This window comes from Beta vulgaris, chromosome 6, assembly GCF_026745355.1.
Source record: "Beta vulgaris subsp. vulgaris cultivar EL10 chromosome 6, EL10.2, whole genome shotgun sequence".
Classification (NCBI taxonomy): Eukaryota; Viridiplantae; Streptophyta; class Magnoliopsida; order Caryophyllales; family Amaranthaceae; genus Beta; species Beta vulgaris.
This window is the reverse complement of record NC_079207.1, coordinates 51,854,562-51,926,650: the sequence shown is the minus strand read 5'-3', so window position 1 is coordinate 51,926,650 and position 72,089 is coordinate 51,854,562. Positions and strand designations below refer to the sequence as shown.

At 37.5% G+C, this 72,089-nt stretch overlaps 3 protein-coding genes and 2 long non-coding RNA genes across 9 annotated transcripts in view; all 5 read left to right on the top strand.

The window, feature by feature from the left end:
- The window catches only part of LOC104897052 (uncharacterized), a 1,570-nt gene extending 1,437 nt beyond the window's left edge, over positions 1-133 (top strand). For both annotated transcript variants that reach the window (XR_007275198.2, XR_007275199.2), the window contains exon 5: positions 1-133. This exon is cut by the window's left edge and continues 295 nt beyond it. This is a non-coding gene — a long non-coding RNA (uncharacterized LOC104897052).
- Positions 134-14,282: 14,149 nt separating this feature from the next.
- Positions 14,283-26,307, top strand: LOC104897000 (uncharacterized). 4 transcript variants are annotated; one of them, XM_048647613.2, is made up of 11 exons: positions 14,289-14,494; positions 14,713-14,779; positions 14,858-14,955; positions 16,609-16,750; positions 17,014-17,331; positions 17,413-17,560; positions 19,757-20,698; positions 20,811-21,052; positions 21,151-21,224; positions 24,523-24,665; positions 25,589-26,307. In XM_048647613.2, exons 3-10 carry the CDS (start codon positions 14,900-14,902, stop codon positions 24,650-24,652), a joined length of 2,052 nt encoding a protein of 683 aa, XP_048503570.1. In that variant the 5' UTR covers positions 14,289-14,494; positions 14,713-14,779; positions 14,858-14,899; the 3' UTR covers positions 24,653-24,665; positions 25,589-26,307. The 4 variants fall into 4 exon arrangements, with proteins under 4 accessions (XP_057251977.1, XP_048503571.1, XP_048503570.1 ...); XM_010683800.4 differs by having other exon boundaries at positions 14,289-14,560; XM_048647614.2 differs by having other exon boundaries at positions 14,288-14,779; positions 19,757-19,906.
- Positions 26,308-43,734: 17,427 nt separating this feature from the next.
- Positions 43,735-45,146, top strand: LOC125498575 (uncharacterized). The gene is made up of 2 exons (XM_048646804.1): positions 43,735-44,631; positions 45,012-45,146. The coding sequence occupies exons 1-2, from the start codon at positions 43,735-43,737 to the stop codon at positions 45,144-45,146; spliced, it is 1,032 nt and encodes a 343-aa protein (XP_048502761.1).
- An 11,398-nt stretch (positions 45,147-56,544) lies between these two features.
- LOC130592012 (uncharacterized) lies at positions 56,545-58,678 on the top strand. Its single transcript, XR_008970038.1, has 2 exons — positions 56,545-56,839; positions 58,488-58,678. It is a non-coding gene; the product is annotated as an uncharacterized LOC130592012 (long non-coding RNA).
- A 4,511-nt stretch (positions 58,679-63,189) lies between these two features.
- Positions 63,190-63,534, top strand: LOC130591850 (uncharacterized). Its single transcript, XM_057395791.1, has one exon. It carries the CDS (start codon positions 63,190-63,192, stop codon positions 63,532-63,534), a length of 345 nt encoding a protein of 114 aa, XP_057251774.1.
- Positions 63,535-72,089: the final 8,555 nt, after the last annotated feature.

The window sequence follows — 72,089 nt, the reverse complement described above, 5'->3', positions numbered from 1 at the left end:
CAGGACAAAAAAAAAGCATTGAAATTATATGAGATTTGTATTAGATTTTGTTCTAAGTATACTAGAATTTAGTTGTAGAATTATTTTTTCACTTGTAATTACATTTATTATCAACAATAATTGAATTGATTAATTTATTTGCCTTAATAAAAGAATTATGGTATTTGCATCATTCCATATCTTATTATATTTAATATCAATTAAAAGCAAAAAGCTATTACATTTAATACTAGTTAACCAAAAGCATAAAAAAAAAAAAGAAGTGCAAATGCGTACCAAAAAACAAAAAAGAAAAGTGCAAATGTGAGAAATGTAATGGCTTCTATCCAGGATAATTAGCAACTGCCCAGGCTAGTTAGCGGTCACTAATTAGCATATGTCCAGGCGGTTGCTAATTAGCGACTGCCTAGGCGGTCGCTAATTAGCGTCAGCAGTTGAAAACGGTCGCTAATTAGCGACTTCCTAGGAAACGGTCGCTACATTCGAAATATCGGACGCTATTTTTTTAGCGTCCGCTTTGCGGGCGCTATTTGGAGAATTAGCGACCAATGGTTTTGCATCAGCCATTTAGCGTCCGTTGGCGGACGCTAATATATTTAGCGTCCGATTCCGCGTTTTTAGCGTCTGATTTTTGCGGACGCTAAAGGCTGACATTCTTGTTGTGCAATGTTCAATGGTAAGTTTTACACTTACTGGAAGAACAGAATGGAGATCTTTATCAAAGCCGACAATTACCAGGTATGGAGAGTCATAGAGGTAGGTGATTTTGAAGTCACTACCACTAATGACAAGAATGAGGTAATTCCTAAATCTATATCTGATTTTGATAAAGTGATTTCGAAAAAATGGAAATTAATGCTCTTCTGCTATAAAACTGCTTCATTGTGGTCTTGGACCTCATGAACACAATCGTGTCATGGGATGTAAAACCGCAAAACAAATTTGGGATCTTCTTGAAGTCACTCATGAAGGTACGAGTGAAGTTAAGAGATCAAAAATAGATCTTTTGATGAACCAATATGAACTTTTTCAAATGAAATCAAAAGAGTCTATCCAAGACATGTTTACACGCTTTACTAATATTATTAATGAGCTAACATCTCTTGGTAAAGTGATTACATCTGAGGAACAGGTACGAAAGGTCCTAAGGAGCCTTCCTAGGGATCGTGGATGGCTAAGGTAACTGCCTTACAGGAAACTAAGGACTCTACTAAGTTCAATTTGGAACAACTTGCTGGTTCCCTCATGACTCATGAGTTGCAATTGGACAATGAGAATGGAGAATGTCCAAGCAAAATCGATTGCCGTAAAAGCTGATGAAAGTGGAGACTCAGAAACTGATGAAGAAGAATTCGCTCTCATGGTCCGAAAATTCAAAAGAATGTTTAGGAACATGAAGAATGGAGATTACAAAGGTAAGAATAAGAAATATTCTAACAAACTTGTTTGTCATAAGTGTGGCAGTTCTGAGCACTTCATCAAGGATTGTCCCCAATGGGAACAAGAAAAAGGCAAAGGAAGGGAACAAAGCAGAGATAGGAACAAGGAATACAAAAACTCCTATACTCGATCTGACATGAAGAAAGCTATGGTTGCTGCATGGGGAGACTCTGACTCTGAAGAAGAAGAAGATGATCCTCAACCAAATGAGGAGACTGCAAACTTCTGTCTTATGGCTCTTGACAATTCCGAATCTGATGAAGAGATTGAATCTCTTGAGGCAAGTCTAGACACCATCAAAACTCGTCTTAATTCTTTAAGTAAAGAAAATTATTTGAGTTTATTGTTGACGCTGTAAATGATTGCAAAGATGAGACCATTAAACTAAAACAATGTCAACATGCTTTAAGTGTAGCAAAGGAACATACCTCTTGGCTTAAAAGTGTTCGAATTGATATTGAGAAAAGATTTTTCGAATTGTTTGACAAAAATCTTAAATTAAAAGAGGATTTAAAATCTTAAAAATGAGAACTACTTGTTAAGTCTTGAGTTATCACAACTAAAAGAGTTTGTTCCTGAAGTAAGTTCATTTGACATTAAGTCAGTTCCCTTGCAAAGTTTCAAATCTGAAATAAACGAATTGAAAAATCATGTTTCATTTTTGGAAATTGAAAATAATGAACTTGTAGGGGAACTGCACCAAATGAGAAATGAAAAGAAAATGCTACCTATTCCAAACTGGATTAAGAACCCTCAAACAAAACGAACTGAAGGTCTTGGTTTTAATCACAAAAAGAAATTTGAAAAACCTAAAAAGAGAGTTGATTTACCAAGTGATAAAGTTTGTATGTTTTGTGGGAACACTGGTCATTTTAGGAACTCTTGTCCTAAAAGACTTGGTCGCATAATGAGAACTTGGAAACAAGTAAGTAATTTGGAAAAAGAAATCTATTGTTCCTGAAGGAAAGGAACCCAAGAAAGATTGGGTTCCTAACTCTAACAATTAGTTTTCTTGCAGGTTGGAGTGAGGGGGAACAACACATGGTACCTAGACAGTGGTTGTTCTAAGCATATGACTGGAGATAAATCAAGATTTCTCTCACTCTCAGCCTATAATGGTGGAAGTGTGACTTTTGGTGACAACAAGAAAGGTAACATAGTTGCCATGGGCAAAGTTGGTAAGTCATCGTCACATTCCATAGATAATGTGTTTCTAGTTGATGGATTAAAGCATAACTTGTTAAGTATTTCCCAATTCTGTGATAGAGGGAACTGTGTGAAGTTTAATAGTGAAAAATGTTTATTGTCAACAATAGCACAAAGGATATCATTTTGGAAGGAACAAGGAAAGGGAACACATATGTTGTGGATCTCAACCTTGTTCCCAAAAACAATTCACATGCCTTAGTGTTATTGATGATGATTCATTCTTATGGCACAAGCGTCTAGGTCATGCTAGCTTTTTCTTGCTTGACAAACTGCGTTCTAAAGAACTAGTTTTAGGTTTACCCTCTACTAAGTTTCATTTAGATCATGTTGTGATGCATGCGCAAAAGGTAAGCATGTTAGGTCCTCTTTCAAGTCCAAGAATGTGGTAAGTACCACAAGACCTTTAGAGTTAATACATATGGATTTATGTGGACCTATGAGGATACAAAGTAGGAGTGGAAAGAAATATGTGTTAGTAATTGTAGATGACTTCTCTAGATTTACTTGGGTTATTTTTCTTTCTAGCAAGGACGAGACTTATGATGAGTTCCTTGTCTTTGCAAAGAAAGTCAAAATTTGAGTGGTCATAAGTTACTTCACCTTAGATCCGACCATGGAAAGAGTTTGAAAATTTAAGTTCGATGACTTTAGCAGAGACAAGGATTAGATCACAATTTCTCAGCCCCTAGAACACCTCAACAAAATGGTGTTGTTGAAAGGAAGAATAGAACACTAGAAGAGATGGCTAGGACTATGTTGATAGCTAGTGGCTTCCTAAAAACTTTTGGGCAGAAGCTGTGAATACTGCTTGTCATATTATAAATCGAGCCATGGTAAGACCTTTATTAAATAAAACCCTATGAGCTGTATTTTGGTAAAAAGCCCAATATTACATATTTCAGAACATTTGGATGTAAATGTTTTGTTCATAATAATGGGAAACAAAATATTGGAAAATTTGATGCTAGAAGTGAAGAAGTTGTATTCTTAGGATATTCTTCTAGTAGCAAGGCTTATAGAGTGTATAATAAAAGGTCTATGTGTGTAGAAGAAAGTGTGCATGTTATTTTTGATGAAACAGATAAATTTGATGCAAGCACACAGGTTGAAGATGACTTCGAAATAGGATTGCAAAAGATCTAAGTCTTATTGATGAGACTTTGGAAGACGAAGTCATGGGAACAAAGCCAAGGGAACAACATCCTGTTCCTGTTCCCAATGAGGAAGAAGAAGAACTAGGTGATGATGCACAGTGAATGAATCCACTATTGTTGAACCTGGTTCCCAAGTACAGGGAAATGAAGATGATCAAGGAAACCAAGTTTCCATCCAGGATTTCCAACCAAAGCCTTGGAAAACTCATCGTTCCCATCCTGTGGAACTAATAATCAGTGACATAAATAAGGGAACTCAAACGAGATCTCAATTGAAAAACTTTTGTGCTTTTCATGCTTTTCTTTCTATGTTGGAACCTAGGAATCATGAAGAAGCTCTCACTGATGCTGATTGGATCGTAGCAATGCAGGATGAACTTCATCAATTTGAAAGAAACAAAGTTTGGCACCTTGAACCTAAGCCTAAACATAACAAGGTTATTGGTTTAAAGTGGGTGTTTCGAAACAAATTAGATGAGTTCGGAACAAATAAGAAACAAGGCCAGGTTAGTTGTGAAAGGATACAATCAACAGGAAGGCATTGATTATGAAGAAACTTTTGCTCCAGTTGAAAATGGAAGCAATTAGAATTTCATAGTTTTGCTGCCTTCATGGGTTTTAAATTGTATCAAATGGATGTAAAATGTGCTTTTCTAAATGGTTATCTTAATGAGGAGGTATTTGTAGAACAACCTCCAGGTTTTGAAATAAAGAATTTCCTAATCATGTCTTTAAGCTTGACAAAGCTCTTTATGGGTTAAAGCAAGCTCCAAGAGCATGGTATGAAAGACTTTCTAAGTTCCTTCTTGAAAATGAGTTTAAAAGAGGAAAATTGGATCGAACCTTGTTTTTAAAATCAAAAGGAAAACATTTATTAGTTGTTCAAATATATGTTGATGATATTATATTTGGTGCCACTAATGAATCTTTGTGCAAGGACTTTGCTAATCTCATGAGTAAAGAATTTGAAATGAGTATGATGGGTGAGCTCAACTTCTTCTTGGGGTTGCAAATCAAGCAAACAGAAGAAGGAATCTACATCCATCAACAAAAGTACATAAAGGAACTATTGAAAAAGTATGGTTTGGAAGCATCCAAAGTAATCATACACCTATGGGAATTCAACCAGATTGGATGAAGATTCTATAGGAATAAGTGTGGATCAAACCAAGTATCGAGGTATGATTGGCTCATTACTATATCTAACTGCAAGTCGTCCTGATATTGCTTTCAGTGTAGGTTATGTGCAAGGTTTCAAGCCAATCCAAAGGAATCTCATCTCACAGCTGTGAAGAGAATCCTAAGATACCTCAAGGGAACAGATGATTTAAGCCTATTCTATTCGAGAGTGATACCTTTGAATTGAAAGGATTTGCGGATGCTGACTATGCAGGAGATCTGGTCAATAGAAGAGTACATCAGGTATGGTTCAGTTCCTTAGTCATAGTTTAGTTTCTTGGAGCACCAAGAAGCAAAACACAGTTGCTTTATCTACAGCAGAGGCTGAATATGGTAGCAGCAGCATGTTGTTCCCAAATGCTATGGATAAAACAACAACTACGTGACTATGGAATCTACTTTGAATGTGTTCCCATCTATTGTGATAATACTAGTGCTATTAGTATTTCTAAAGATCCCGTCATCATTCAAGAGTCAAACACATCCATATTAGGCATCACTTTCTGAAAGATAATGTTGAAAAGGGTCTTATTAAAATGGAATTCTGTGAGACTGAACGTCAAATTGCAGACATCTTGACAAACCCTTAAATAGAGATAGGTTTGAGAAATTGAGACTTGAACTTGGCTTAATCAAGTTGAAATGATTGCTAAAATATTCCCCTTTGTGTTAATTCTTTGGCATTATGTCTGGATGTGCATTTCGATGTTTTTATTTGCTTAAATACATCACAATCTTATATGATTATTTCATTGTATAAGTAAAAATGTCTGAAAACTGCTCACCAATGTCCAATAATATTCCCCTTATTGTTCATAGACAATTCTATGCCTTAAGTGATGACAAAGGATTAAAAGAATTAATGGAGTTCCAAAGTAGCAAAATTTCTTTTTCCATTCATTGTTCCCAAACGCTATTCCCAGCGTATTCGATTTAGATTTTTTTCTTTTCAAAATTCGAAAAACCAAAAAATATTCTGTTCAGATTTTATTTCCTAAAAATCTGATTTTTCCTTATATCTCTCAAGTTAGTTGAAGATATTTTTTTTAGATAGAAGATTTTTTTTCATAAAACGTGTACAATACACGTGTTTTTATTTATTTATTCTTCCTTAACAAAAAACAAATTTTTTCTTTCCTTCTCATAAAACCGAAAATACTCCACAAAATATGATCACCAAAAACACTTCTACACTCTCTTCCTCCCACAAAGCCGAAAAACCCTCTCCTTCTCCACTAAAATTGAATCACCAACACCCATGGATATTTCTCCCAATTCTTCATCAAGAATTCTAAGGAAAAGGAAGAAAATGAAGAATCGGTTGAAATGGAGGTTGAAGAAGCATCATGCAACAAGTGAGGGGGAATCGATGTTCCCAGAGAGGAAACAAGAGTTGCTCGAAAAAATTCCACACATCTAGGTATGTGCATGGACTTTTTATTGATGTTTCTTGGTGCAAAAGAGTAAATTTCGTCAATTGCTCAATATGATTAAGTTTCAAGGTTGGGAAATCTTTTGTGAATTGTTATGGAAATAGTTTGATTCCTAAATTGATGGATGAATTTTGTGAAAACTTTTCCATTGATGAAGTAGGAAATTGTTCCACTTTGGTAAAGGAAACTCAAATAGATTTTAATGCAAAAATTTTGGTAAATTGCTTGGTGTTCCCGTGAGAGGAACGATGTTTATTTCAAGAAACAACGTGGTTCTATCCATTTTCGGATATTCTTTTGATCAATTGATTGTTAAGTATGGTGGTCAAAAGGGAAAAACATTTCTTGATCATAATCTTCTTTCTCCCTTACACAAAATTTTTTTCACATCCTAAGAAAGCTTATTGCCTCGTCTTTCCAAACGTGCTCAAGTTAGCATGTTGGATTTAATTTACATTCATTGTTTAGCCTCTCAAAACATAAACTTTCCCTCTTTAATGATTCAACACATTGAGTCATTGATTGAAAATGGATTTGTTGTTGGTATGGAGCTTTAGTAACCGAAATTCTACTTAAGTTTAATGTGAAAATTTCGGGAACTCAGTCCATTGGAGTATCACGGGAAATATGTTGAATGTGCGTGCCTTGAATAACTTAATGTTTGTGTTGTGAATGGAGAATTATAAGGGAGTGCTAACTTGATGATGATGAGGATGATGATGTGGATGATGAAGTGGAAGAAGAAGAAGAAAAGAAGTTGAAGAGAAGAAAATAAAAGCGAAAAGAAAAAGAAAAGAAAAGAAAATAAAAAGAAAAGAAAATGAAAAAGAAAAGAAGAAGCTAAGAAGAAAGGGAAGAAGGTGGTTGATGAGGTGGTGAAACCGGTTGTAAAAGCACTAGAGCTAGTCAAAGGTTCAAAATATGAAAGTGCTTAATTTTCCTTTTGATGCCGAAGAAAGTTTTGAGGAAGATGAAGTGGTGATTGATAGGGAAGATTATGAATCTAACCTACCTCCTTCTAGGGAACCGACACCTGTTCCCATGGAAACCAATCCTCCTTTTCCTCATCTGCCTCACCCTCCACCCTAGCACCACAAAATGATCCTATCCCTCCCTCTATCTCAAAACCCTCCTGTTCTGTTCCTAAAGCTAAGAAAACAGGTGTTGTTCCCATTCAGAGGAACAACCTGCTGTTCCCAAACCTAAGGAACAAACAGCCGCACCAATCCTCCTCAAGCTCCCTCGTCTTCTCAAAATCCTACCATTGGTTCTACATATACTCTAGCTCATGCTAGAAGGTTGGATTCTTTGTTCTCCTTGGTTATGGGTCATTCGGAAGCAATGATGGAGTTTGCTACGGAAGCTAAGGATTTAAATGGGTTGGTACAAGGGGTTATGCGCAAAGTTGACAAAGCCTTGGAGGACAACAAGAGATATGGCTCGGCTTGGTGAACTTTCTTCCTCCATTCAAGTAATGAACTCTAGTTGTTGAAGTTGGAAGACTTGTGCTCAAGGGAAATGATACATTGGCCGAAAATCATCAAGAAGTGATGGCAAAGCTTCATGATGTGGTGGAAGAAGTAGAACAACCTCCCTCTCCTAAATCATAAACTTTTCTAGTTTAGTTTGTTTTTTGTGTGGGAACATGAACTTTGTTTAATATTTGTCTTTTCTATCCTTCTCCTTTAATCATGCTACAATGGAACTTATTATTGCTAATTCTAAGTTTGATCTTTTTGCATGTGTGCGTCTAAATGAATGGCTAATATTCTTGGATTGCGGTTTTTGAGAGTTGAATGCTTTATTTGCTTATACTAACCAACTTATTTCTTACAAGTTTGGTGGTGTGATGTGTTTAGTGAATAATATTCATCTTTTTGAAATCGTGGACTATGTTTTTGAAGATGCCAAAGGGGGAAAGATAAGGCAAATCAGAGTAAATTTTTTTTGTCATGATTATGTTCTCATATTTCGACTTTACAAAATAAAATAACGAGTCTATAATACTTAATTTAACTTGGTTACATACTTTGTTAAAATATGACTTATGTGTATTATTTTTAGTATATGCCTTTTGTTGTCATCTTCAAAAAGGGGGAAATTGTTGACCCTTGAGTTTTGAAGATGACCTAACCACAAAAGACATAGTATATTTTATTTATGTTTTTGCAAGGTAATTCATGCTCGAGCTAAGAGAATACTTGATTGAAGATTAAAGCGGAGAATTAATCAAGATCGAAGTAAAGATGTTCGAGAGATGAAGAATCAAGCATGGAATGAAGATTAGAATACATTAGGGTATTTATTAATCTTCTTGTTAAGGTTGAGTAAAAGCTTTATTAAGTTCGTGGTGAATTCTCAAAGGAACTTGGTTCTGTTCCCATGAAAGGAACAGACCTGGCACTATAGGAACAAGGTTAAGGAACAAGACTTAAATTAGGGAACAAGACTTAAAACTAATTTAGGAACTTCTAAGTGACTAATATTGTGCGCCTAAGAAATTGTGCCCAATATAGTTGTTAGAATTTTTAGGGATATTTTGACTAAGATCCATATTTTAGGAAGTTAGTTTAAGTTTGTTAGGAAAAGATTTTAAAAAGATTTTCTGATTTTAAATTAGCTAATTTTCAAATATTATCTTTTTAAAGTTTATATTTTATATTTTATTTAAAAGATTTAGGTTTCGAAAATTTAATATTTCCGGTTTTTAAAATGTTTCGGATTTTTTAAATATAAAACTGTTTTTCCGGTTTTATAAAAGATTTTGAAAAAGATATTTTCCTAAAAACTAGCTAAAGTATTTTTTTATTTATTTCCTAAAAACTAGATTGCACGCCTAAAACTTACTGCTACACGTTTTATGTAGTTAGTGGATTTAGTGGCTTAAGTTAATTATCCTCCAAGTATTTATTTAATTAAATAAGTTTAATTATTCTCCAAGTTTGAAAAACCACGTAATGTTACTGCTTCTATGAAGTGAAGTAGTGGATTAGTGGATGCTTTACATGACATGGAATAATTAATTTAATTTAATTAATTAATTAAAATCATGGAGACATGTGATAATGGTCTAATAGTGTGGATACATGTCTTGTCTTAATTGTCTATAAATAGGCGCCTAATTCATTTGAGCAAAATTGTGTCTGACTTAGTTAATTTGTCTTAAGTTATCTAAAGTGTCAGTGCCTTTTCCTTAAGAGAATTCATACTTACATTAATCGAGTTTATTACTCTTCCATTATTTTATAAAGTGTATTTTTGAGAAAAAGGGTTTGAGTGAACTCTTGTAAGTGTGAGAAAGCTTTGAGTGAAGCAAGAGAAAGAGAAAGAGAAAGGAACTTCGAGTGAAGTTTGAGAGAAAACGTCAGTTGTTGGGAACTGTCGTTGGGAACTTGAGTTGAGTGACTTAAGTTGAGAATCGAGAGAAAAGTAATAGGTTGTAATCAGAGTTGTTTTGGCCTATTATAGTGGAAAGTTGTTTAAAATCCCTTGTGGTCGAGGTTGTTTCTTCCTACTAGGCCTAGGAAGTTTTTCCTCGTAAAATCTCTCGTGTTCCCATTGTTTGTTCCCAAGTTTACTTTTAATTCCGCAAAAAGTATAGCTTATTATTTCACTATAATTCACCCCCCTCTTATAGTGCTCATATTATACAACATTTTACTCAAAAATATTTGTATCATTTATAAAAATACCCTAAATTGATTTATAAAAATCCCAAAAAATACCAAAAGAAAAAGCCGGAAAAAATTATGAAATAAAAAATAATTTCAAAAATATATTTTAATGGATTTTTTTAAAAAACCTTTTGGGGGTATTTTCTCTCTCTTCTTCCTTCGACTTCATGCGATCCTGTTTCAAAATTATGAAATTCTCCTATCCCCCCATGTGAAGAATCTCTTTACTTTGTGCCGGCATCGATGAATGATGCTTGGCCGGCGACGATGACTGATGCTCAGACGACGATAATGACTGGTTTTCGTGGTAGTAGATTTTTCTACATCGTTTTGTAGTCAGCCATTCCCTTCCCGTATCCCTATATGCTCGGAATCAAACCCTTGCGCCAGCAACGCTAACCTCCACCTCAACTAGGATTTTCACACCAGTAATTTTAGATGGTAGCTCGAGATATGTTATCAGCGACAAACTGATATCAAATTTCTTCGACAGAACAAGAAAGAAAAAATCAGGACATACATGACCCCGAACTTTATGTCCTGCTAAACATTTTAAGTGAATACCCAACCTTTAGCACTTCGTCGATTTCTAAGACGTACCGGAGTATTAGGGCATGTCCTAACCTTCATGTCATGCTATATATTTTAGGTCACGACCCAAATATTTTCCGTTGGTCGATTTACTCGATTTTCTAGGATAGCCATTTAGGACATGACCCAACTTTAGCCATTTAGGACCCGACCTTACTTTAGCACATTTAGGAAATGACTCAACTTTAGCCATGTAAGACATAAGCATCGGTGATTCGAGAACACAACCAATCTCTAAAACCAAATGGTCAAGCAAAAATGCCTTTCATACAATCTAATACACTATTCTTGTAGTGGTTAGTCTTGTTGTAACCATTGAACAATCATCCTAACGCGTCTCATGATGAAACCCCTGGACCATAATGGATCATCATGGGATAATAAGCCGATGAGGTACGAGGGATGACGTTATTGTATTTCTTGGAATGATTTATTCGGAGAGAACAATTGAGATAAACAATCAATAAACCCTCCATGGCTCACCATGGGATAATCAGCCGATAAGGTACGAGGGATGACGTTATTGTATTTTTTGGAATGATTTATTCAGAGAGATTGGACAATTTATTCGGAGAGAACAATTGAGACAAACGATCAATAGACCCTTCGACGCTCTTTGTCTCGAGTCTGGAAATTAAATTAAGTTTAGTGGAGATAATACGAAATTTGATAAGGTTGGCATGTGTAAATTTGAGTCATTTAGTGAAATTAAACATTGTTTTATATTTGATAAACTATGATACGAAAAGGTAAATCTTTATTTCGTACTAGAAAGTAGAGAACGTGTTTTAGCTAGTTTACGTTCTAAGTTAAATAAATTTCCTGTGTCAAAATTGTTTTCCTGTGAGCAAATATAAAAATACATATATCTTATTTTTGTCTCATTTGAGAACATTATTACATAATCAATTGCGGAGACATATTTGACGTGCTGATACCCCATGGCTCCGTGGTCGGTAGTCTTGATATGAAACTCATATGTAACTATTCGGCGCGACATCGATTCTTCTTGAACATGAGCTGAGCATGTCTCATTTTGTAATTTTTAAACCTTAGATGAGATCAAATGGTAAACCATACATATTTTTTGTTGATAATTATCTATTCTTTGCCCAATCCTACATCATTTTGAATTATTATTAGCCACATATTTTGATTCCAAACATGATAGTTTTTCCAAAATTAATACTAGCATTTTTATCTAATGTTTGTCATAAATTTTAATTCAAATAATTAAATTAACTTCCTAAAACATGATTATACAGTTAGCTATTTACATTGTTCATTTGAATCCAGATAAAAAACCACAATATAGTGGAATAAGTTGGTTGGATCAACATGATAGTTGAAGCTTTGGTTCGGATAAAGATCTTGCTTTGGTTCGGCTTGAGAAGCCCCACTAGGGCTTCAACTCGCCTCGCCGGTCTCAAAACCCAATTCTCGTATTTTCAGGAACTTTAAGAACTTATTTAGAATCGGCAGGCCCTATCCCCCACCCATCGTCCTGATCTTGGCTTGAAGTCAAATCAGATGGTTCTATTTTTCAATCTTTCTGACTTTTCTTTGTTGTTGGAACATAATAGTTGGGTCATCACCCAAAGCCCCATAGTTGGGTCATCACCCAAAGGTCAATAGCTAGGTCATCACCCAAAGTCCCATAGTTGGGTCATCACCCAAGAACTAAAAAGGCCCAACAGTCAGACCCTGTTGAATTTGATAAAACACTAAAAAAAACCAAAATCGATTAAACGCAAATCAAAATTGTAAAACATGACGGTTTTGTTCATGCGAAATGGAGTATAGACCTAAATCAAACAAATAAAGACAACTTAAATCAAACTTTCCCAAAACCAAAACCCTATATATCTAAAGAAGACTGAAATCGAGCTTTCCCTAAAAGCACACTTCCTCCCTTGGTGTTTGTGTAAAGAAGATTCACTTATGCATAAAGAGTAGAGTAACAAAAGAGTAGTTAATTGATCGAAAATGGTCGAGGAAGGAGATGAGATAGGTGGAGAGAGAATGCACAAAAGGAAGAAGGATGAAATCGGGGTTCATGGGGAAAAGGAGGAGATAAAAAAGATGGGTAATTTTTTTTATTTGGTAAAAATAATTAATTTTAAAAATATGAAATATGAATTTTGTTGGATTTTCTTATTAATTTTTTAGAATTTACAAATTTATTTTAAGTATTTACCAAAAATATTTCTGATTTTAGCAAAACAAATGAAAAAAAAAGGGGGTGGTTGAGTTGGCAGAACTTGTGGTTCTAAGGCCACTTGACTTTCTTTGACGTTGGTGATCATATTTTTACTATGATCACTGAAGAATCATCCCATAAATACGTTCTCTTGTCTTATATGACCTACATACCAATTTCTTTTAAAACTTTTTGACTAAAGAAGTGGGTAAATCAATAAAAAAAAAGGATGTTTACCAAATTTAGGAGTCTAAGATTAGGGGAGTCTTTGAAGAATAAGGATTGTAAAATTGTATATATATGTGATTAATTGATTAATGATAAAAGTTGTAATCAATATTGAGATCAGTATTAATTAGTATTATTGTTATTGGTTTCCGTAAGAAAAAATTTAGATGACTTTAATATATAAGTGTTGAAATAGCAGCAATGGGGAAAAAATGAATTTGACAAAAATTGAGGCCAACTCACGGATCTTGGAATCAAATTAATTGGATTAAAGGTATCAAGGCAATAACGAATAATGTATAACAAGAAAACAAACAAAAATATACTACATTCTATGCTCAATAAATAGACAAATAATACACATACCACCCAAATCATAATATAATTTCCATATCTGTTCCAAAGACCACATGCATGCCACTATTACCCATTACCTTCCTTTCTTTTCTTTATTCAGTTAGCACAAGTGTACAAGTATAATTATTTAGAAAAGCAAAAATTTACCGAAAACTATCTTACAAAATGAACAATTTTTTTTTCGAAAACTACCGAATCAAAAAATAAAATAAGTGATAAAGCTGCCTTATATTTTGTTTCAGTGACAATTTTTTTAAAGATATGAGAAAAATATATTTCTTATGTGTCTAAATAAGTGTTAAAAGTTCTCTTAGAAAACTCTCACATACAGAAGAAAAGTGTGTCATTTATTTAAGTACAAATATTACTACTCTCTCTATTTTTTTTATACTTGTTATATTTCTTTTTTAGGAAATTAAACAACCAACTTTGAACGATTATTTTAATTATTTTTATACGTATAAATATAGTCAAGGTTTTATTAGATTTGTGTCGATGTATAGATCCATGATATCAAATTTTTATAATTTTTACTTAAATAATAGATATTAAGAATTTAAAAACGTGTTAAAAATCGTCACCAAACAATATAATATCATAACAATTAACAATATAAGCCCAATTTTGGGTTATCCTGAAATAATTCAAATTATGTAGTAAAACCTATTTAGTTCAATTCATGCTAAAAGAACATGGGCCATGTAGTTTATGACAAATTTATTAAAATTCATCCTATTTGCGGAAAGTTGCAAACATCGACTTTGAGGCAAATCCAAAACGAAAGAGATAAGCGCACCCCACTTTCCGGAAACTTTACTTAATTCGCATGTTCAGAAGAAAAAGTACCAAAAATTCAATCAATCCATCAATATCCCAAACTTTATAATAATAATAAAAAAAAACCGCCGCTGTTACATTTACAATTACAATACCATGTCTCTCTCTCTCTTCCTTCTGCGCGCTTTAATGGAGTGTTATTGACGTGAGGCATCTCACACTATTACACATCACTTTTGCAGTTCTTACAAGGTAACTCCAAATTCTCTCTCCAAACCAATTTTCTGTTATGAATTTACACTTGGAGAGAGAAATTCAGTTCAGTTCTTGATCCTTTTTATTTCATTTCCTTTAATTCAATTCAAATGTCTTTTTTATTCTAGGTTTTCGTGTACTGAGTAATTAATTGATCCTTCTATTATTTTCTCTCTCTTATTAAATTGATGATTGAATTGAATTATGATATGAAGTTCGGCGGTTTTTGTTTTTCTCTCTCCTCCTTGCTTCTTCCTTGCCGTTCCACGTATCAATCATCTGGTAAATTTTCTTTTTATGAATTTTCATTTTCGGATTTTATTTGGGGGAATTTGGTTAATTTATTGCTTAATTGTGCAGTGATTGCTGAAGATTGTAATTGGTGGTTTAATTGTGATCTTGATGGGGAATGATGACATTGCGCGCTGTATTTTCCCCTTAACTAGCTTACAAATTGGGTAATTTTTGTGATTTTGTTTTCAATTATGTTGTTCTTAATTTGCCGTTTCTAGCTGAGTTATGAGTTTAATTTCGTATTTTTACTTGTAGTTGGTAGTTGTGTTGTAAGATTTTGTAATTCAGCTTCTCAATTATCACTCTTGTTGAAGAATAGTTGATGTGAGGAATCTCTTGGGGATGTAGGTTCCAATTAAATTAGGGGAAATTTGACGAAAATAATCCCAACTATCACTGTTTCGCTCAAAATAATCCCAACTATGGGTTATTCTAGAATAATCCAAACTATTGGAAGTACGTTCTCAAAATAATCCAAACTTTTAATTTATCTTATATATAATAGACTCAAAAGGATCATTGAAGGCACGAAAATAAAAGTTTGGATTATTTTGGGAAGTTACCCCAAATAATTTGGATTATTCCAGGATAACCCAAAGTTTGGGTTATTTTGAGCGGATCGGTCATAGTTGGGATTATTTCTGTCAATTTTTCCTTAAATTAGTCCTATATGCATGCAATGCTTGCATTGATGTACTGAAAACATAATTGCTCGAAACAATAGCTTGAAAATTTTTATTGTCACTAAAACAAACTTTTTTTAATGATTACATAGCTGTATTTTAGGCATATTAAAGGGCATGCCAAAGTCCTCATATATTCCCATATTCCCTTATAGATTAGAGATAGGGTGATAAACTGATAACTTCGTTATAGAGGAAAGCGAAAACAATAGTGTTGATATTAAAGGTGTGACTTCTGTCCAGTAAGAATCTTGTGATGAAGTGTCATGCAATGGTTTTGATGTTGTGTGCATTGCGTAATAGTTGGGTTGGGATCCACTTGTGTCATAGTCTCCCGTGGTTGAGAGTTAGGAACACTTGCGGACAATGTGTGCTTTAACCTATAGTAGGTTAAGTAGCTGATAGTAGGTTCTTTACGTGCAGAATGAGGACATGCGTTCCTAGGTCTTTGAATGTTTTGCCTTTTAAATTAGGTAGGAAATGGTTTACAACTCAGATATGTATTCCATTTTGTATACCTCGAGGAATTCTGCATTTCTGTGTATAGAATTGTACTTATATGCACCTTTAGCAATAAATATGCGATTGGGCCTATTTTTCGAAAAGAGAAATAATTTTAGTCCATTCTGCAAGAGATGAGAATGTAACATAAACAGATGGTAATGTACACACCTGAAAGAAGATCGGCTCTTTTCTGTATTTTTGTTCCCTTGAAATGTTTGTTTCTCTGAATTTAGTGGCTAACCTATTAAGTCGTTTCTCCCCTTCTTTTTAAACATGCTTAATTGAGTTGCTTTCCATAGAAAAAAGGTTCCTTTAATTTTATACGGCCAAATTAGAAAAAAAAATCTAAAGAAAGGATAGAAGTGGATATTCTGTGACCCACCTTAAGAAATCCAGCCATTATATCTGCCCCTGTGAACGTGTATACACATCATTGCATTAGCTTGTTTCTCCTTGTCAATGTATGTGATCCACGCCACTGCTCTCGAGCTTTATAAAATTGAGTTTTGAGATATTGCTCCTTTGATAAAGTCAAAGCCTCAAGCAGCTTGAAAATTTTGCTGGTTGATCTATTAATAAAATTCAGACATTGTTGTCTTGCTGTGATATTGGTTTTGCTTGAATTTGCAGAGACTTGCAGTCTTATCTTTCCCATCTTAATATTTTTCTGGCTGCTGAGAGCAACACATTCTATATATTAGTGGACAATAGACCATGGCTCGAAGGTTTAGGGTCACGTCGTGCACATTTGTGGCAATTGATGGTCACCAAGGTAATTTAAGGTCCCTTGTCTCTCTTGTATTGATAGACTTAGGCTCTGTTCTTTTGGACGGAACTGAAGTGAACTTAATTTGTTTGAACTGAACTGAACTGAACTTAATTTAATTTGTCTGAACTCAACTGAACTGAGTTTAAATCGTGAGAAGAAACTAACTAAACTAAGCTGAACTGAACTCAATTGAATTTCCATCAATTCAATCCAAAAGAACAAAGCCTTGAACTTGATATATCTGAGTTATCTTTACTTTGGTGCAGTCAAGGTTGTCCCCTTTTGCTAATAGCAGTGCTCGTAAAGGGAGGAAAAAGGGCAAAGAGAAATTAGAGAAAAAGGCCAGCAATAAAGTAACTAATGCCAAAAAATGCACCAACTCTACTAATCCTAAGATTTCAGAGCGATGGTTTTCACTGATTGATGCTGCCACGTTATCACAAAAGCGGGCTTTGTTACCTGTAAAAAAACTTAAGTACTCTTTACAGTTGAATCGGGAACTTCACAGAACCTTGTTTGGTTTGATTATATTTGAAGTCTCATGGGATGATGTTCGTGGCATCAATTATCTTAATGAACTTCAGGTTTTTCTCTATCCTTGTTTCTTGTTATTCCGTTGACTCTTTGATATGTGTTGCATCTGATATATCACATTTTTCTTGCAGACTGACACATCTCTGGCTATAGAAACCAAATATATGAGAAGATGGGAGTTCGACAGTATAATGGAAGCTGTAGGCTGTGTCTCGTCCTGGTTCTCTGGGACAGATCATGAGCAGAATCTCTTGAGAGATCATCTGCTATCTACTGTAGGTAACTATTTCAGCCAAGTGTTTGTCAGATAAAAAGGATTTCTCTCGCATTTATCCTGCTTTAATTCTATTCTAATTGTTATGTGAAGAAAAGTTATGGAAACAGCGTTACCTATGAGCTATCAGAATTCAGAAGTCTGAAGGGGTGGGGGTGGGGGTGGGGGTGGCATGAAATAATTTTTAGCATTGCACTAAATGAAATTAGTGTCTATGATCGATGATTTTCTATGCTATGCGGAATTCACAAGAAGGATGACCTAATTTTTCTGTTTGTGTCTCCTGCCCATTGCCTCATTTAGATGGTCATCTATGACTGACAACTATATCTGTAGCAAACATAATTGAGGAGTGCTACTGACAATTTCTAGTAGAAGATTTTACTTGGAGGAGAGGAGAAGATAATCATGTTAGAATGGTGGAGAATCCAATTGTAAATCCAGTGACTTACCTAAACCTTGTTTCTGGGAACTTAAGTGATTTACCCAAACCTTGTTTTTGGGAACTTAAGCATATCTGCCTAGGTTTTGGTCTGTAAAAAATGTTTGCATGGTTGTCAACTCAATTTATGTTGCTGCAAATCTATTGGGATCTCCTGTAGTCTTTTGTGTTTCTGCAACATGGACTTGCTTACACTACTTATATGTCCTTGTTATCTCTTTTCTTTTACTAACTGGGTTTCCAAGAAAGATACACTAGTTATTTGTGACATTAAGCAAAATTATAGTACACTCGTAAAGAACCTATTAGAGACTAGAGTTATTCGATGATTTGCAATGTAGGCTGACTAAGGCTGTTTGTAAGTTGAAGGCACTTGTTAACTAAGGCTAGTATTAAGTTTCATGTTTTTGTGCTGATTCAGAAAACACGTTCTTCCTTTGATGACCTATAGTAAAAGGGACATTTTTTGCGGATGGAGCATATAGGGATTATGGCATTTGCGGTTTACCTATAATCAGTGACAGCTTGTCATTACAAATACTGTGAAAATTTTAGCTTCTTTAAATATTAGGTATGAGGAGCTTCCATTATTAAGGCTGATGGAAATTCTGTGGCAAGTTCCCTGGCTAGGAACTATCCTATACGGAGTAGTATTTTGCAGGTAAGTAAGCCCAACCAGTAAGCTAATGATGGTAGGAAGTGAAAATTGAGACATATAAGGCGTTAGCATGTTAGTTCAAGAAACTTTGGAAGAGATTTTGAGGCACAATCTAGAGCCTGGACCATCTAGAGTTTAGGAAGAACAAGTACGTTGTGAGCAAAACTTCTCTATTTCTCTCAAGCGAGACTCTTAGGAGGTGTGTTTTCTTCTTCACTTCCGCTATATCCTTTATGTGTTTATCACTCAGAGACACTACTGCATTATCTTTTTTATCTTTCCAATTATTTGCTGTCGTTTTTTTTCAAAAATTTCTATGTTTTCTTATTCATTCCTCATTTGTTTTGCTACGGTCTTTCGCATGTGTCCATGGTTGTTTTTTTTAATTATTCATGTCAATTACTACTTATTATTTAAATGCTACATTATTACTTTACCATATCCTTATATTACCTTCTTACCTGTATTCATTGTTACTACTGCCTTCTATATTCCCCTCATTATCTCCCTACCCCTCACTAAAAAGAACAAAAGAATGAGTTAACTAGTTTTACTAAATGCTGGTTCTCTCGCAGTGAAAAACCTTGTAGTTTGTAAGAAATAGCTGCTTTAATGTTTTGACTGCTTAGGTAAGGCCTCCTGGTTTTCATTTATTTGTTTGTATTAGAAAGCAAGTGTTTTTAAAATAGCCCGCCTTTCAAAACTCTGCCTCATAGTTTTTAAGAAATAGCTGCTTTAATGTTTTGACTGCTTAGGTAAGGCCTCCTGGTTTTCATTTATTTGTTTGTATTAGAAAGCAAGTGTTTTTAAAATAGCACGCCTTTCAAAACTCTGCCTCAATGGTATTTATATAGTATTTCCTGTTAGGTTACTCACATTTTGTTAAATTAGGGTTGACTGTTCCTTTTTAGGTAGAAAGATAAGTTACACAACGTAATCGTTACTCAATCGCCAATTTTATCCAGAGATTGCTTTCTGTACCAATTATTACTTTAGTTGATTTAACAAGCAGAAGACTTGTTCTTGTGCTCCACGAAATCTGCAATTTTTTTTTAATGCAGGAAATGTTTAATCTTTTCTGATTGCCTTTTGAACTTACAGATGAAGTGTTCTATGATGCTGAGGAGGATTTTTCAGAGGAAGAGACTACTTGCTTTTATGATGTTGCAGTGGACAATTCATCTTCCTATGGAATTCCGGTCGGTTTTGATGCATTCCCCACAGTATTTGAAGTCGACACAAGTATCTTGTGTACGCCACCACCTCATAATGTGCCTTATAAAAGAAGAAAAGTCACACGTTCTAGCAGCTGTGGAGTGGAAGTTGATACCCACTCTGAGGAAACCCCTAAGACTCCCAAGAGGACTTTTGACCCATTTAAACATTGTGATAGTACCATTGAAGCGACTGAATACAAAGATGTCTTAATTATAGTTAGGTTCAATGACAAAGACCTTCCTTTTAAGTTGAAAAATATAATTATGTGTGACCTGCGTTTGCTTACTCTATTAGAATCTGGGCTTCCATCTTGGGTGATATTCCTTCAATCATATCCTGTCTTCTGCCATCTTTATCGTCCATGGATGTGTCCTTTAGCAAGAGCTTTATACGTAATTGTTTCCATTACCACTGTGGTCATCGGATTTTATGACTTATACAAGAACGTGCCGCTTCTTAAGGCCACAGCATCTGGTTTGCTTGGACCTATTTTTGATTGGATAGAGACTTGGGAGATGGTATCAAGGGTCAAGTATTTGGGAACAATGCTGTTCTTGCATAATTTTGAGAAGGGTGTTACGTGGCTTCTAATGATCACACGTACTATGAAATCTTTTTTTTCTGTTCTTGCTCAACCGATCTTTGAGCCTCTTATGGAATTCTCCCAATTATTTCTACCATTCTGGAATGTGTGTATTCAAATGTCAGAGAGCTTCTTTTCATTCATCTGTATTGTTCTTGGGTCTTCATGGAGTTTTATTGGCAACGTAGTCGAGATAGTATTATTGCCAATCTGGTTGATCCTGTCATTTTTTTGGACCACTGGTACTCTATTTTTCTATATTTGGATTTTCTTTTTCTATAGTTGATCTTTATTAAGTTATCTTTTTGGAGCTATGACGAGATAACTACATTGACCACTTTGAAATTTTTGCAGCAATGTGTATCATACTGCCAATCTTCTGGGCCTGCTGGGAAATCTTAAATGCACCAGTCCGCCTGATCCTTGCGCTGTTCAGTTTCATAGCCTTTGTCTGTACCCTCGTATATGAAATGTTTGGAGAATTATGGTCATCTGCCTGCAGTCTAGTCCATATTGCATCAACTACTGAGGCGACTGTGACAGCAACATATGAGGTTTCAATGTGGCGCTCCCTTTGGAATGACCTTTTCTCAAAGGTCGATGACATGCCCAAGTTTTGCTTCTGTCAACTTGATTCTGATCCTCTTTTTCTTCTTTTTAGTTTGTTAACAACTACATATCTTCCCTGTGCTAGGTTTTTCGTGCTGTTAAGAGCATTTTGCATGGTTTTGTTGCTTTCTTCACTGCTTGCAACAGGCATCGACTTAGGTAAGTGGAACATTTCCAATTTCAAGTACTTTTGTTTCCATGTATAAAGTTAAAGTGATGCATAACATAGTAGTAGTATTTGTAATTTGAAAGCTAGAAGGAGAGTAAGATAACAAATCCGTGTCTGATATTTGTTAATGACACTGATTGAATAATTTCTCCAGTATATTGTGTTGTGACTCCTACAAGTATCTTTGAAGCAGTCCTTAGCTAAGTGTACTTGTGGAATTCAGTAGTCCCAAAAATGGTGAATGCTTTTGTTTGCACAAATGTGCTAGTTGAGCTCAATACCAACAAGAACCTGAAGATTGCCGATCAGATGACATAGTTTCTCTCCATATCATCTGCGTTCTTGGACCCCAGACCGGAGGTCACTTCTACATGTGAGTCTGTGAGTCAGTACTTTCTCATGGTTTAGGCTCTTTGAGCTAGAGCCATCTAGTGGCATACTCGCATGCTGCTGTAGGTTTGGTTTCTTAGCTTCATCAGTATCAAGAGGTTGAAAATCTTCTGATGAACTGCTTCCATGGCTATTTGAGTGTGGTGTGGTTAGAGTTGAATGACAGTAATTTGACCAATTAAAATTTATGTGCATCATTTATTCTATATTGTCACAATGTAATTTGAAGTAGTGCTTCTTCACATAGTGCTAAGTCGGGGAGAAAGTTAGTATATGGATTATGGAGTCCTAACTTGATACGGAGAGGTTGCTGATGTAGTGACATCAAATGTTAGGGAGTTAGTCTTAAGTGTGTACTAGTACTTTGGGTCAGTTTTTCAAAGAAATGGAGATACGCTCAAGATGTGGCTCACATAGAAATCATCAATGGGGATATTATGTCACCATAGCATAGTTCGATAGTATGGTTTTGCTCACAATCGCAGTAATGGTCACGGTGATACAGGGATAATGCGGTTGTCGTACCGCCAAATATGGGCTCAAACCACGAAATAACCTTGGACTCGCCTAAAACACGGTTTTATTTACACCTTTACTATGCGGGTAGTATCGGTTCGGTAGATTTGAAAACCTTTACGACACGGGCGGTACGATATGATGCGGCTTATTTTGACACCATGGACCATAGTGTATCCCTAAAATTGAAGGTATTTTCATTAGGATAGCCATTAGAAGAATGTTATCACATGGGTCAGGCATGGGGATAGGAGGTTTATTGTAAGAACATGGGAGTAGTATCGCTTCGGTAGATTTGAAAACCTTTACGACACGGACGGTACGATACGATGCGTCTTATGTTGACACTATGGACCATAGTGTATCCCTAAGATTGAAGAGATTTTCAATAGGGTAGCCATTAGAAGAATATTATCACATGGGTCAGGCATCGGGACGATGGGGATAGGAGGTCGCGTATGTTGAGATAGATGTGTGGGTGTACTAAATGGATGAATTGTGAATAATGATACTTGATGGAAGGTTGGGTTCCACTAAGGATAAGATTTGGGAGAACCAGTTGTGTTGGTTTGGGCTGTGTGGTGTTGCTTGGAAGATGTTTGCTACACCTCCACCTAATAGCCTTCAGTGCGTCTCACTTAAGTAGGGGAAAGAAAGACAATTTAGGTAATGAGGTAGAGGATATGTTAGCAACAAAGGGTAGTGGGTGATGATGTAAGCAACAATTGAGAGAGAATATTACCTCAGAAGTTAGTTATGCATTACTATAAATTTAACCATGTATAGGAGGAGATTATCCAAAAAGTTTGTATTGAATTCAGTGTATTGGAGAGACTAGCTTCTCGAATGCTAGGGTTACAATGTGCTCTCTGATCAATACAAGTTCTCTTCTCTCTAAGCAACTTTCATTTCTTCTTTGAGTTCTTGGAAAGCTACGAGTTCTCTCTTCAAGAAGGCCAATAGATCCAGTTCACAGCTATGTTTCTTTGAGGAAAGTGAAATGTGGGAATTATGGTCATCTTAGAAGAATTCGAGGGAGGCTAAAGATGACTTGGATGAAGGGAAACTAAAATGACATGAAGAAGTTGGAAGGAGGATATGTACTAGATATAAGTGACTGGAGTAAGAGAATTTTTTATGGATGACACAGCATATAAATTCTTGTCTTATGCACCCAACCCATTTTTACGGATATAGGCTTTGGCTTACTAGCTGTTGATGTATGACTCCCTTTAGCTTCTTCCTTTTTTTGTCTAATAAAGCAAATACTTAGTCATGTACAAGTCTTCAAAGACTAGGTGAAAATGAGCATATGCTAGAGTGCAACTATGTATAAGAGCTTAAACCTTTAGCCAGCTTTTAGGAAGAGTTATTAGTATGGCCACAACATATATGAAGTGTGCTAGAAAAATGCTTCAACTTCAATCTAAAATGACTTGAATTTTTCGTGAAAAAATAGACTTGGGGGGGTGGGGGGAGTAACATTTTTGCTTTTGGTTTCATAGTTCATTTGCTGAAGTTCTGCTTCAAGACTGTTGATCTTGTATCCAATTTGATTGCTTTTCTGCTTTCACATACTCAGCTGCGGTCTGACCCATTCCAGTGGAGAAGTTACTTAAACAAGCAACTAATTTTATCCCCTCACCCTGTAATGCGTCTCAAACTTTTTCCTGATGTCCATAAAAAAATTTAATTCTTGTTTGTGATATTTCTTTATTCTGATCTGTATCGTACTATAATATGATAGTATGATGAAGTGTAGAATAAAGGTTGTGGCTCTGAAGTAATTAGAATTATCTTCCTCACTCTTCAAGGTTTTAACACGTTTTTATGTGACCAAGGAAGTAGTAACAATTTGACTGCTAACAAAATTACAATGCACTGGGTGCATCTCATATATTTTGTGCTGCTGGAGAAGTGAATGCTCTGGTAGCTGTTAACTTGATACTGTGATCTAATATTAGAGCTAAAATGCTGCTGGTTTATCTCTGCATTAAAAATGCGGTTATTGATTTTCTGAGAAAGGGCCTGTAGATGGATGCCTTTTGTCAGGTTCATGTGACATTCTATGGTGGAAACTTGTAGTTCAAGAATTTTGATTGGCAGATTTATGCAGTTCCAGTTTCATTTTTGGTCGACTATCTAAGTATCTAGTGTGAAAGGTTTGCTTTATTTTCCATGATTTTAAAATTTTAGTTGAATCACTCCTTTTGGCACCTGAATTAATTTAATATTTTCTCAATCTGATGGATCTTGATACATGTGTCATGCTATTCGAGATGTATTCGTTCGAGTTATCAGTTTTTGCTGTGGCTCCATGTGTAATGTCGTATATGATCTGCTTGTGTTGGCAGAGTTTAATTAAGCCTCTGTAATGTGCAGTATCTATAACCATTTAAAGGAGTTCATTCAAAAGCTATCTCGCCGACATTGCCGACCACAACATATAAAGTATAAACCTTCGTCACAGAAAAAGGCATGGGGATCCACATCGACAAACACTGTTACATAGAGCTCAAAAGTTGGTGAGCCTTTATCTTTGTTTTGTGTTGAACTAGTTTGTAATATGCAAGCCAGCTTGACTTTCTAGTATGGACATCTTGTGCCCCAAAAATCATGTTATGTGTATTATGAAAGATTGAAAGAATATTCCATTTGCTCTAAGCTTAGCTATTTAGATGGGGGGATAATATTACGTCAAAAGTGATAAAATTACCAATTTGTCTCTGTTCTTTTTTTTCTTTTTTCCTTGCATTCCCTCGTGCTAGGTATCGTGCAATATGACCAAGGGCTGTGGATGTTTGTGAGTTTATGTCTTGGCTGGAGTTCGGAAACTTTTGGGGCTATACAATTTTTCAATTCACTTGAATTATCTTGGTAGTTGAGCTGATGAAATTCATAGAAGTGATGATGTTGAACTAACAGTAGAGCTGGACCTCAACTTGACAGGGAGGTTATTTGGTAGTATTTGCTGCACCTAGAGCTTAATTGACTTGACTACTGATAGGATGTGACTGATCCTAACAAGTAACAAGTAACATGTAACAAGTAACAACCTATTTAGCCAGATTGAAGTCCCTTTCTCTCAAACACACACACAACCCCCCCCCCCCTCTTCCCCCCGGCGGACGGCTGACATTTCTCTTAGTCCTTTGTGTTTGTCGACCTTCTTCGTTCTTTTTGGCTTATCTTTATTAAGAATTAAGGGTAATTGGCTATTATATTAACCAATTAACACGGTAAACTAACTAAAAGCCTTTTTTCCTCTTTCTGCCAGCCCCACATCAATCTGTACTTAAACAAGAATTTTTGTCAATTTACTAGGGGTTAGATAGTGTTTTGGATGTATACTACCATAGTGAAAGAGACTCCTCTATTTCATAGAAGTCCTTATTTTGTTTCATGGTCCAGATGCTCTAGAGCTAAATTTAGATTGATACTTGTGCAGGTGGTGGTGGCTGCAAGTAGAGAGCCCGACATTGTAAAGGGATAGGAGCTGAGGCTGATGTTGTCCGTCAATGTGTGTGGTCAACAACGTACATATCTGAGGCGTCATCTGGCTCTTATTTTTTGTAATATTTCATTTTTTATTACCATCTGTTTCGAGTCTCATTTAGTGTAGGTCAGTGTTTTACGGATCTAGAGCATGTTTGGTTCAATATTCTTAGGTTTTAAAAAATGAAATCAATCACCTATTCCCTATGTTCTTGTTTGGTTCAACTCCTCTTCAATCCATTACCATCTCTTCCTTAATTTGTTACCTTCTCTTCCTTTTCAAGTAACAAAATTCATTCTTTGGTGGTAATTCTTTAATTTCATTCCATAGTTTGAAGACTTTGAACCACACCCCCAATAAAGGTAACAATGTTTGTTACTATTTCCTTATCTTTTTTATTTTCATTCCCTTTCCATTTTATAGCTTGAACCAAACATGCACTTAATGTAGATATCTATGATGAGTTGTAAATATGTACGTTATGTAACAGGTTTCCGCCTAATTGTATTTAGCTGCAAAAGGCAACTAGGAACATGAATGTTTCGTAGAGTACAGAAATATTTATGTCTGCTCACAATCAAGCAACACGGAAGAGCTGGTAGCCTTGTAGTCTTGACTACTACTGTAAATTTTGGCCGGGTAGCTTTTCAAATACAAAGGAATTTTGAACATCTGTTGAGGCTCTATAACTTAGTTTGTGTTTAACTTCGAGCTGATCTGTTCTACGACTATCTATCAGATCCAAATATATTGCATTTATTTAGCGAAAATTTGCCTCCGTCTCAAAAAAGATTGGATTATTTGTTGGGAAATGCCGTCTCAAAAAGATTGGATTATTTGTTGGGATATGGGACACAACTTAAGGAGGTATCTTATTGTAATTATCATTTAATCAAATTTTTTTTTTATTGAAAAGAAGATGTGACAGGTAGGAGTGTCCACAAATCGGTCCAGATCAAAATTTAGATGGGACCGGGACGGAATTTGGACCGGATCGGACTGGAATCTCCAGTCCAGTCTTTGGTCCACAAAAATTTCCGGTTCCAGGTTTGCGGTTCGGTCCAGTCCAAAACCAGAAAATTTCAGTCTGGACAAGTTGGATCGTATTTTCTGTTACTTTCATTAAAAAAGTTTATACGCTAAAAAAAGTTTAAAAAGGTAAAAACTTAGAAATTTAAAAAGCTATTATTTATTATTTTAGGATTATTGTTATTAAAAATATTAATTCTTAATATATCTAATTTATAAATATATCTAAATAAAATAAAAAAGATTTTTTTTAAAAAAATATAGCTTTCGGTCCAACCAGTCCAAGACCGGACCGGACCTGATCCGGTCCAAGATCAAGGTAGATCCCAATCTACCGATCCAGTCGGTTTCGGTCCGTTCCAGTCCTGCATCGGTGCACACCCCAAGTGATAGGAGTATGTTGGGGATTTTTTTTGCATTGAAAGTAGATGTGGTAAGAGTTAGTGGGCCAAAAACAATATTAGAGAGTTAACATAATAATAGTGAGATTATATGTCAAAAATGAAAGAATTCAAATTAATTTGAGAAAATACAAAAAAGGAAAGTGTTTTAAGACGTTTTTACATGGATAAAGCACGTCTTAGAAACACCTTAATGATAGTCCGATCTTTGAATATGGAGGATGAATTATTTCGACCTTAAGAAGAAGAAGACAACATTCTTAGTCCTAAAATACCAGATCTGAGTATGATGGGTTCCTTAATGTACTTGTCTAGTAACACATTCTAGTCGTCCTTCTAGTACATCGAGATCAACCTAAGGCTATTTAACTATAAAAAAGAAAATATGTGATGACATCGTTACAGAGAACATTTAATGATACATCTACCTTATATACCTTCCACAAAAAGAGGAATTCATTTTAACCATGAGCTAATTTCCCTAAAAATCTAGAGCACTTTCAACAGTGATAATAAACTATTCATATATTCTCACGCGCTCTAAACTCGACCCGGCTAGGTAGCCATAGATTGGCTGAACAAAAAGTTTATTTTTCTTTCAAAAAATTCCTTTGATTTAGAACTAGGTTATGTAGGCTACAATTTTTTCATAGGTTGTCCGGTAGCATGTAGGACAAATGGAAGTTTATTTTCTTTTAAAAAATTTAAGCTGACAAAGACTTACTTTAGAACTGAGGGTTTGGTGTTGGAGAATCACATCCCAATCCTTGGTTTGCACGTTGGAATTGAGGGAGCCAACTAAACAAGTTATGGTGGAGCCACCATGAAAGCCGTTACACCTTAGTCACATGCAATTGTTTTCTTACTGGGACGAGGTGTGTAAATCCCCGCGCTAGCAATAGTGCTCCTTCAATCTAAAAAGAGTGATCCCCGTGGAAGCGGGGTGATTCCTTATTTAACCTAGGATTTTGGTACTCGACTAAACATAGCCTTTTTACTATATTTGTTACTTTAATACAATAACTTAGCAACAAAGAAACAGTGGAGGGAAGTTAAGCACTTATTATGCTATCTCTAAGTGTAACACTATGGGGTGTTCAAGAGCCAACTAGTAGATATTGTCCTTTTCTGGACCCTACCCCGCAAGGATTTGCTTTGGTGCAGAATCGAAATCTTACCAAAAAGGCCTCTACTAGGTTGAGGTGTCCACCTCTTAATAAATAAGGCTTTATTCTCATCAACTTCCGATGTGGGATAACCAAGATTTCAGGCACCTTCTCCCCTTCTTTAAATAGCTTGCATCCCCGTAGGCACTACAAGAAATTGGAATAGGCCCTGGCTCTGATACCATCTGTAACACTCTTGGGTGTCTAAGATTTTGACTATCCCACATTGGAAGTTGAGGAGAACAAAGTCTTCTTAATTAAGAGGTGAACACATTAACCTAATAGAGTCATTTTGGGTAGGACTACGATTTTGCACCAAAGCAAATCCTTGCGGGCTAGGGCCTAAATAAGACAATATCTACTATTGGGCTCCAAGGGGTGTTACACTAAGGAACGCAAAATATTGGATTAATTTCAAATATCAAAACTAAATGCGTCATGGATTGGATAGAAAATGCTCAATCCTATTGTATGCATATTTTTATTGCCTACGCGGAGTGAGTGCGGATTTGACTTTCTCATTGTAAAGGTTTTAATTTCGAAACTCATTTTGACAACAAGTCTTTAAAGGAATACTCATAAAACTAATTGGATATTTGGAAAACCATATGAACATCTTAGAAGAATTATACAATACAGAATTTTCCGTCATGACTTCATAATCGGTCAATGAACTAAAGGTTGAGTTCGAGAGTGAGGGTACGAATATGATCATGAATCAAATTCATTCATTGTTGGCATCTACTTGATACAATTCATGTTATAGTTTTATGCAAAAAAACAACCAAGCAACGTGTTTAAGCATCCTAAAACTAATCTATGTTGGTTTATTAAACAAATCAAAAGACTATTTTTTGTCATATGTTCTTTAAGCAATCAAATCACTAGGAACCTAATCCAACTGTCCAAAATATCTGACTTTAATTATGGAATATTTAATTTGGTCATTAATTAGCAAAATTAAACATATGAAGTGATGGAAGCAATTGAGCACATAGGAATGAACATATAAACTAGTATTTAGGCCCTGGCGTTGCCCCGGGTTGGTATTGTGTTTCCGAACTTGATATTTTTTTCCATTCCCACTAATATATATTAAGCACAACTCAACATTTAAAAGGTACATATATGATCATGTGGATACTTAAAGGATGATTAAAAGTTGGTTGAGATGGTAATTGTGTCATGTATAATAGCAAGATGTCACAGGTTCAAATCTTGTTGCAAGCTAATTTTACTTTTGTTAATTAATATGACTTATGTACACATCGGACAATTCTAATGGAGTAACAGAGGTGCCATGTGGCATGTATACATCGTCACACACGCCTTTTAATATATTTGTATATATAATATAAAAATAGAGAAAGATATTAGGAGAATAATATGCCAGAAGACATGAATTTCTTTAAGATCTACATCATTAAATATTCGTTAGTAACTTCAAGAAATTAAATTGAAATTGAAATATTAAGGACCCCCATGATTCAGGAATATAACTTTTATGTGTGGGTCTAGAGTAACGATCCACAGGAGCAACAATCTTGGAGTGTGAATTGGGTGGAGATTAAGGATTATTTTCGAGTTGTTTGATGTAACACCCCGATAATTCTCCCTTTTCAGAAATTCCTTTTTAATTTAAAACATAGAGAATTACCCAAGCATTATTATTGCCGGTGTGATAACGTATCGGCTTATTCAGAATTTTGTAGCGGAAAACATATATAACTAAACTTCATACTTTAATATAATAATAAATAAGTACTTAAAACCAAACACACTATAAATGTCTATTTCAAAACCAAACTTAATATAATATGTTCATACTTAAGTAATAGATATAACAATTTGTTACACAAGCTCTCCATTACCGGATCCCCATGATGCAACATGTGCAAACATATAGATGTCAATGCTCGAAAGAATCTGCTCACCAAAATGGGTCATTACAGGATCAATAAGGCAAATCCATGATCAACAATCACAAACAAAGCACATAATCATCCAAGCTGAGTACTATATAGTATTACATAAACATTTCTAACATGATACTAATAAATAACATGCAGGGATAAATAATAATATAACTATATAACATTCTGCAGATAACTTCTACTAAAATAAATTAAAAATCTTTTTATTACTTTAATGGAATAGTTATTAGACCGAGTTCTCCTATCTAAACTTGCCTTCACCTAGGAAGACGAAATACGGGTGCGACTCCGTATTCTAGAATGACCTGCGATATCGAGGAACCTTTGAAAAATAGGAATGGTGATCAATCCATTTCCCAGAAAAAGTCATGGCACGCTCACCATGTACCCCAACTCCTGATTGTCCAACTCTAGACGTGCACTAGTCTAAAGTTTATTACTATTCAAGTTACACTTTACGTGATTTACAATTTATTACTTGTTATGACACACATAATTAAGTAACACAAAAATATCAAATCAAATATTCACAACTGAACTTTTCTTTAATCTTAGGATTTAATTAATAAGTGGTCACACAACTTACAATCCAAGATTAATTACTTCCTTTAATTCCAATCTTTCTTATTTGTTGAACCTAGCCAACAATCAATCTTACCTTTCAAAGACATAACTTATCAACTTACCAAATAAGGCCCACAGTCCTTATAAAGTAGTGAAAATAATACTGTGAGGGAACACATGATTCAACACGATTCAATCTCAATAATATATTAATTCCCCCATATGAATTAATATCTAAAGTTCTCATCCACATGTTTGCATCAATATTCCATACAAACATGATAATCTTTAACTCATAATCAACATGTTTGCGCACAGGCATAAAACATGCAAAATCTAATCATAATATAAATCACATATGAACTTACAAAGATCCTACTTAATACTACAACTTTTCCTTCTTAAATTAATCATGATACTATATCACATAACACATAGGTATGTACCTACCTTATGTAAACCAACTGATAGACCACCTTTAATCACTTAAAAGTCACCTATTGAATAATCTCCGCCTAAAATAATCAATATAAATCAAAGTCAATACTCTAAATAAAATACAACAACTTTAAAATACTTTAAATCCTCTTTAAAAATATATAAAAGTTGTTTTTACCATTAAAACTATAATTAGTTTTAATATCTAGCATAGCACTACAATACTTGTAATTAAAATCCTTAAAACTCCATTATTAAAGCCCTTTCTAAAATTCCAGCAACTAATAAAATTATAGAACTCTCTTTAAACATACTTAAACATGCTTGAATTCATAATTTAAATCAATCTCATAGTTTATAACATGCTACTATGATTTTTCAATATTTAACACCCTAAAAATCCATGCTTTGATAATTAAAAACTCAATCTGAAAATAATAATCAAATATGAAATTTTATTCTTTTAATACATAATATATATAATCCAAGATTAATCATTAAAATAGTAAATTTAAGTTATTAATCATGATTAATACTAAAATAAAGCATAAAAACATGATCTTTAATTGAAACTTGAGGAAGAAGAAAAGAAATTAACCAACAAATCAAAGAACAATCGACAAGGAGGCGCCGGAATAAGGAACACCATGCCTGGCAGCAGCGGCGCATAAGGAAAACGGCGGTTGAAGAGGTGTGGTGACGTTTCTTGGCGAAGAAAAAAGTGTTACTTAAACAAGAAGAAAGAAAACTTGAGGAGAAAAATAAAACTCACGCGGAAGAAGAGGAGAATATGGCCGGCTGTTTTGTGTGAGGAGAGAGAGAATAAATATTTGTGTGGTAAAATAATTAGGTCTAAGGTATTTATGAAGAGGCTTTTTCTTTTGGGTTTAGGAAAAGGAGATTGGGTTTAAATATAGTTTGATGATGAATAAGATTAATGAATTAGAACTCCTAACATCAATAGAAATCATTTTCCTAATCCACTTAGAATTTTGGGTTCCTCAAGCCCATTTAAACTTCTTTTCCAAATCAAATTAGTATTTCAAACTTTTTTCAAAGCATGCCTTAACAAAACATTTAGCTTCATTAAATCCTTAAAATAATTCTTTTGACTTTCAAAATAGTCAACCTTCTTTAAATAATTAAATCATTTCAAACTAAATTATGTTTAAATATAAATATATGAATACTAAAATATATTTTAAAAATCCATAAAATTTCGGGGGATTACAGTCTACCCCTCTTAAAAGAAGTTTCGTCCCGAAACTTGACACGAAAAACTCACACATTTTCAAAAGTTCGAAACTCATCTTTCCTTTGAAAGTTATTGTGCCACTATGTGCACACTTTTAGTAACTTAAAACACTTGTTTTACTTGTGAACATGTTTTCTTATGCGGAGAATCTATTTCTTTTGCACCAATCTGTGCAAATCGCCCAAAATAGGCATAAAAAATGCATAAAAATATCATAAAATAGGCAAAAACGCAAAATCTATCGCATTCTACCCCCCTTAAAGAAAACGAGTTACGCCCTTGTAACACACCTCAAGGAACAAGTCTGAATACTTCCTTTTCATCTCATCTTCGGCTTCCCACGTTGCCTCTTCAGACTCGTGGTTAGACCAAAGAACTTTCACGATGTGGACGTCGTTATTGCGTGTACTACGCACTTTCCCGTTGACAGATCTTTCCTCATATGTGAGGCTACTATCGATCTGAAATCGTTCAGGCTCTAAGACATGACGCTCGTCAAGGATATAGCTTTTGAGTTGGGAAATATGGAACAAAACATGCATCTTTTCAAACTCCATTGGCAATGTCAATCTATAGGCTACTTTTCCAATTCGCTCCAAAATCTCATATGGGCCTACATGCTTAGCACTTAACTTGCCCTTTTTCCCAAATCTCATGACGCCCTTAGTGGGTGATACTTTCAAGAACACCTTATCACCTATTGCAAACTCGTACTCGCGTCGTTTCAAGTTAGTATAACTCTTCTGCCTATCTTGCGCAGCTTGAATTCTAGCCTGAATCACTCTGACATTCTTGACGGTTTCCTCAATAAACTCTGCCCGCAAGACTATATTTTCACTAAATTCATTCCAACAAATGGGACTTCTACACTCCCATCCATATAATGCCTCAAAAAAATGTGCCATTTTAATGCACGCATGATAGCTATTGTTATAAGAAAACTCAAACAGATATAATTGGTCCTCCCAACTACCTTGAAAATCAATAGCACATGCTCTCAACATATCCTCCATAGTTTGGTTAGTCCTCTCAGTCTGACCATCAGTCACAAGGTGGAAGGTTGTATACATCTTCAATATTGTCCCAAGATTTAATTGGACCTTTTTCCAAAATTTCGAAACAAACCTAGAATCACGGTCAGAAATGATATCTTTTGGAACTCCATGCAGTCTCACCACATGCCTAATGTACGTCTTAGCAAGTTGCCTCTTTTTCCATGTCTCCTTAATGGGTATAAACACAGCAGATTTGGACAATCTATCCACAATAACCTAAATAGTGTCATTACCACTCCTCGTTTTAGGCAAAGCAGTCACAAAGTCCATAGAAATAGAATCCCACTTCCATCCAGGAACCTCTAAGGATTGAACCTTCCCCGTGGATCTCTTATGATCTATCTTCACCTTCTGACAGGTTAGGCACTTAGACACATATTCAGCTACCTCTCTCCATATTTGGCCACCAATAGATACCCTTAAGGTCTTTATACAACTTGTCACCCCCAGGGTGCACAAAATATGGAGCATTATGCCCCTCATCCATAAGGTATCTCTTAAGGTCATTACATCTTTGTGGTACACACCACCTCCCTTTAAACCTTAAACTCCCATCATCATAAATCTTAAAGTCGGCTTCCTTACCTTGCTTCATTTTCTCCTTGATCTTATCTAGGTGCTCATCCCTTACTTGACCCTCTTTGATCTCGTCGAAAACTGACAATCCCAAAAATAAAGCGCTTAATCTTGCCTCACGTTCCCCAGGATTTAAAATTTTTAGGCTCAACCTTTTCATATCTCGACACAACTCCTTAGGGACTATCAAGGCACTCACGCTATGACTCGATTTTCTACTCAAGGCATCAACAACCACATTTGTTTTCCCTTCATGATACTAGATGTCTAGGTCATAATCCGTAATCAACTCCAACCATCTTCTTTGCCTCATATTCAGGTCCTTTTGGGTGAAAATGTACTTCAAGCTCTTATTATGTGAATATCTTATAAGTTGCTCCATAGAGGTAATATCTCCAAATTTTCAATGCGAACACTATGGCAGCTAACTCTAGATCATGGATAGGGTAGTTAGCCTCATAAGGTTTCAATTGACACGACACATACATAATTACCTTCTCATTCTGCTGTAGCACACATCCAAAACCATTCTTTGAAGCATCATTATACACCTTTAACTCTCATTCCAATCAGGCAAGGTCAAAACAGGTGCGGAGGTTAAACATTCTTTCAAAATCTAAAAGGCTTCTTCACACTTCTCACTCCACTCAAATTTTGACTCTTTTTTCATCAAGTTGGTCATAGGCCTCACTATCTTCGAGAAATCTTTCACAAGTCTCCTATAATAGCCAGCTAGACCTAGGAAACTTCTGATATCTGGCACGTTCTTTGGAGTTGGCCACTCACTCACAACTTCAATCTTAGCAGGATCTACTGAGACTCCTTCATTAGTAGAATAAATGCTTATTGTTGCGGTTTTTAAGTGGCCTATTGCGCGATTTTGGGCGCATAACAATTAAGGGGGCAGCAATAGGTAATTAATATATTACTGCGGTTTAAAATCGCAGCAATATGTTCAGATATTGCTGCGGTTTCTAGGCAAAACCGCAGCAATATGATTATTTTTTTTAAAAAAAGTACAACGTATTGCTGTATTTTTAGCTAGAAATCGCAGCAATATCTGAACATGTTGATGTGGTTGTTGCCCAAAACCGCATCAATAGGTCCCGATAAAGGTAATTTTTTTTTTTTTTGCATTTTACATTCAAATTTGAAAGATTAAAATCAAGAAACTCAACATGAAATGACAAATGAGCATCAAATCTTTTAACAGAAACTAAACTCAAAATAAAACCAACATAAAAAAAAAATATCACATTCATTCACGATGAATGAAGCTACCATAGGAATCTTGTTGTTCAGTCTAAAAAATAAATGAAAAAAACTTAAAAATCCATCTAACTAAAAATTATAACACTAAAAATAATGAGGAATTTTTAGGCACTTATACCTTGGCACAATACTCTAACTTGGCAAATTTAAAAGCGAGGCCTAATTGCCTAAAGAACTAAAGAGAACAGAAACTAAGGCACAAGCATCACAAAAAGCCAATAAGTGAAGTTCATCTTTAATTTGCTATTTTGAACGGTATACGCAAGATCCTCGAACGCCTCTGCCCGATAGAGGTGTTGCTTGCATCTCCTCATACGCCATTTTTCCTCTCCTCTGCTATTACCTTCACCATCGCATATTCTTCTTCCTTCCCTTTATTTTTATTTACATATTTACAATACTAGAGGGCTGGAGAAGACGACTTTTTGAATTTTTTTCGATTTTTTCGATTTATTTATTAATCGAGCCGGCGACTGGAGAAGACGATGAACGAGAGGAACACGACTGGAGAAGACGACTTCGCCGGCGAGAACAAATTTCGTACAAAATCTCGCCGGCGAGAACAAATTCCGAACAAGCCTAGAATGCCCAGCTTGGGATTTGGAAGGAAGGAGTGGGAGAGAGAGAGAGAGAGAGAACAGATTATGAGTGTGAGAGAGAGAGCGGATTAGGAATGAGAGAGAGAGAGGGGTGAGAGAACGACGGTAAGAATGAGTGAGAGAGAGGAATGACAAGGGAACCCTAATTGGCCTTTTTATTATTAATTTCAAAAGTAATATTTTATTATATTGCTGCGGTTTTGGGTGAAAATCGCAGCAATAGGTCTGGTCAAACAGTCAAAGAAATTTGAAAAAAAATTCTGTTGACACATATTGCTGCGGTTTCCAGCCACAACCGCAACAATATGTTTAATTCCGATTTTTCTTTTTTTTCGTGATTTGTTGCTGCGTACGGGTAAAACCGCAGCAATAAGCAAAAATTCTACTAGTGCTTCCTTAGATACATAGTGACCCAAACACGCTACTTTCTCCAAACGAAACTCACACTTAGGGAACTTGGCATACAATTGATTTTTCCTAAGTGTCTCCAAAATGATCCTCAAGTGCTCATCATGCTCACCCTTCATAAATTTCCAGTCAGCCTTAGACCTAGAGATAATAGTTCTCAGATCAATTGGGGAGCCCAGAATTTTGCCAACCAGACAAGACTTAGATAACTCCTCAATGTCCTTCTGGACTTGGGGGAGATCACAGGAACTATTCCCACCCAGAGAATTATTCCCAAACATAATAGAAATCACAGGAACTTCTACTTCCTTAAAGGAATATTCAACACAATTTTCAATATGAACACTAGACATCAAAGGTTTTTTTTTAAAGGATTGTTCCCCTACCCAGAGAATTGTTCCCCCTACTAAAAGCCCCTAATTAAATTTAAACCCTAGGAACCATAATGATTTAATGCTAAACACTACTGAGAGCCTACTAAATCGCACACTTTTTGTAAAATTTACAACCCAAACTGCACTCAAACGCTATAATTATGGAAGAAATTATAGCTTTTTTACTGACAAACTTTGATTCTGCTTTACCAACTTCATAGCAGATGATCGGCCAAAAGATGTTTCGACTATGTAGGTAATGATGAAAAACTGCAAGATCAGACTAGAAAACTTACTAATAACACGCGATTTAGTAAGTAGGAACAACTAAGTTAATTGGTTGAAGAGATTAATAGGGAAGCGAAGCGTTTTTCTAGGGTTTGGGACAATAAAATTGGGGCTTTATTCAGGGATATGTTCTCTCTCTCATCTTTAAAGAATGAATAAATTCAATTTTCCTATAAATAATTATGTTTATTATACGATTTTCAACACTTCCATACACTTTTTTTTCCACATACTCTTCTACACTTTTACACGTTTCCTTACGTCGAAGTTCCATCTAATATCAATTCAAGCTTCGAAATTGACCCACCTTTGTATTGTAACTTAAGATCTGAGCCACGAAGGTATAATTCCTGAGGGTCCATTCAATTTGTTTCTTATTATGCTAACAACCTACTTTTCATGATGTACATCCTCAAAGAATTCATGTTGTCTTATATATGTTTCTCCTAATCTTTTGCTTCTTTTATATATTATTTTATATCATTATATGCAAGCTTATATGTTTATTGCTTCATCATCGCACATGTTTATTGTTGCTATTCAATACCTAAATAAATGTTCTAACGTTAATAAGATAACTTGGAAAATTGATTTAGGATTCCTGTAATTTGATTGGATAAAAAACATATCACAAAAATTGGTCTTTTGGTTGTTTAATGAACCTTTTAGAATACATAAATACATTGCTTGGTTGTTTTACGTGAAACTCGAACATGAATCATATTGATTAGAGGCCACAAAATGTGCGAATTTGATTCATGATCATATTCGTACCCTTACACCCGAACTCAATATTTGGTTCATTGAACAATTAGTCATGATAGGGAATTCTACATTAAGTCCCTAAGTTGTCTCTGTGGTTTCCCAATATCCAATTTGATTTACGAGTCTTCTTTTAAAGACTTGTTGGCGACTTATTTTCTAAAACATATTTAAAAACTAAAATCCTTTACAACGAGGTAGCCAAATACCCGCTCATCTCGCGTAAGCGTTAAATTAACACTTGCAATTTGGGACTTCATGGTGGAAGAATCAAGTTTTTTAATATTTAATGGGCGGGTGAAATTAGAGAAATGTGATTCATACTTGTTTTATGCTTGTAAATAACATTACAGTTTTACATATGCACGGTTATTCTTAAGAGCCACTATAAGGTTATTGTCATTGCCTCATTAGCGCATGTTCAATGAGTGAGGCTACCCCCGATGGGTCTGTGCTTTGTCCCTCCAAAAACTTTCATGAGCGATAATATTCGATCCTAGTAGTAAGCAAATCTACCCAACCATGGCATTGCTATCTTGTTCCTAGCTTGAGACTGGAGTGCGTCTTACATGTGATCATCTTTTAAAGCAAAAATACAAAGTGTGGGATCTATCTCTTAGTCATGGACCCTTTTAGGCTTAAACCAAAGCCTAAACATATAGTATCAAAAATATCTTGACTTTAGATTGGAACTGCATTTATTTCTTACATATATGACATTATGGATTGCTTGTTTTTTATGTTCAACATGCTTTCTCCTCATATTCCCCTCGAATTAGGCTAGACATAAAAAAGCCGACCAATAAACTGTCAAAACGAATAAACTGCTACACGAAGGTCATGCCTCAAACATACAAATCTTGCGTCATACGCAAAGAGTGTGCGCTTGACACATGACATTGAGTGGCAGGGAAGTTCATGCGTGAGGCGCAAGTTGCTTGTATGGCACACAAGAATGTTTGCTGGTGGCACAAGCTGCACATCATTCCCGCGGCTCAACTTGGATGATCTATTTGCTGATTTTTGCTCCATTTTTGCATCATGATCCATGATTCTTGTAGGTTATAATGCTCTTTCTAGATCCTGACATAGACTCGAGTTAGAACCTAGCCACGTCAAAGCCTTTTCCCACCTATAATTATGTGAGTCACAAATTAAACCTTCTAATTTTCAATCCCAACTCTCTTTGTCCCTAAAGGACTTTCGATACTTCCATGGACTCTGACGATCTGACTTAGCCTATATTAACTCCCCAATGAAGAAATCTCGAATACTCCTTCGAATGCTTAGTTGACGTTAAGTACCTACTAATCTAGGCTTGGATTGCCTAATTCAAGTAATTGAGTCATTCCTAAAATGAGGGCTTCCTATATTTGTGGTGGTTCCTCCAAATCAAACTCCCGAAGAGTTGTAATCTACAAATCTCACTTGCGGACTTCGATATTTTATCAAAACAGTTTTCGAAAATTAATTTATCTGTATTAATTTAATTCACTTAGATCTGCATACCCTTATCTTGCATAGCGTTTTGTCAATCTATTTTCCTTCTTATCTTTGCATAACCCTACCATGCATAATGTCTCATGTATCCTCATAAGAGAGTCTAAGTTTGTACCATCGCATCATTATCTGAGTTGTTTGCACCTATTTGTTAACATCTTCTTTTGGTTTTACAAACCTCAGTCACAGTGGCGGCTTCTGTAGACACACAATTGTGTCATCATATTTTAGTACCTAATGATGAAACATACCGTCATCCTAATTATTTTCGTAACGAGGAAGAGCAATCTAAAGAGGTAAGCCTAAAATCATTTTATTCAAGTCTATTTATTTACTCTAAGCTAATCGTAAAAGCCTAATTAATTACATCCTCTTTTTCTTATTAAGTGCAAAACTTTGACATTTGCATTATTCACACACCTCACCTGATTGTATAAAATGTTATTGGATTTATTTCAATGAATATTTTCATGATATCAACTTTTTATAACTTTTATAAATACATAATTAGCGATATTAATGGTTAAACTTGTGCGCTGGCAAGCGTGAAGATCAAACCTATTGCACTTATTTAGAAATGGCGGTTAGTGTTAATGATGATTAATTGCATATTTAAAGCCCATTGTCGAAAAGCCCAATTAATTATTTAGGATAATTTATTGTATTTATAATAAATAAATTCTAAAATGAAAAGATATTATGAAAATCAAATTTTACGATTTTTTCACCAATTACCCCGGATATTTTCAGAAAATTCACCAGGTATCTTCTCACTTTTCCAAATTACTAGGTACCCTCGAGTTTCACTGTAATACATCAAAATGCCATTAATGACTACCAACTGTTAATTTCACTAGTCATTAATCCTATCTTTTTCAACCCTAATTAACCAACCTAATGCCACAACCACCCACTCCCCACCACCACCACCACCCCCACCCCCACCGCACCCCACCCTAGGGCCGCAAAGGCGACACCCCCGCAGGCCGCAACCTCCTCCCCTCCCATCCCCCCTTGGCTTTGTCCATTTTACGAGCACGCAGCGTCGCTGTTGTAGCACTCCCTATGTCGTCGGCCCCTTGCCTCTTCCTCACCCCCTCCGTGCTTCTCGCTATCACCCTCCTTCTTGTCACTGTTGTTGTTTTCTTGCCTTGCCTTACCTTCGATTTCCTCGAGCAGCAGGTTAGGGGTTCTACCGCTACTGGGTGGCAATGTTGGGATGTCGGTGATGGGAGTGGAGGGTGAGAGAAGGATGGTGTTGGGTAGAGGATGTGGGTTGCTTTAGGATCCCTGTAATTAGATTGCATAAAGAACATATCAGAGAGTTAGTCTTTTGCTTGTTTAATAAACCAACATAGATTATTTTTCAAAATGCATGAACACGTTGATTGGTTGTTTATTTGCATAAAACTCGAACATGAATCGTATTAAGTAGAGGCTAGCAATAGAAGAATATTGCTTCATGATCATATTAGTAACCTCACCCTTGAACTAATCTTTAGTTCATTGACTAATTATGAAGTCCGGACGGAGAAATCTAAATTAAATAAGTCCCTAAGAAGTCGCTATGGTTTTCAAAAATCCAATTTGGTTTATGAGTCTACCTTTTAAAGAATTTTCGGCCACTTGTTTTCTAGAACATATTAAAACCAAAAATTTCACAATGAGGTAGTCAAATCCGCGCTCATTCCACATAGACAATAAAGATATGCTTATAATCCAGCACAATCACCTTTGTCTTCACTCTTTGGCTTCATAGAAACAAAATCCTCTTTAGGGATGTCTCTCTTTATCCCTATAACATGTTCAAGTTGTAGGAAGACTTCTTTAACAAATGGTTTAACTCTTTCAAGGTCAACCATTGTGTGAGTTTCACTCCCTCCTCTCCTCCCACCTCAAAAACCACCATTGTATGAGTTTCACAGTTCCCTTCTCCTACCCCATGCATTTATCATCTAGCTAGATGGGGCTTGAAAGCCCGTAAATAAAAAAAGAACCACAAATGTGGTGCAATTATATGTTGGAGTATAAGCTCTTCTTCTGGCTTTATGTTACACTCAGGCGCACGCCGCATCGTTGCTTACTCAGCATTGCAAATCGAATCTTATGCTTTTCTCCATGCAATAAAAAATGCTACAAGATTCTTAAATTTAAATATTTTAAAAACAAACTGCATTATCCCATCTCAATCGCATGTCAACCTCAAGCATTTTTGCCTACGTTCTTAGAATAATGGATTTTACATGATTCAATCTTATTTAGAGTTTGATTAGGATTAAGACTTAGGGACCTGTCCTAAGCAAGATAGGAGTTTGTTTTCGTATATATAGCATATGATGTACGATTTATTGATTAGAGTTGAATTATAAATAGAGTTTGTTTATTTTGGTCGAATGCATTGAGTATTCATCAATTTTTTAAAGAGGGTGATTAGATTCTTTAAGCTTTCAAATCCTTAGTTTAATTCCTTGGTAATTAAATTCTTTATAGGAAATCTAGACTAAGTACTATCCATCACTTGTTCGAACCATCTCCATTGATTCGCTCCATTCTTCATTGCTTGTTCTTTGCTTAAAACACATAAATTCCGCACAAGTGTTTGATTACCTAGATCAAATACATTAATCGTCTAGCTAGATGGGGCCTGAAAGCGCACAAATAAAAAAAAGAACCACAAATATGGTGCAATTGTAGGTTGGAGTATAAGCTCCTGGCTCTATGTTACACTCAGGCGCACGCCACATCGTTACTTACTCAGCATTGCAAATCGAAGCTTATGCTTTTCTCCATGCAGTAAAAAATGCTACAATATTCTTAAGATTAAATATTTTAAAAACAAACAACATTATCACATTTCAATTGCATGTCAACCTCAAGCTTTGCGACTCCACTATTAGCGACATTTGGAAGAATTTTAAATCCTTTACTTTGTCTCTCAACTCTGTATTTTGTATGAAATCTAGTACAAATGAATTATCTCAAGCTCATTCTATAGTTGTTAACCCTAGGAAAGACTTGGTAAATTAAGGTCATGTTCTTTGAACTGAAGTAAATTAAATGTGTTTGAACCGAACTGAAACAATAGAATTTTCATTAATTCCATCCAAAATATATAGGCTAATTCTCCTTCTTCTGTATTTCCGGCTCTTACAAAAAAAAAAATTTCCATTTTCTCAATCGAAAAGATAAGAGTTGTTACTTAATGTTTGGGCCCATATCATGACCCAATTAATATCATAAAGCACTCCTTCCAAGGCCTAGGCCTCGCATATCAAAGGAGATTCACCAGCTTTTAGGGAACAAAGCAACTTACCTTAAAAAGGTGGTGGCTCCCCTAGGTATTGGGATGCTCCCAAAAGGGTTTCCTGTCTGGGAAATCCTCAGCACTATAAATATCAACCATCTCATCAATGAACAGGTATTCAATTCTCACCTAACAAAACCAGAGCATCTCTCTCTAGACTTGCTTACTTTCTCTCTCTACCTCAATCTCAACTGACTTGAGCGTCGGAGGGGCTTTCCCGGGAACACTCCCGGGCCAGTTTTTCCTTGTTTTGCAGGATTGGCAGTTACAAGACTCGGGATTCCAACCTAACTCGGGATTTGACTCTCACCCTAAACACTTTACTCTTTTGACTAGTTTCGAGGCAGAAACAGTTTGGCGCCATCTATGGGGATACTACATCTCAAAGTCACGTACCGAGAGCAACATGGCACCCCGAAGGAAAACCACCCGAGGCACACTATCTCACCAACCACACCTCTCCAATCTCAACAACCCAATGCCTTGGTCGAATCCCCAGCCATAGACGACGAGGGATCGACCCCTCGCAACGACGAACACTCCGTGCCCCGAGATGACCCAGTGCCAATCACAATGGCAGACATCGAAAGGATAGCCCGACAGCTGAACGATAACATGCAAAGGAGTTTGCAGGAACTCATAGCCGGGATCCCTCAGCTCAATCAAGGGGTACCCCGAGAGTTGGCCCGTGGAGAGCCTCGAGGTAGGGATGATCCCCAAACTCACGTTCCTAACCGGGACGGGCAGCGAGTGGGGGGAGAAAGGTTCCGACAAGCTAACTCTCAGAGGACTCCGAACTCGGATGCCAGATGCATCATAGAGAAGAGTCGCAAGCGCAGAGCGGATCAGGATACTCGAAACCTCTTAAACAGGAAGAGAGAGGAGAGAGAAAAGACACTCCAGGAAGTACAAGCTCACTCTCGGACCCCGAGGAGGGAACGAGAAAGGTCCCCTGTCGGGTCCAAAAGAACGAGGCATGAAGATGAAGGAGACTCGGGGTCCCCTCAGAACAAGGCCAACGCCTTGGTAAACAGAGGAGTGCTCAATTTTATGACCCCATTCAGTCGGGATATCATGGATGTTCCTAACCCGGGAAAGATCAAGGTCCCCTCCATCGAGCAGTACTCGGGCAGCAGCCACCCCGAAGACCATATGACAGCTTATAAAGCCTAGATGAGTGTGCAAACGGGATGCGAGGCCACCTGGAGCCGCTATTTCCCGACGACCCTCAAGGGATTAGCGCTCAGTTGGTTCTCGGGCTTAACACCCGGCATTATCACCAACTTTTCAGTTCTGGAAGCATTATTTCACCAACATTTCATCGCTGGACGTAGGCACAAGAAGACCAGTATCCACCTAATGTTAATCAAGCAACAAGAGCACGAGAGCCTCGCTGATTATATCAAGCGGTTCAATGAAGAATCACTGAAGATTTCGGATCTTCAAGACGGGGTAGCGTTCACTGCCCTAATGTCAAGACTATGGCCGGGAAAGTTCAGATGGTCCCTCGCTGAGAACGAAGTTACCACTTTCACCGAGGCCATGATTCGGGCTCAAAAGTTCATCCAAGCCTCCGACATTTGCAAACCTGTCGGAGAGAAGTGTAAGAAGAAGAAGGAAGAACTCCCTTACTGGGAATCAAACAAAAACATGAGAAGCAATCAACAGCTGCTCCCGAGAGTGGTAGATAATGGGAACGACCCTCATTTCTACAGAAAAAGGCGAGAAATCTATCTTGATCTCAAGCACAAGTTGGTATTACCTATTCCCCCACCTATAAGAACTTCAAAAGATAGGCGGGACCAGCGGTTATGGTGTGAATACCATCGGGAATGCGGTCACACCATGAAAGACTGTCGGGAATTGAAGAAGGCCTTGGATCACCTAGATGATCAAGGAAAATTGAATAGGTACATCAAACATCCCCGAGAAGAGAAGGGGAAGGAAAAGGAAACAAGAAATGACAGCGATAACACTGATGGCTATGTCGGTGTCATTGTCGGGGGCCATGCCTCGGGAGGGTCATCTGGCCGAGCTCGAAAGGCCCACCTTCAATCTATGACACAACGGGTACTGGAAATAGAGCCTACAAAGGCGGGGTGCCCAGTAATGACGTTCGGGGAGCCTGACTGGCACTTACACACCCCCCCCTCCATGATGACCCGTTGGTCATAGAAATGAAAATAGCCAACTCCCGAGTGAAGAGGATCCTTGTTGATAGCGGGTCATCAGCCGACATCATCACACTCAACTGTTTGCTCAAGTTGAAGTACACCGAGAAGGACGTGATCCCTACTAGCCAGCCGCTAATAGGTTTCGGAGGTGGGTCAGTCTACCCTGTCGGGCATGTGAAGCTGGGCGTAAGACTCAGGGAGAGAGGAAAGTAAAAGTCTACCAGTAGATTTCCTAGTAGTTGATACCCAACTACCATATAATGCTATCATGGGCAGGCCCACCAGAACAAGATAAAGGCATCTATCTCGGTATATCAGCTGCTGCTGCAATATGAAACTGATGATGGACAAGTCGCGAAGATATATGGTGATCAGCAAACAGCCCGAGCGTGCTACACCAACATCTTCTGAACAAGAGCACCCGAGGAGAGGAATAAGAAGAAAAGAAAAAGAGAAGAACCGGCAGGAACCCCCACTAGTCTCGGGGTCTACATATCTGAAAACCCCAAGTCCTACGAACGACCCCGACCAATGGAGGAGGTCGAAGTGGTTATGATAGAGCCAGAAGTCGGGCATGCATTGAGGATCGGCTCAAACCTCAGCCCCGAGATCAAGGAGCAACTAATTCACACATTGAGAGAATTCAAGGATGTCTTCGCTTACTCAGCCTCTGACATGCAAGGGCTGAACCCCGACTTTGCGTCCCATGAGCTGAACATTAAGGAGGGATTTCGCCCCATCAAGCAAAAGCTCAGACATCAGGGACCCGAGAGGAATGCCGCAGCTGCGGAAGAAGTGAAGAAGTTGCTGGAGGCCGGTATTATTGAGGAATGTCAGTATATGGAGTGGTTGGCCAATGTGGTCTTGGTAAAGAAGGCCAATGGAGCTTGGCGTATGTGAGTCAACTTCACGGATCTAAACAAAGCATGCCCCAAAGACAACCATCCCCTCCCAATGATCGACAGGCTAGTCGATTCCACAGCTGGCCACGAGTTGCTTAGCTTTATGGACGCGAATGCGGGATGTCACCAGATCCCAATGGTGGAAAAGGACTGGGTTCATACAGCGTTCGTCACGGCACAAGGCGTGTACTGCTATAATGATGCCCTTCGGGCTGAAAAACGCAGGGGCTACGTATCAACGAACCATCAACAAAGTCTTTGCAGAGCAACTCGGGAGAAATATTTAGGTGTATGTGGACGATATGATCATCACGAGTGAGAAGAAGATGGATCACGTAGGCGATCTCAGGGAAATGTTAACAACACTCAGGCGCTATGGCATGAAGTTGAACCCCAAAAAATGTGTATTCGGGGCAATAGGGGGTAAGTGCCTGGGGTTCTTGGTAGATGAACGGGGCATAGAGGCAAATCCCGACAATATCAATGCAGTTTTGAACATGTCGTCGCAGAGAAATGTCCGGGAGGTACAAAGGCTAACAGGGTGCCTCGCGGCATTGGGGCTCTTCCTATCCCGGTCGGCCGACAAAAGCTTGCTCTTTTTCAGAGCTTTAAAAATACAAGAGTTTGACTGGGACACAGAGGCAGAGGAGGCGTTTCAGCAGTTGAAACAGCACTTAGCAATGCTTCCCAAACTCATATCTCCCTTGCCGGGAGAGACTCTTTATATATACCTCTCGGTATCTGAACACGCCCTCAGCGCAGTGTTGGTGGCCGAAAGGGAAGCAGCTCAGCACCCTGTCTACTTCATCAGCCATGCCTACCGAGGGGTGGAGGCGAGATATAGTGAAGCCGAGAAGATGGTGTTCGCCTTGGTAATGGCGAGCAGGAAGTTGAAGCCATATTTCAAGCCCATCCAATCATAGTCCTGACCGGACAACCCATCAGAAAGCTGATAGAAAACATGAATCACTCGACCAGAATGACCGAGTGGGCCGACCAGCTGGCCGACTATGAGTTGGAGTATGAGCCTCGCAGGGCCGTCAAGGCACAGGCCTTGGCAGATTTCATTAGCGAGTGCTGCTCTCGCCCGGCTGATATCGAAGTAAGGGAGTCGTGGGAGTTACAAGTGGATGGTTCTGCAACCAAGTCGTGCAGTGGGGCCGGACTGCTCATTATTCCCTCTGTCAGGGATAAGATGGAGTATGCTGTGAAGTTCGACTTCCTTGCCTCAAGCAACGAGGCTGAATACGAAGCGCTGATTCTGTGCCTACAAATTTGCATTACTAGGGGTGTAAGTGGATTGGACTGGATTGGACTTTGCCAAATCCAAATCCAGTCCAAAGTTTTTTGGACTCGAGAAATTGAGTCCAAATCCGATCCAAATATTTTTTGAGTCCAGTCCAATCCAGTCCGATAATTTTTTCTTGAGTCCGAATCCAGTCCAGTCCAGTCCGACTATTGTATAATTTTTCCCGATTTAGATTCAATGATTCACAACGTGTTTTAGATGCTTGAGCAGTTGACATCTGATTCAATTATCAATATCCACAAATTAGATTGAAAGCTTAAATTAAAGTAAAATACTATACATAAAAAGTTGAATTAGACGCTTACCTTGATCTAAGTTGAGAGGAAGCAGAGAGACTGAGAATTAATCTGAGGGAGAAATAGAGAATGCGAGAGTCGAGACAGTTAGGTAGAAAGAAAATGAAGAGTAAGAGGAAGTGAGTAGTAAGGACTGAGGAGTGAAGTGAGATAGAATTAGTCGGCTACTAGCCTACTACTGCAGTACTGCTAGTATAATTTACTTATTTAACAAATGGAGCTAAGTGCAATAGTCTGGCGCCAAGTTAAATTGTTTGGCGCCAGTTGAAATATTTAGAGAGTGAAGGTTGAAAACTCCAAAATTTTAAAAATAGTATCAATTTTTTTTAATATATATATTATATATGTATTAAATATATATTATATATAAAAATATTTTTGGACTAGAATGGACTCATTGGACTCCAAAAGGATGAGTCCAAATCCAGTCCAAAAATGTTTGGACTCAAAAATTTGAGTCCGAGTCCAGTCCGAAAAATTTTCAGTCCAGTCCAGTCCGACAAGTTTGGACTGGACTGGATTGGACTCTGGACTTTTCGTAGTCCGCTTACACCCCTATGCATTATGGCTGGGGCTCAGAACATACTGGCAAAGTCGGACTCCCAACTGATAGTAGGGCAAGTCTCGAGGGAGTACGAAGCTAAGGAAGACAACATGAGGATGTACCTCAACAAGACCCAGCAGTTGATCCAGAAGTTGACATCATTCAACATTCAACATTTCCCCTGGTCCGAGAACCAACATGCTGATGCCCTAGCTCGCATGGCCAGTTCAGCAGAGGGGTTGGCGCCTCGTAGCATAATTTGGGAAGTCCTCAATTAGCCAAGCATCAATTCTCTAGAAGTGAACACTCTAAACCGCACCGACACTTGGATGGAAGAAATCATAAGGTACCTTCGGGATGGACTGTTACCCATGGACGAGAAGGAAGCTGAAGCCCTCAAAAAGAAGGTAGGGTGGTTTATCTGGCATGAAGGCCACTTGTATAAGAAATCCTACGCGCACCCGTAACTCCTTTCGAAGGAAACTACATTCTGAGGGAGATACACGAAGGGGCTTGTAGCAGTCACCAGGGAGCCAGGACAATAGCCGGGAAGGCTCTGAGGGTAGGATACTACTGGCCAACCTTGAAGCACGATGCAGATGTCCTGGTCAAGAAGTGTCCTAATTGCCAACTTTATGGGGACATTCCTCGGGCTCCAACCAATCATCTAACCACCATCCAAGCCGTTCTGCCATTTGACAAGTGGGGGATGGACCTGATAGACCCCTTCCCAACAGCCTCGGGGCAACGAAGATTTCTGTTGGTAGTCATCGACTATTTCACTAAGTGGGTGGAGGCGGAACCATTGGCATCCATAATGGATAAACAAGTGCAGAACTTCATATGGAGGAACATTATCACTCATTTCGGGGGTCCTAAGACCCTCATATCAGACAATGGAAGGCAGCTTAACAGCGGACCTACTTGGGAGTACTACTCTAGGTTTGGTCTTCAAACGAGATTCTCAGCAGTCTCCTGACCCCAGACGAATGGTCAAGCAGAGGGTGCGAACAAAATAGTCTGAATGGGATAAAGAAATCTCTAGAGGGAGCTAAGGGGAGCTGGATTGACGACCTCCCGGGAGTACTATGGTCAGCACGAACAACAGTGAAAGAGGCAACAGGCCAGTCCCCCTTCAGCTTGGTTTATGGAAGTGAAGTTGTCCTCCCTATGGAAGTCTGGATACCATCCCCGAGAATGACGTTCTACGACTACGAACAGAATGAGGAGGAGAAATCAGTCAATCGCGACCTCCTTCCCGAGACGAGAGGTAATGCTCTGCTGAGATCAATTCGCAACAAGTTACGAGTGGCAAGACAATTCAACCAGCGGGTCAAAGCTCGTCCCATTCTAGTCGGGGATTGGGTGGTGAGGAAAGTAGAAGCCACTGACCTCACCCACCTCAAAGGCAAGCTCGGGCCAAAGTGGGATGGACCATATAAGGTTGTTACCGAGGTCAAACCCGGGACATACCGACTTGAGTCCCCAGAAGGCACCCCACTCTCCTGCCCTTGGAATGCAGACAATCCGAAGAAGTATTACATATAATCAGCTTCTATGCCACAGTTGAGCCTTATGTTATTTTTTGTTAAACCACAACTCGGGGTCATACATTATGGACCTTATTAGAGTTGTCGGTTGGGCCACACTTGAGCCTTATGTTCATTTGGATTAACCACAACTCGGGACAGTAAGTTGTAACCTCGGGGATTGTGGTTTCATCATGAAAATTAATGAAAAGGCTATTTGCATGGCCTATGCAGTTGCATCAGTTATGTTTAACAAAATGAAATGAAGTCAATCATGAAAAACCAAAATCAAGCACTTCCATTCATGACAAAGAAAATACAACCTAATGAATTCCAAGAACAGGCTCTCGGAAATCAAACAAAGTTTTATCCAAAGAACAGACTTCCGGGAATCAGAAACAAAAAGTGCAAAAATACAATAGTACAAGCAAATTTAAACAGCACCGATCTTATCAGGCGAGTTATCTGTACTACCAGTACCATCTTCATCATTAGAACCATCTGACAGGACATCCTCGGGCTCTTCGTCATGAGGAGTCTCGGGATCCTTGGAAGGAGTAGCAGTCGGGACAGTAGTCTCAGGGGCCTTGGAAGCTGAGGATTGCAGGACGTCCTTTTTAGCGGCCTTCTCAGCCTCCGCCCTCTGCTCCTCGGCGATGCGAACATCAAACTCCGCCTCGACCGCGTTCCAGTCTAGAGCAGAGTCAGGGCCCACTAGTATGCCCTTCAGACGGTCCTTGGTCTCCCTAACCGCCATACGATAGGAGCGGGAGATCATCTAACCAAGAAAGGCATGTCCCTCGGGAGACCTTTTCCAGCCCTTCAGGAACTTGTCATGCTCTACCTGAAGAGCCGACTCTCGGGAGGAAGCCTCCTTCAACTTCCGCTCCACGCGTTTGACTTTCTTCTTCGATCCTGAGAGCTTCAGCTCATCAAGCTCCTTCTCCTTACCATTCCGGTCGAGGGTGCTGGTCTGGAGGTCCTCTAATGCCTTCTTGTTGCTCTCCTTCAGCGCATCATACTTCTGGACCGCCTCGGAAGCCTTCTGAAAAGTCTCCTTCTGCGAGTCAAGCTCTGTGTTGAGTCGGGAGACCTCGGCTTCCTGTTCCGATACCTTCTTGTTCAATTTTTCAATCTCGGTGTTAATCATTAACATCCCGCTCAAATTGAGAATGGTGATTGATCACAAATATCATACAGATGGAGGTGTGCGAACAAACAAACAAAAATGTTAGAGATCCAAAGTCGGGAAAGGAAAAAGCACTCGGGTTAAGTATGTACCTCGAGCCAAGATTCGTACAACGTGTTGATCTCCCCGATGCCCAAGTCCAAAAGGGCCTCGTCGTCAGCGTCCATGTACATAGTCTGGACGGCGGCCCTCACTCGGGCCATCTTCTGAGCCGAGGTGATGGAAGTGAAGGGAGCATTGGTCCCAAAATTGTCAGCCCGGGAGCGCTTTTGGGGAGGTTCCTCATACTCCACCAAAGTACCCTCGGGGAGAACCTCAGCTCTCCTTTTGTTTCCCGAGGAGACCCCCGAGGAGGCCTTATCAGAAGCCTTGGAGATGACATTCGAAGGCACCGTAGCAGCCTTCTCGACAACCGCTTTCTCGGTAGCCTGAGCCTTCTCCACATCTCCCTTCAGCTTTTGGGAGCGGACGTGAGGCTTCTTGGCTTTCTTGGCCTCGGTATCCTGAGGAAAAAGAACGGGTTAGCCTAGAACAAAAAGAACAGTCACCGCATCCAATAAATAAGATTTACCTTCGGAGGCGGGGGTACGGACATGGTCTCCGCGTCGAGTTCAGCCATGAGCTTCGCGGCCAAGTTGGTGCAACTAGTAAATCTCTCAGCCATCGCAGGATCTAGTCGAAGTCGGGCAAGAGCTGAAACAAAAGAAATGTCAAAGTTTTAGCATAAAAGAAATAGTTTGCACATTTGGCTAAGGAATTTACTCTTATCACAACTACGGCTCAAGCCTACTGCCGCCAAGAACATCTCGTTCCGGATGTCATGACGAGTGGGCAACCAATTCGACGGTACATAAGCAAGGTCCCCCGTTGCTATCCTCGGGATAGTGGAGAGGTACACCCCAACGACCGCCTCCTCCCGAGACATCTCGGGGACCGTCTGATTCAATCGGAATCTGGGGCCATCCTCGGGGGGCAAAATTGGGATCCCCCAGTCACCACTAGTGTAAATGTGATAAAATGTTCGGTTGAATCCCTTCTGGTTCGAAGGGGCATCACGCACAACTTTATATGCGGCCCGACACTGGAAACGATACCATCCCGGAACATGACGATCGGTTGGCCCCAACATCAGAGTAAACAAGTTGCGCCATAGGCGCAGGCTTGGGGTTACATCTAAAAGCCCACAAACTGAAATAAATCCATTTATAGACAACCAACTATTAGGCAGCAAGTTGGTAAGGGTCAACTGATACCCACTCAACAGATCCACATAATAAACGGGTGTAAGGGAAATCTTAAGCCCATTTGCATGCTCTGATGATAGACGGAAACGCACCCGACTGGAGGCGTCAACACCGACTCCGCACTCTTAGCTCGGATAACAAAAAAGGGATCTTGGATCCAAAACTTAGTTCCAATGTATTGGCATTCCTTTCCATGTACTTCAGGAAAGAAGCCTCGGGAAAGTATGTGTGAGGGCCACCCTCGGGGTCCAGAGGGGGGAACTCCTGTCCTGATGTAGTTGGGGCCTCGTCTTCGGCCTCCTCAGATACCATGACAACCTTGTCCGTTATTAACCGATCCAAATAACTTGAACTACAGGGTTTGTGCGCTAAGGAAACTTCAAAAGGTCCGGGAACGACTCCTTCGTCCTCCTCGCTAAGGGAATCCGAAGGAGTAGACAGGGCAACGACCTCGGGAATATTAGAGGGGTCCTCGCAAGGAACCCGAGTATTAACTAAGAAACCATCTATCCCCCGAATCTCTTCAGATAATCTAATGGGAGGGGAAGCAGAAGTGGTAAGATCCATCTCGGGATCCATATATCCTAAGAACCTAGAAACAAATAAAGAAAAGAAGAGGGTCACTAAGAGGCGTACCTTCTCAGGAAATCACAGTCGGGAACGAAAACAGGGACGTGCACTCGGAGGACTCGGGACCAGGTGAAACTAGGAAAGATTATAGAGAGAGAAGGAGAGAGATTGTAGAGAGAGAAAGAGGAGATTCCAATGATTGCAAATGATTTGATGTACGGAAAATTCTCTCTCCTGACCTCTATATATAAGCCGCCGCCCCCATCCCGTGTCACGACAACCTATGGATCGCATAACGGGCCCTCCAAAGGTTTGGGTCAAGAGGAAAAAGGCCCATACACAATGCAAGGTCTAAGGCCCAATTCAGTTTAAGGCCCAAAGGTTCAACAGCCGGAAGTCAAGAGTCAACGGTCAAACTCTCTAATGGTCAAATCCTCTATCAACCAAAAATCCTGACTATCTCCAACAATCCCCGAGTTGGGTACCCCTACTTGGTCAATCCAAGGGGATCACTCATACTTAGCTAAATATGGCTAAGGATATTCATGACCAACTCGGGATCACATGGGAAGGCTCATTGGCCCCCTGAGTTGGGTACCCCTACTCGGTCAATCCAAGGGGCTCACTCATACTTAGCCACATAACGACAAAGGATATTCATGACCAACTCGAGATCACATGGGAAGACTCATTGGCCCCCGAGTTGGGTACCCCTACTTGGTCAATCCAAGGGGCTCGCTCATACTTAGCCAAATAATGGCTAAGGATATTTATGACCAACTCGGGATCACATGGGAAGGCTCATTGGCCCCCGAGTTGGGTACCCCTACTTGGTCAATCTAATGGGCTCACTCATACTTAGCCAAATAATGGCTAAAGATATTCATGACCAACTCGGGTCATAATTGTGATATCTCGGCGTATAACAAAGCTCGGGGTCCCCTACTTCAAGCTCTTCGGCCCCTCGAGTCCTCTAACCTCCCAGGACCGACCGAGGGGATATCTTCGAGTTCACTCTCTGCTCGTTATCATGAGTATGATGGGAGAACTTGGATTCTTCCTTGGCCTTCAAATCAAGCAAACCAAAGATGGAATCATGATCGATCAACAGAAATACCTCAAGGAGTTGTTGAAGAGGTATGGTCTGCAGGATAGCAAGTCCTATGAAACACCTTGTTGTATAATATGAGCACTATAAGAGGGGGGGTGAATTATAGTGAGAGAATAAGCACTACTTTTTGCGGAATTAAAAGTAAAATTGGGAACAAACAATGGGAACATGAGAGATTTTACGAGAAAAAACTTTCTAGGCCTAGTAGGAAGAAACAACCTCGACCACAAGGGATTTTAAACAACTTTCCACTATAATAGGCCAAAACAACTCTGATTACAACCTATTACTTTTCTCTCGATTCTCAACTTAAGTCACTCAACTCAAGTTCCCAACGACAGTTCCCAACAACTGACGTTTTCTCTCAAACTTCACTAAAGTTCCTTTCTCTTTCTCTTTCTCTTTCTCTTGCTTCACTCAAAGCTTTCTCACACTTACAAGAGTTCACTCAAACCCTTTTTCCAAAAATACACTTTGTAAAACAATGGAAGAGTAATAAAAACTCGATTAATGTAAGTATGAATTCTCTAAAGTAAAGGCACTGACACTTTAGATAACTTAGGACAAATTAACTAAGTCAGACACACTTTTACTCAAATGAATTAGGCGCCTATTTATAGACCATTAAGACAAGACATGATTTCCACTAACTTAGACCATTATCACATGTTCTCCATGATGTTTAATTAATTAATTAAATTAAATTAACTATTCCATGTCATGTAAAGCATCCACTAATCCACTACTTCACTTCATAGAAGCAGTAACATATTACGTGGTTTTTGCAAACTTGGAGAATAATTAATTTAATTTAATTTAATTAAATACTTGGAGGATAATTAACTTAAGCCACTAAATCCAATAACTACATAAACGTGTAGCAGTAAACCTTAGGCGTGTAACCTAGAATTTAGGAAATAAATAAATAAAATCCTTTAGCTAGTTTTTAGGAAAAAATATCTTTTTCAAAATCTTTTATAAAACCGGAAAACAGTTTTTTTTAAAAAAATCCGAAACATTTTGAAAACCGGAAATAATATATTTTCGAAAACTAAATCTTTTAAATAAAATATAAAAGATAAAATATATATTTTAAAAAGATAATATTTGAAAATCAGTTATTTTAAAATCAGAAAATCTTTTTAAAATCTTTTCCTAACAAACTTAAACTATCTTCCTAAAATAATGCATCTTAGTCAAAATATCCCTAAAAACTCTAACAACTATATTGGGCACACAATTATCTTAGGCGCACAATATTAGTCACTTAGAAGTTCCTAAATTAGTTTTAAAGTCTTGTTCCTAAGCCTTGTTCCTATAATGCCAGGTCTATTCCTTTCATGGGAACAGAACCAAGTTCCTTTGAGAATTCACCACGAACTTAATAAAGCTTTTACTCAACCTTAACAAGAAGATTAATAAATACCCTAATGTATTCTAATCTTCATTCCATGCTTGATTCTTCATCTCGAACATCTTTACTTCAATCTTGATTAATTCTCCGCTTTAATCTTCAATCAAGTATTCTCTTAGCTCAAGCATGAATTACCTTGCAATCAACATAAATAAAATATACTATGTCTTTTGTGGTTAGGTCATCTTCAAAACTCAAGAGTCAACAATTTCCCCCTTTTTGAAGATGGCAACAAAAGGCATATACTAAAAATAATACACATAAGTCATATAAAAATAATTTTAACAAAGTTTGTAACCAAGTTAAATTAAGTATTATAGACTCGTTATTTTATTTTGTAAAGTCGAAATATGAGCACATAATTCATGACAAAAAAAAAATTACTCTGATTTGCCTTATCTTTCCCCCTTTAGCATCTTCAAAAACATAGTCCACGATTTCAAAAAGATGAATATTATTCACTAAACACATCACACCACCAAACTTGTAAGAAATAAGTTGGTTAGTATAAGCAAATAAAGCATTCAACTCTCAAAAACCGCAATCCAAGAATATTAGCCATTCATTTAGACGCACACATGCAAAAAGATCAAACTTAGAATTAAGCAAACCAATAAGTTCCATTGTAGCATGATTAAGGAGAAGGATAGAAAAGACAAATATTAAACAAAGTTCATGTTCCCACACAAAATAAAACAAGCTAAACGAGAAAAGTTTATGATTTAGGAGAGGGAGGTTGTTCTACTTCTTCCACCACATCAATAGCTTTGCCATCACTTCTTGATGATTTTCGGCCAATGTATCATTTCCCTTGAGCACAATGTCTTCCAACTTGAACAATCTAGAGTTCATAGCTTGAATTGAGGAAGAAAGTTCACCAAGCCGAGCCATAATTTCTTGTTGTCCATCCAAGGCTTTGTCAACTTTGCTCATGACCCCTTTTACCAACCCATTTAAATCCTTAGCTTCCGTAGCAAACTCCATCATTGCTTCCGAATGACCCATAACCAAGGAAAACAAAGAATCCAACCTTCTAGCATGAGCTAGAGTATATGTAGAACCAATGGTAGGATTTTGAGAAGACGAGGGAGTTTGAGAAGGATTGGGAGTTGCGGTTTGTTCCTTAGGTTTGGGAACAGCAGGTTTGTAATATCCCAAAATTTTAAACATGTTTAATTAAATAATTAAGAAAGTTAAATCGTTCACTTAATAATTGTTTTAGTTAAGTAAGTCTAATTATGAACTATTTTTTTTTGAGCTTTTAAACAAACTAACTAATTCTATAAAATATTGTAATTGAAGAGTAAGATTACTAATAACACCTAAGTTAGTCACTTTTATTACAACAAAGGAAACCAACCAAGTTTAAGCAAATTAATAAAAAAAAAAACAAAGAAACCCCCCCCCCCCAAAACCCACGGTCAACACCCACCTTTTTCCCCCCTACACTAATTTCCCTTAATTGAACCACCATTAATCACCTACCATCTCCCCCTAGCTCCTACTTGTCCCCTCTCCTAGCTTCCTATCAACAAAACCACCAATCACCATCCTTCCACCTTCAACCTTTTGTCTCCAAAAATCTGTCCAATAAATACACAGAAGAAATGAGTTTCAATTACAAACTTAAAACCACAAAGAAATCACAAAGAATTTCTTCTCCTCTCCTTCCTCCTCTTCTCACGCACCAACCCACACCGCCACTGTGCGCACTACCTTCGGCGCACCACCGCCTTCTGACCGGCGAAATCATAACCGTCCCTCGCCGGCGACCCACGTCACAGCCCGTCGCTGCTTCCTCTCTCTCTCACTCTCGCTCGCACACTCCTCTGTTTCGCGTGTTGTTGCTGCTGCTGTCGTTCCGCCGCCGCCGGAGCTCCGGAGATCTACGGTCGTCGCTGGTCTGTTTCCACCGCCGACATTCCGTTCCGTCGCCTGCGCTTCTCGCCGGAGTTCGCCCAGCCCGTGTTTTTCGTCCCTGCTCAAGAGAGCAGAGGTATACCACCTCTTTTATTTTCATTTTCCCTCTTAAAACTGATTTTCAAGTACTATAATTATAGTTCACTTGTACCCTTGTTAATTAGTGTAATTGGGCCTAAAAACTGATTAGCTTTAGTAAACCAACTCAATGCATGTGTTGCATGTTCTTTAGTTGGGCTCAAATCTGACTTTTAATTGTATTAGCTAAGTTATCTAGTATTAGGTGGACAAATTGAGTTAAACTAAAGCTGAATTAGTATTCTATTAAGTTATGTTAGTTTAATTTATTAAGTTAATCATAATGTTGGGCTTATAATCTGAATTTACTTAGTTAAATCATTTAATTTAATCTTGTTGCTTTAATATATATTGAGCTTTAGTGGACTGATTTAGTTAGTTTTACTAAACCACCTAACTTATTTACTAAATTATTTTGGGTTATAATTCATGATTTCTAAACTAGTTGAGTTGTTTAAAACTAATTAAAATAATTCATTAAGCTTGTTGTTATAATTGAGTTTAAGTTATAGATACTTCACTAATCCTTAAGTTCACTTAATTAATTAGTTACTTGACTTGTTAGTTTTAAATGACTAAATAATATTAAATAATGTTATGGATCTATTATAACTTTAAATTAACTAATTAATGGACGACTAATTAATTATTAACTATGAACTAGAATAATGTTATGTTTTCGAAAGGTTTTATAATATGTAATAGTATAACTTTAATGTTTCGATAATTCTAAAAATATAGCTAAATGAGTTATTTTATTAATTAGTTGTTAAAGAGTCACCCTAATTAAAAAGTTATAGCAATTATGAAATAATGACCTTTAAGGAGACCTTTACGACGATATAATAACCGTTATGACCTTAATAAGCGCTAACCAATATTTAGGCTTAAAAGCTAAATAACGAAACGTTCATTAATAAAATTATTCTTGAATAGATAAGGAAGATAAAGGATATTACAAGCCTCCCCCGGCTATCAAGGTTATTAAGCAGGAATTCAGGTAACGTCTACTGCTAACACCCGCATTCCCCTTCAAAGTATGTTTTATGATCATGATTAATATTATGTTTTATATATCGATTGCGGGATCGAAATGAACTGTTTTATGATGGTTATGATGATATGATGCTATGAAATGATGATAATGATGTTATGATGAAATGAAAGAATATAATTATTCACGATGATGACAATATGCTTAAAAGAAATGAAACATGATAAATTCAAGTGAAAGACGGTTCTTGGCAAGTATTCTGTTACCCCGGTCGTGCACGTACCTTCCGGCCGGTTAACCACCTTCCGTTTAGTGAGGGCTATTGTCCTCGGGTGGCACCGCGCAATATTGGGCAAATAACGCCACCTTCCGTTTAGTGAGGGCTTTTGTCCTCGGGTGGCTGCCTTCCGTTTATGATGTTATGATGTTTTGGGGAGACGTCCCTTCCGTTGTACTAGCCAAGTTACCAAAGTAAAATATAATGATGATGAACATGATAAAGAAGATAATGTAACATGATATGATATGTTTGTGAAATGTTTTACTTATTCTATTCTCCCTGTTTTTAACTAAAATGATGTGAAATGAATTTACGATGTTAGAGTAGTATGTTACTGAGCCTCGGCTCACGACGTTTTGTTTTATGTTTTAGGTACCGATGGTGATAACGGGATGGCGTAGCAGTGAGGATTTAATTAATATCTAGATTATCTAGACTCTCATGGTTTTAATTTAAGTTTATGTCAAAACTCTGATTAGTAACTAAGTTTCTATTAATCAAGACTAATGTTGGATCTATATTATGCTTCATGTTATAAAATGTTTAAGTTTATGATTTTATGTTGCCTTGTATTTTCCTTATGGAAAGTACGGCGGTAACGCACCGACTATCTAGGTTCCGCTGCTAATAATCGATTAATTAACTTAACAATGATGATTAGAGGTCGGGGCGTTACAGGTTGGTATCAGAGCAACGGTTCTCGATGCCTCAAGTAAAATCTCAAAGGTTTTACTTAAATTAGTAAATAGATGGTAAAGTAATCTAGTAAAACGAGAGTCATCACCATAAGTATAGGGTTCATATAATTTAATAATATGAATACTAAATGGTGTAGTTAATAAGTGTTTAAAAATGAAAATGAGTGTGAGTGTTAGGATCGGGGAAGGGAATATTTTTATATATTTTTACGATGACGTCTATGCCTCGTTTAACATGTTATGCACATGGAATATGTGATGTTTTAGAACATGGCAACAAGTGGAAGTGGAACCCATGGGCCTGAAGTCACACTTGAAGAAATGAGGCAAAGGCTAGATACCTTGCGAAGTGACCCTGTTTTCGAAGAAACGACTGAAAATGCTAACGGAAATCAGGTGGATATAATGAAGCTGATGATGGAATTCTTACAAGGAAACCGACCAAGGGCCAAGACGGAGCAGGAAGAATGCTCCAATATGTTCAAAAGGTTTTCTGCTCAAAGCCGCCTACTTATGATGGAAAACCTGACCCCGAGTTCGAGGAATGGTTGAATGGCATGGAGAAACTCTTTGATGCCACCCAGTGTCCGACAAGTGGAAAGTTAACTTTGCTGTATTCTACTTAAAAGGGCAAGCTGATTTGTGGTGGAAGACTGCTAGAGAGATGCAGAATCAACCTGGATTTGGATGGGAAGGTTTAAAGGAGGCTATGAGAAACCAGTTTTACCCTCAGTCTCTGCAACTCCAGATGGAATCTGAGTTTATCCATCTGAGGCAAAGGGGTATGTCAGTTCTGGAATATGCTGTGAATTCAATGAGTTAGCTCGATTTGCTCCTGATCTGGTGTCTACGGATCGTCAAAGGATGAATCGATTTGAAGGAGGTTTGAACCTGGATCTTCAAGAAAGGCTTGCTGCAAATATGAGTAAGTCTTATCAAGAGCTATATGACCGGGCTATCAATGTTGAAAGGAAAATGAAGCTGCGAAAGGAAGTGTATGAGGGTGGAAAAAGAAAGCTAAATCTCATGAAAGCCACTCCAACAACAACTTCAACAAAAAGCCGAACACGGGATATTCGGGAAACGATCAGAAGCAAATTCCTCGATGCAACAAATGCGGAAGACAAGGCCACATGACGAATGAATGTCGTAGGGGAAGTGATCAGTGTTATCGATGTGGTAAACCAGGTCATATGATTAAAAATTGTCCAATTCCAGATTGGCGAAGTGGAAATGTTGGAATCGTGGTCAAAGAAACGGCCAGAACTCTGGCTATGGTGGAAATGCAGGCAACGCAAATAAGAACCCTCCACGTGGACCCCCGCAGGCTGGAAGAGTCTTTATGATGCAGCGTGATGAAGCAGAGGCAGATGATACTGTCATTACTGGTACTTTTCCTGTCAACTCTGTACCTGCTTATGTCCTTTTCGATTCTGGAGCTTCCCATTCGTTTATATCTAGTGCATTTTCTAGAAGCTTGAATGCAAAACCATGCTCTGAATTCTCTGCCATGTCTGTCACCATCCCTAATGGTGAATCCATCTTATGTGATGTCATGTATAGAAATTGTCCTATTCTTATAGGAGGATGTGAATTTCAAGTAGACCTCATTCAATTTGAATTAACCGACTTTGATGTGATATTGGGAATGAATTGGTTGTCGAAGTACAAAGCGACATAAATTGCCTTAACCATGAAATAACCCTCAGGAAGCCAGATGGGTGTAAGGTTTCTTATCGAAGAAGAAAAGTCCAACCCAAACCTGAAATCATCTCATCCTTGAAAGCCTTCAAGTTACTTTCAAAGGGTCATTATGGATACCTATGTAGTGTGGTAGACCTAACCAAACCTGAACCCTCGTTATCCGATATTCCCTAGTTTGTGAGTACCCTGATGTATTTCCGGAAGAGATACCTGGCATGCCACCAGAAAGAGAGAATAGATTTCAGCATTGACCTCGTTCCTGGATCTGCTCCTATCTCCAAGGCACCTTATCGAATGGCACCTGCTGAGTTACAAGAACTGAAAAAGCAACTAGATGAATTACTCGAGAAGGGGTATATTCGACCTAGTGTGTCGCCATGGGGTGCACCAGTTCTATTTGTCAAGAAGAAAGATGGAAGCATGAGGTTATGCATTGATTATCGAGAGTTGAACAAGATCACCATCAAGAATAAATATCCATTGCCTCGTATTGATGATCTTTTGACCAACTTCGAGGTGCAACTATCTTCTCCAAGATTGATTTAAGATCCGGATATCATCAACTCCGCATAAAGCCAGAAGATATTTCAAAAACTGCTTTCAGGACCCGATATGGTCATTATGAATTCACAGTAATGCCATTTGGGTTAACCAATGCCCCTGCTGTCTTCATGGATCTGATGAACCGAGTATTTAAATCATACCTCGATAAGTTTGTGGTTGTATTCATCGATGATATCTTGGTGTTTTCAAGAAACTTGATCAGCATGAAGAACATTTGAGGAAGGTGTTAGAAGTGTTGAGAGAAAGGAAGTTGTATGCAAAGTTGAAGAAATGTGAGTTCTGGTTGAAAGAAGTTGCCTTTCTAGGGCACATCATTTCAGATACTGGAGTCTCGGTTGATCCACAAAAGATAAGAGCTATCATGGAATGGCCTAGACCCACTAATGTTCCTGAAGTTCGGAGTTTTATGGGTTTAGCTGGATATTATAGAAGATTTGTCCAAGATTTCTCCAAGATAGCCATGCCTATAACTCGATTGGTAAGAAGACGGTTAAGTTTGTATGGAGTGATGAATGTGAAGCAGCTTTTCAAGAGTTGAAGAAGCGTCTCACCACTGCTCCTGTTCTTACTCTCCCTTCTGGAACTGATGGATTTGTTGTGTATAGCGATGCCTCTAAGCATGGATTAGGGTGTGTGTTGATGCAGAATGATAAAGTTATAGCATATGCTTCCCGTCAACTCAAGCCTCATGAACAAAACTACCCAACTCATAACCTTGAACTAGCCGCAGTTGTGTTTGCTCTCAAAATATGGAGACACTATCTCTATGGTGTTCCGTGTAAGATCTTCACCGACCACAAAAGCCTTAAATACATTTTTACCCAAAAGGAATTGAACTTGAGGCAACGTAGATGGCTTGAACTCCTAAAGGATTATGATGTCGAGATCCTATATCACCCAGGCAAAGCTAATGTCGTAGCTGATGCTCTAAGCCGCAAATCCTACCTAAACACAACCTTAACCTTGCCGAAAGAAATCAATGATGATTTGATGAAGATGAAAGTGGAGATCATGCAACCGAAAATAGAAGCACAGTTGTACGCATTGGAGTTGAGGCCGACTTTGTTGGAAGAAATAAAGAGGCGCAAGATGGAGACTTGGAGTTGCAAAAGATAAAGAGTGATGTGAAGAAGGGAAAATCACCGGGATTTGTGATCCAAGATGATGGCACGTTGAGATTTCAGGGTAGAACATGTGTTCCAGATAAGGAGGCATTGAAAAAGAGAATTCTGGAAGAAGCTCACAACAGTCCTTTTTCTGTTCACCCTGGAGGAAACAAGTTGTACAAGGATTTAAAGCAGACCTTCTGGTGGAGCAATATGAAGCAAGAAGTTGCAGAATTTGTGTCAAGATGTCTGACTTGTCAAAGGATAAAGATCGAACATCAGAGACCTGCAGGATTGTTGCAACCATTAGATGTTCCTGCATGGAAATGGGATTCAATTTCTATGGATTTTATCATGGGGTTGCCACCATCATTTCGAGGAATGAACTCTATATGGGTCATTGTGGATAGACTGACAAAATCCGCACATTTCTTAGCCATTAGAAATAATTGGAGTTTGGATAAGCTAGCTGAGTTATATATGAGCACAATTGTCAGATTGCATGGAGTACCAAGTTCTATTGTGTCAGATCGTGATTCGAGATTCCAAGCAAAGTTTTGGAAGGAATTACAAAAGGCACTTGGTACGAGACTGGATTTTAGTACCGCTTTCCATCCAGCAACAGATGGTCAAACAGAAAGGACCATTCAGACTCTGAAGATATGTGAGAGCATGTATTCTGGATTTTCAAGGAAGTTGGGAGAAATACTTGCCATTGGTTGAGTTTTCTTACAACAACAGCTATCAAGCTAGCATCCAAATGGCACCATATGAAGCACTGTATGGAAGAAGATGTAGAACACCCTGTGTTGGAGTGACATGATGAAGCTCGAATGATTGGACCTGACTTGATACAAGAAACAACGGAAAAAGTTCGATTAATTCAAGCCAGGATGAAAGCCGCACAGAAAGACAAAAGAGTTATGCGGACCGTCGAAGGAGACCATTGGAGTTCGAAGTAGGTGATCATGTTTCTTGAAAATTTCGCCTACTAAGGGTATTATGAGATTTGGTCAAACTGGTAAGCTAAGTCCGAGGTACATTGGTCCATATGAGATTTTGGATCGAGTCAACGAAGTAGCTTATCGCTTGGCGTTGCCGACAGACTTGGATAAAGTTCATAATGTTTTCCACGTGTCGATGTTGCGAAAGTATATACCAGACCCTAGCCATGTGATCAGACACGAGCCTTTGCAGCTAAGGAAGGATTTGACTTATGAAGAGAAACCGATTGAAATTCTTGATCGTAGGGAAAAGCGACTTAGAAGCAAAGTAATTCCTATGGTTAAGATTTTATGGGCTAATCACACGTCATCCGAAGCCACTTGGGAAGTAGAGATCAGATGAGAACAAAATACCCTCACTTGTTTGAATAGATGACTTTGATGTGTTTAATTATGTGCTTCTGAAATCTTATGTATGAATGTTCAAGTTTATGAATGCATGATTTTATCCTTTTGACAATGCTATGTAAGTTTCGAGGACGAAACTTTTTCTAAGGGGGTAAGGATGTAATATCCAAAATTTTAAACATGTTTAATTAAATAATTAAGAAAGTTAAATCGTTCACTTAATAATTGTTTTAGTTAAGTAAGTCTAATTATGAACTATTTTATTTTTGAGCTTTTAAACAAACTAACTAATTCTATAAAATATTGTAATTGAAGAGTAAGATTACTAATAACACCTAAGTTAGTCACTTTTATTACAACAAAGGAAACCAACCAAGTTTAAGCAAATTAATAAAAAAAAAAAAAAAAAAAGAAACCCCCAACCCACGGTCAACAAACCCAACCTCTTCCCCCTACAACTAATTTCCCTTAATTGAACCACCATTAATCACCTACTATCTCCCCTATCTCCTACTTGTCCCCTCTCCTAGCTTCCTATTAACAAAAAACCACCAATCACCATCCTACCACCTTCAACCTTTGTTCCAAAAATCTGTCCATAAATACATAGAAGAAATGAGTTTCAATTACAAACTTAAAACCACAAGAAATCACAAAGAATTTCTTCCCTCTTTCCCTCTGTTTCGACCCCCACAACCGACCACCGCCGGCCACCGGCGCGCCACCTGCGCCGGCTCAGTCGCGCCTTCACCGCTGTCGTTCGCCGACCACCGTGCAGCTTGCCGGAGACCCGCGCAGCACTCACGTTCTCTCTCTCCTCGCGCTGTCCCTCTCGCCCTCTTCTTCTTCGTGCGCTGCAGTACCGGGCTGAACCACCGACGACCCGCGCGCGCTGAACCACCGGAGACCATCGCCGGAGACGTCGCTGCTGCTCGTCGTCGACCACCAAAGCCAGCGTCCACCTCAGTCGCGATTCGTCCTCCCTGCTCCTAGTAGCAGAGGTGATGACATTCTTCTTTTAAATTTCTGATTTCTTTAGTTTAAGTTGATGCAAGCCAAATTACTACCTAGTGTTATAATTTAAGTTGGGCCTAAAGGAAACTGATTTATACCAGTTAAAACAACTCAAATAAGTATTGCATGTACATAATTTGGGCTCAAATCTGACTTTTATTGTTTTAGCTAAACTACTTATATTAGATGGGCCAAATTGAGTTAAACTAAAACTGATTTAGTATTTCATTAAGCTATGTTAGTTTAATTAACCACGTTAAGTATAATGTTGGGCTTATAATCTGATTTACTTAGTTAAATCATTTAAGTTAATCTTGTTGTTTAATATATTGAGCTTTAGTGGACTGATTTTAGTTAATCATTTACGTTAATCTTGTTGCTTTAATATATTGAGCTTTAGTGGACTGATTTAGTTAGTTTTACTAAACCACCTAACTTATTTACTAAAATTATTATTGGATTATAATTCATGATTTCTAAACTAGTTGGGTTGTTTAAAACTAATTAAAAATAATTCATCACGCTTGTTGTTTTTTAATTAAGTTTAAGTTATGAGTACTTCACTAATCCTTAAGTTCACTTATAATAATTAGTTACTTGACTTGTTAGTTTAAAATGACTAAATAACATTAAAATAATATTAGTGGATCTATTATAACTTTAAACTTAACTAATTATTGGACGACTAATTAATTATTAACTATGAACTAGAATAATGTTACGTTTTCGAAAGGTTATATAATTTGTAGTATTATAATTTTAATGTTTCGATAATTTCTAAAAATATAGCTAAATGAGTCATTTCATTAATTAGTTGTTAAAAAGTCACCTTAATTAAAAGGTTATTAACAATTAAGAAATAATGACCTTTAAGGAGACCCTTACAACGTTATAATAACCGTTATGACCTTAATAAGCGCTAACTAATATTTAGGCTTAAAAGCTAAATAACGAAACGTTTATTAATAAAATTATTCTTGAATAGATTAAGGAAGATAAAGGATATTACAAGCCTCCCCCGGCTAAAAGGTTATTAAGCAGGAATCCAGGTAACGTCTCCTGCTAAACCCACAACCCTTTCGAATGATGTTTTATGGTATTTCGTACTATGTTGTTGATTTATGGATTGTGGGATATGAAAGGTTTTACGAATATGATGATTTTCGATGAAATGAAACGACTTCGATGTTACGAAATATGAGTATAATAATGCTATGGTTTAATGATGTTTCGTGACTATGATTATAATGATGTAATGTAACTATGATATTTGAAACATGATAAAGTAAAGTGAAAGATGGTTCTTGGCAAGTATGTGGGCATAGAAAATGTCACCTATGATGTGACCGCCTTTCTGGCAATATTTGGACACCGAGAGTGTCATCCATTTGTGGCCTTTCTGGCAATATTTGGACACCGAGAGTGTCAACCATTTGTGACTGCCTTTCTGGCAATATTTGGACACCGAGAGTGTCATCTATTTGTTTAGGGAGACGTCCCTATATGTGTTATGTGATATGCGATATTTGCCAAGTTACCAAAGTAAAAGATATATGATGATGAACATGATAAAGAAGATAATGTAACTTACTATGATATACTTGTGAAATGTTTTACTCATTCTCTCCTTCCTGTTTTTAACTAAAATGATGTGAAATGAATATACGATGTTAGAGTAGTATGTTACTGAGCCTCGGCTCACGACGTTTTGTTTTATGTTTTAGGTACCGATGGTGACAACGGGATGGCGTAGCAGTGAGGATTTAATTAATATCTAGATTATATAGACTCTCTTGGTTTTAATTTAAGTTTATGTCAAAACTCTGATTAGTAACTAAGTTTCTATTAATCAAGACTAATGTTGGATCTATATTATGCTTCATGTTATAAAATGTTTAAGTTCATGATTTTATGTCGCCTTGTATTTTCCTTATGGAAAGTACGGCGGTAACGGCCGACTATCTAGGTTCCGCTGCTAATAATCGATTAATTAACTTAACCACGATGATTAGAGGTCGGGGCGTTACAAGCGGCTTGAACCTCAATTATTATATCTTATAAGCCTTGAGCTCAGCAACTTGGATATCTGAAAATCCAGTTATGTTAAGCTCCTTTGAAGCATCCTTAACTCTTTTCAACTTGCTAACCAGATTAAACATTTTTACTTCCCCTGAATTGAATGTTCAAATATGCAAGAACTGTCAGTAGTATTAGGAGCAGTTTTCACATTGTGAAATATCTAAATGGCTTTTTGCCCACAACAAATCTAGGATAAACAGTGATCAATCCAGGGTGAATGATCAAATTCACCTGCAACCATAAAGCACACTTCAGTATAAGGATAAATATTTTGGCAAGCATCATGTCCATCAGTTTATCCAACTTTGAGAACACCCTATCATTGCCTTGTTGTTTATTATTCCAAGTATGCAAGTTGCCAACGCTCTTCACATCTGCCATCCTATAAAACATTCATACACTCATTGATATCTTCAATTTCTACTTGTCAAACAATAATAACGATTCTCTCTTTCACATTCATCACACAATTTAAATCACTACATAGAGCCCAGAGAAGTTGAGTATTCAACACTTTCAAATCCCTCAATAACTCCAACCTTCTACCACTATCATTAAATGCATAGATAAAAGTGCAATAAAAGCTATCCACACCACTTCTAAGGGATACATGACAATGTATGAACTAACTTGAAACAATAACTTATGTTGATAGTAAAACTTCCTGATCTCCAAGCAACTAGTATTCTACCACCCTCATGATGACTAGCATTACTAGTAAAACACCAAATAAAAAATACTCTTTAGTAAAGCTTGCCTAGATTAGCAATCTTCAAGTTCAAGGAGGCCAACCAACCCAACATTATACTTCTGAAGAAATCTCTTCACATCATCTTGCTTTTGTGTTGAGTTGAAGCCCCTTACATTCTAACTTAGGATCCTATCCATTACGATAGGAGAGTCCCTTCCTCCTTCATCAGTTCTTGTGTGAACAACACCAACTTTAGTTCCCTTCTCACTAGCTTCATCAATAACCAGAATCTAAAAGGTATAGTAGTCTGAGTGGGTTTAGAGTTTGATACTCTAACTTTTATAGGTCTAAGATCTTTTTAGAACCCTTCTTGGTCAACTTCAGGCCTTGCTGGCTGAGGCCTCACCTACTGTTCTGCGGCCTTCTGTTTGGGCAGCCATATTTATTTAGTTATGACTTTCCTACACTCTATTGCATCATGTCCAACCAGCTTACACTTATCACAAACAATTGGTCTCCATTCATAATGAACTGCAACATTCACCATCTCTCCATGTTCATTTATAAGTGCTACTTGTAAGCCAACTTCAGTGACATAATCACTTCCACCATCACTATGGCAAATTGAATGTCATCCCTATTTTTTGCTACATCATCTCTCTTAATAGGTTTCCCTATTTGCTTCACAATCTTAAATAAAGCCTTTTCTCCCTAATATTTGAAATTCAATCTCAATTGAGTCCAATTAGGCAATGCATGGTAGAAAACCTTGCTAGATATGTTCCTTTCTTCACGATTACAACTTTATCCATTTTATATTGTTTCCAGATTCTCCTTATTAATCCTTCCATCACCTTAATAGGAGGATTAGCCTCCACAACGTAGCACACTACATCAGAATTCCAAAAATCTACTTCCTTCTGAATGTCATCTAAGTCAATCTGGATTGGACTATTAGGATTATCCATCGATTCATCCTCAAATTCAACATTATCATCACGTTCATCATGTTCGTCAATTTCTACAGCTACTACATCAGTTTCTAAAGCTACTTCATCAAATTGTTGTAAAATCAGAACTACTAACATACCTATTGCAACATTCGCTCTAGATTAACCTATGATTCACCACTTCAGCTGATTTATGCATTGATTAGAGTCATTCATTGAATGAATGCCTCACTTGTGATTGCACTTTCAAATATTTCAAAGATGATTTTGGTGTTAGAATCTCATTCTGAAATAATGCTTCAACCCCCAAAATTTCATCAATCGATCATGTATTACATGCCTCTGAATTTGAAACAGGTCCACGAGACTTATTATTCCCATTTCCTTGCTTATTTCCATGAGATTTATCACCAGTTTTCCTTGTCATGGCGTTAGTGCACAATAGGCTATCATGCGCTGAGAGAGAAAAGTTGGAAAGAAAGTCTCATGGGTTAAAGAAGTTACAGTTGATGAAAGCATTTGCAATGAATAAAAATGCTTATCGGTTGAGCCAAACAAAAACTCTAATTTAATGCTTATCACACTATACAAAAAGATTACCATTCCTTTTCCATTTAATGCCCTACATTAGTTGACTACATATTCTAAGGGCTAAAAAAAAAAAACAAAGCCCTAATCAAAACCAAGACCCTCCTACAATCACAACATAAACACCCAAAACGAAACCCCAAAAATCCATTTCATATTGAACTTGTAAAAGGGGGGGATTGGTTTTACATCCCTCGTCTTCATTGTCGGAGTCTTCCAACATCCAATTTAGATATGTGGCATCATTATCAATGATGTCCCAGCATACCCATGATTCAAAAGGTTCTCCCATGCATGAACTCTTTCTAGTTGGGATCCACCGTTTCCAACTCCACATCTTCTTCCATCTTTTGCAAACTATAGAGACGACCTCTTTTTCCGTCTTGAAAGCTTTGGGAACACGTACATACACATAATATGCTTGTTAAAGAGCACAACGTTCGTAGCTAGTGACAAAAGCCTGCAACTATGAACCAACTTCCAGTAAGGTCCCCCAAATGAAAAAACCCTAAAATTAGTCATACCCCCTGCTATAATTTTAAAATACGTCTTAGTATATGTGAGTCTGTAAGGAAAACAAAAGTTTTAACTACATAAGCCATAACTAAACATCTAAACCACAATGAACTACTTGGAGAAAACCCCTATATGAATGTATGCATGAACTATCTTTTATATAATTATCTTAAATGTATGAGCTATCAAATTCTTATCAACACACTCAACAATCATAAACAAACATGAAAACATAATTCAAACAAACTTACACTAACCGAAAATAACATAAATACAACCACCCTCTATTATAACTATCTTTACAAGGGTATAAACACATTTGAAATAGAATTTTTCAAAGAGATTTCAAGGTTAAAAAGAATGGAAACATCATAGACACATACTAAATCATAATTCAAACAATTCTATAACAAATTCACAAAACATTACGCTTGACAAAGTTCGAAATGCAACATAAACCCTAACTGTTCACTTTATTTAAACGTGAATATTTTTGAACACAAACTGAATTCCGGAATTCCTTTGAAGATTTGACTTAATTTTGCAAACTAAAACCTCCAAAATAATCGCTTCCTAAGGGTCTGATAAATAGTTCCTCTAACAAACTTAGAAGATGTAGAGTTGGAGTGAAGATTTTTGTTTGTAGAGGAAGCTACGTTTTGTGGCGTCATTTTATGGATGCGAATAATACAGACCAAATGTTGTGTTTCCCCTTGGTTCAAATCAATCCAAGTTCTTGCTTTTTGGGCTTACACAATTTAATTCTTAATTTGGAACCCAATACGAACTATGGCATAAAACAAATGTACTTAAACATAAAAATGGACCCAACATCCCAGTTGACATTTGCTACTAAACTTGTCAACCATTTTTTGCCATGGACCATAACATTTATAAATACGAGTAGTTTTTTCCCCTATTTTATTATTTTAAAATTAGCTTTGTGCATAGTAACAAATCCAAATTTTACATTACATGACCAAACATTTTAACACCATTAAAGTAATGCTTATAACATTTTGAACTCTTTAAGAACCCCACTTAACACTGAAGATCTTCCGCCAACTTATAAATTAAACTGCTACATCACCCATAAAAATAAACCTTTTGATTATTTTGTTATACCGTCTAACAATACATGTCTACAATGTGGCCCTTATAGTTAATTACCGTCTAATATGAACCAAACTCTTTTGGTAATAGGAATCAATAAGTTCATAGCTACCAAATTCACATGCTTTTATTTTGTTTAAATCAAACCTACTAATACTTGCATTTAGTTATTAAATTAATCGGGAATAAACATTGTGTTTGTTTTTTAATTGTTTAAGGAATGGGTATTATATAAACTTAAGACTGATTTCATCTCTATTCCTTTTTTTGCAGGTTTCATGAATCCAAATATGTTAGCGATATTTGGGGGAAGGGTGCTAAATGCGAGAAATTTGCTATTTTGCTATGATTAATCCAAAGCTTGCATATGTTGGCCTCATTTAGGTGTTATTTTTCTATAATGGTTGATATTTGAAATGTTAATGGGTATGCTTAAAAGAATAGTATATGCGAGCTTTCAAATATATTTCTTGCTTAGTATCTAGGTGCCTATGCTTTAACATAATATGTAGGGTGTAAAAGTAGTATTTGCGAGCTTTAAAATATTAGGTTGCGTCATTTAGACAGTTGATTCCAATTTTTTTAAGCTTATGAGTGTGTAATTACACATATACCCTTAGCTAAACTTAATAACAAAATAAAATGTTCATGCTTGTTGCCTTCCTTAATTATTCCCACTAATTTTAAGTAACCTCTTAACATCCCAACTACCAAACAATTCACCATTTCAAATTGAAATAATCATAACTGTTCAACCTTCCCCCTCCCCTCAACCCAGAACCCCAACCCCCCAAAAAACCATCTCGCTTCTTCACCGAAGATCATCCTTGTTCTTTACTCTCGTAATCTTTTCCCTCTTTATGTTCATCTTCTTCTCTCTACTAAAAATCTTCCCTCTTCTCATATTTTCACCAAAAGGGAGCAATGATAAACACTCAACCACTAAAGGATGCAACCTCTGCTGCAAAAATGAAAGAGGAGAGGATTATTCAAAGAGTTATGGCTAATTCTATTTCGAATGAAAGCCCTTATTCTTGGAAGATGTTTTCCTCCGGTGAAGCATCTAGTTTATTATTGAGAAAAGGCTCCTTATTCAATTTCTTGAAAAAGTGATGAAAATGACTAAGGAAGTGTTTAACACCCCTTCTTGTAAGTCCCCTAAATCTAAACCTACTAGGGTTTATGTTCATAAAAATTAGTGAGCCTAACACTGAGGATAAGAGAGAGAAAACTATGTCAAACCCCATGAATAGACCACCAATTATTTGCGGATTGAGGGTGTTGGGTTCCAATGAGAGTTCTGTACCCAAAAGGAAGGGAAAAGAAAAGATTTATGAGGTGAATATGGAGATTGATGGTGATTCGGATGAAGAACAAGTGTTGCCTTGGGAGAGGTGTCTATCAGAGAAACTGATTTTGCAAAGGGGGGAAATGCCATGATATGTTCTACAAAGATGATGATGGAAAGCTTCGCCTTTTTAAAGTCTATGAAGACTATGAGGAAGACTATGATGAGGATGGTCCTAAGACTCCTTTGAGTCCCTGTCATGAAGGGGATGAGTTGGATTCAATCATCATGCTTTCCTATTATTGTGCAAA

What these genes read in the sequence shown, in the direction of transcription:
- LOC130591850 (XM_057395791.1), top strand. Translation starts at nt 63,190, where the DNA reads ATGAGATTTGGTCAAACTGGTAAGCTAAGTCCGAGGTACATTGGTCCA.
- LOC125498575 (XM_048646804.1), top strand. Translation starts at nt 43,735, where the DNA reads ATGAGTGTGCAAACGGGATGCGAGGCCACCTGGAGCCGCTATTTCCCG. An exon ending in TTCAATCTATGACACAACGG is followed by an intron (nt 44,632 to 45,011) that starts GTACTGGAAATA and finishes TATCATGGGCAG; the next exon opens with GCCCACCAGAACAAGATAAA.
- LOC104897000 (XM_048647613.2), top strand. Translation starts at nt 14,900, where the DNA reads ATGGGGAATGATGACATTGCGCGCTGTATTTTCCCCTTAACTAGCTTA. An exon ending in TTAACTAGCTTACAAATTGG is followed by an intron (nt 14,956 to 16,608) that starts GTAATTTTTGTG and finishes TTGAATTTGCAG; the next exon opens with AGACTTGCAGTCTTATCTTT. An exon ending in GGAATGACCTTTTCTCAAAG is followed by an intron (nt 21,053 to 21,150) that starts GTCGATGACATG and finishes TCCCTGTGCTAG; the next exon opens with GTTTTTCGTGCTGTTAAGAG.